Source organism: Amblyomma americanum, chromosome 1, assembly GCF_052857255.1.
Source record: "Amblyomma americanum isolate KBUSLIRL-KWMA chromosome 1, ASM5285725v1, whole genome shotgun sequence".
Lineage (NCBI taxonomy): Eukaryota > Metazoa > Arthropoda > Arachnida > Ixodida > Ixodidae > Amblyomma > Amblyomma americanum.
In genome coordinates this window covers 382,019,261-382,091,349 of record NC_135497.1, presented here as the reverse complement: position 1 = coordinate 382,091,349, position 72,089 = coordinate 382,019,261, and the positions used below count along the sequence as shown (strand labels likewise).

The 72,089-nt window shown below is 47.1% G+C and overlaps 1 long non-coding RNA gene across 1 annotated transcript; it reads left to right on the top strand.

Annotated features, from left to right (window-relative positions):
* The first annotated feature begins 54,250 nt into the window (after positions 1–54,250).
* Positions 54,251–61,806, top strand: LOC144101634 (uncharacterized). The gene is made up of 3 exons (XR_013308022.1): positions 54,251–54,545; positions 55,287–55,519; positions 61,683–61,806. It is a non-coding gene; the product is annotated as an uncharacterized LOC144101634 (long non-coding RNA).
* Positions 61,807–72,089: the final 10,283 nt, after the last annotated feature.

Below are 72,089 nucleotides of genomic sequence, written 5' to 3'. Positions count from 1 at the left end.
GTGAATTGAAACGCACGCGAACAAGGCTGCCAAGGGAAACTCGGGACGATTTTGTATATACACACCGCCTATCCAGGCCGACAACATCTCATAACGTCAGTGTTCGCGACGGGGGGTTACCACCGTTCGCTTCTTCGTTTCGAGCTTCGACTTATCACTCAGCTTATGGCGAGGCATGACGGAACACGCGTTCGGATCATTAACCACAGCTTTTTGTACTTTGTCGTCCCAGTATAACTTTTTGTGTTTCTTTTTTCTTGCAGTGGAAACCTCTGAGAAAATGTCTTTTCAAGCGTTTTCGGAACTAAGCCCCTCAAGTCACTATTAATCGGAAGGACCTGAAACTTAGCAAGCGCAAACAGTCTTCGTTCTCATTTGAGTAAGTGGTTTATTAGTTCTAGCTAAATTAGGACGGACGTTAGAGCCATTTTCTGGGATCAAGCTACTCCTATGTAATCCCCTGCACTCCAATTTCTTGCTTCTGTGTTTTAAAACATAGTAAAGTAGACCAACAATGCAACTAATTAACGTAATGCGATGGCCCCTAGAAAGGCACATAATAGTCTGCAAAGACACTCGTACCTCAATTGCATCAAACAGGATAAAAAATTTGAGAATTGGTTAAAACGTAGTCAGTCTTTTTCCTTTACCGAAGAAGTTTAACGATGTACAGAACATATTTTTTGCCGAAGACACGAAGAAGATTCTTGGTAAAATGCACAAAAATGGCATATCGCGAAATACGTGGCAAGGTGCAAGTGCCCACAGACTTAAAACGATTTCCGGAGAGTGCAACTTGTACAGCCGCCAAAGCATCGAAGCGATAGCCATCGGGTGCGAGATAATGTATCTCGGTTACCTTTCCGGCGTCTGACGATAGCTGGTGCGCAGCTCTTCTATGCCTCTTCGCATGTGCCTTGCCGCTGCGCCGACAGCGCGCTCATTACACAGGTGTTTCTCAGCTATTTTCTCGCGGATGCGACCTCGAACGGTCCGGCAGCGCGCCTTGCAGCTTCCTCATCGCTGGAACCAAAAATTGCGCGCTAAGCTGCCTCAGCTCTCACGCCTTACGAGTTTAGTCCGAAGGCTGCCGATGTAAGGAAAACAAAATTCTTGAGCAGTTTGGTGCGCTGCCTAAAGTTCGGGCATGCATGAGTGAACTTGGAAGACCACCACACTGCTCATAACCTTTTTGTTAGATCTGAACCCTTGGGACTAAACTCGCAAGGCGCGCGAGCTGAGGCAGCTTAGCGCGCCTACATTATCTCGCACCCGATGACTATCTCTTCGATGCTTTGGCGCCAGACCAAGTCACATTCTCCATCATTCGTGCTAAGCCTGTGCCACTATCATTCATGAAGAATGCAGCTCATATTGTGGACAGCAACAGCGCGTGCAGGTTTGCAGAACTGTGCATGCGCAGAATCCAAATCCGGCTCATAGCGTCGTGTTCGGTCTCCTGGTTAGGTCTCCTTTCGTTAGATTCCCCTTCGAATCGGGTATGCCGATAAACATGTATGAATAGAATGATCAGGCGAAGGGAAGCAGCTTTTTTGATATTTCCCCTCTTTTCGATCCTCCCTTATCCAGCTTGTATAGCACAGAACACTGGGCAGACCATGCGTGCAGAAATCGGTTTTAAGTACTCCTCATTGTTTCCTTTAAGAAAGAAGTAAAAGCCTCCTTTTGAACACGTTTTATGAGACACTCTTTACATGCGGATTTTGCTGGAGAAAAGGGTTGATGTTTTCATATAAAGGCATACAGCACAGCTTATCAGGGTGGTTCTTAGACAACCACTCTAAAATCGTGAGCACCGTCAACAAGTAAAAAACTGGGAAGTTTTATCCACAGCTGTAGTGAGACGAATGATTTGGAGGTAAGTCGAAGCTTTTAACATTGTCAAAGCCAATGTTAAATTTCAGTCCACCTTATATTTACCTTTCATTTGTAGGGACATTTGAAAGCACTGTTCTTGACAGCTTGTAATTGATTCCATTGAGCCATGCCTGTAGTAAGCTTCATCTTGCAACTTTCACTTGAGTGGGGTCGGACTTCATTTGCACATTCTTCAATTTGCGAAACTTACCGCCAGTTTTATTCTACTGTTTCCTCCCTTGTCCACCAGATGTATGATCAAATCTTTTTTTTTTTGATAATGTGTGATTCTACAGTATACTTGTTCTATACTTCGAGCTGACAAAGATGAAATATCTGCTCGTATTTCGCCTTCAGATTTTTAATTTTTTCTTTTGCTGTTGATTTCCCTACCAATTTGCAAGAAGGAAGAGGTCGCATTTATTTCGATTCAAGCGAAAAATTTCGATGAGTGCAAGAATGATTACGACCCTGATTATTTTTCTGCGGTGAGCATTTCGAATTTGTTGCAACAACTTAACACTATAAAGCCTCCCTCAGCCGTGTCGTCTTCATCTTTTCTTGTTTTTAGCCTTGTGTTGCCATCGATTCGCTCAGTTTCACTTAATTGTGATGGGGGACCCTGTCAAGCGTAGATGTCGCCAGTATCGTGCTGTACAGGATGCCGTACAATATAACTAAACTTTAAGGGTTTGTTGAGAAGACTACAGCCAAGGTGTGCTGGACACTGTGTGTGCCCCAAGTGACTTTTCTTCGGTATGCCCTACCTGCGGTCCTTTCTTCTACATTGACCTGAATGCAGCAGTACTTTTCAGAGGCGAGGAATAGAAATCGTCCACATCTACCAATCACCCTTCTTTGCAGAGTTTGAGTACAATTCTGTTTTTGATATTTTTCGCTCTCTTTCATCACACTCTTCTCAGTGCGCTGATATGAGCACCTTGGTTCGTCGGCCACCTTGCGTTGATATAAGTGGCGCACGAACACGTGCGACGAATACGAAGAGGGCGCCAGTGCTCACAGCCATCGCGGCTCCCCCACCGCGAGCTCTCGCTTCTGCGTGCCCCCGAGGACCTTTTGTTGCGTCAGCCGCCGGCAGCCAGGTGTTCTCGCCGCCCAACAGCCAAACTACCGCTTGTGAGCAGTAGAGTTTAGCTCGCCATGAGGGGTATAATCCACGCGGGTAGCTCTTCATATGCGCAGCGAAGTGTAGCTCTGTCTTCCGCGGCCACCAGCACGCAGCATCAATCGAACCACCAAAAACGCTGTTGCAACTTCGGCAAGCGGCAGGGACCGACCTACGATTCGCAGCTTTTCCTGATGCCCTGCAGGGTGTTCGAGGAGACCTCCTCCCGCCGAGCCCTGTTCATCCAACGCCTTTCCAGGTAGGGGTCCACGCTCTGTCTTGTCGGTGTGCACTGATCTAAGGCCAACTTGCTCCGGTGCTTTCTCACGGTGTCGACCCCCCCCCCCCCCCACTCCACTTTTATTTTTTCAGCAATGTCGATGGCAACCGCTCCAAAAATATCCAAGGCGTTCGGCGCTCGCTTCTTCCCTCAGTAGTCTGGGCCCTGCTTGGAGCGCATTCCTGCACTGAAGCCACAGCCATGCCTTGTGCCACGCTACCACAGTGGCAGCGCCAAGGCTGTGGTCTGGCCTTTCGTAGACGAGCGACACCAGGCCGTCATCGTCGCCGCAACGGAGAGGAAAATCCGAGACAGCCCTCAATGTGCGGCCGCCGCAGGATCGTCGAAAGTGGAAGGCCATAGAGTACAGGGCCGCCATCGATCCAGCTACCCCCGAGGTAAGTATGGCCACCCACCCACATACAGAATAGCGTCGCAGAGAGCACTTGAACGTGCCCTCTCGTAGCTCTAATAATAAGAAACCTGATGAGAACTTTGTGTTTTATGTGCTGCCACGATAAGATCCGCCTGTTCGAAATGCTTGATGAAATATTTGATAAGCCTGAATGACCTAACTTTAATGTTGTCATGGTAATGCAGTGTCCTTAATGTGTTCGTTTTTGCAGGACAAAATGCACGAAATTGTTTATATTCTCTGCGCGCATCCTACAGTGTGGGCTGCTTACCGGCGCTGTTTGAAAGGAAGCTATAAAAAATGTGGTCATATTTCCCTTTTTCATTTCGAGGTTGATGATTTCAAACTTAAATAACTGTTATTGCACTTACTGAAATCGACTACAATGTTTCCCGTCACTGACTTCAGGATAGTTTTTAGAGAGTGCAGAAACATCTCCTGCATAAATTCAAACGATGTTCGCGAAAGCTCAACTTTTCAACGTACGGTTCCTTCCACGTAAGCTTCTAATTAATGTGGCGCGAACTGTCTGGGGAATGGCAATGACCTCGGAGCCAACCACAATTCTCAGGAGTACCACGCGTATTGAGATGTGCACTTAGATTCTGAAAATTTGCTGCAATGGAAGACACAAGTCTCGTTGCGAAATGTGCAGCGTTTTCGGTAAATATATAATCAGTCTCGTGAATAAAAACAAGCTCCCGGCCATCATTATTTCCAGTTGAGAAAGGACAGTCGGGTCAACTGCCGCACACAATTCCCTCGACTGCTGACCCATCCACACGTCGACCTGGAGAAAAGAACTGGCGTTCGCACCGCAACTTGAGGCGACCACCGGAACAACCAGGGTGCAGACCAGTCCTCCATTTGGAATCACAGGCGGGAAACCTACATCCCGCGAGGCCCCATCCTGGAGATGTACATGCAGATCTCGCTGCTCCTGCCGCCCTGTGTATGAGTTGGGAAAGCGAAAAAGCCGGCTACCTTTAGATTCTTTCGCGTACCATGCTACGCTCTAGAGTACGCGCCGCTCTTAATCGCGGTTGTGTTTGACATTGGTCCTGCAGCACTGTTTAGAGCGCCTATTCACCGCAGGATGTGTCGCTGGCGCAAAATGCGCTTTTAGTTTTACGCCGCTCACATACTGCGCGCGAGGAAGCAATCAACCCTTTAAATTAGCGCAAAAAGTAGCACTTGTTAGCCTGACTCAAGCGCACCGAAGCTATTGAGAAGAAAATGCTCTCGATTAATCCGTGTGCATTACTTTCGTACTTTCGTATTTACGATTTACGATTCCTCAGTGCTGTAGCTATGTCCGTGTGCCGTTTCGCGAAGAACTACACTGGGGGGTCTAGGTTCCAGAATGCTTTTCAGTTCTATTTTATTGAGTGGGCAAACTATTCCCACTCCTGCAAAGACGCATCAAGCGAAGTTTAAGAAAATATTTTAAAATTGCCGGAAGAAAAATGTGCATATACTTTTTCATGAGGGCCGAAAGCACTCGAGGATTACTAATCCTTTTTCTTATTTGTGGCGGAAGCATGCTGTCGGCTACATCGAATGCAGGTTGATGAGCTGCGGAAATGACATTCACAATACGAAATGGGTGAAATTTCTTTTATTGTCTCATTTGCGGAATACATCTACCTGTGATCAATATGAACCAACTTGTCCAGGAAGGCTTCAGCTGGACCGTACAGCAATGAAACGGCGAGAAATAACGGGCAGGAGTTCAAAGAGCGATAGCCACAGCGCCGAACTTTGAACTGTGTGTATTTCGTGCGATGTCGCAATTAATACAGAAGGCATACAGCACAAGAAAGACGAGATCAATCTAATATCGTCATAATTACTGGCTCATATCTAAGAAGCCTTTCTCTTTCTTCGATAGGCGGAGCGAAGGTACACTTCACCACATGTCACCTGTTCTATGGATAACAAAAGCTTCGTACAGTTCTCGTTTTCTTTGACTAGCGCATATGCAAAGCACTTTGCATTTTTGAAACTGAGGAATGCATTTGCACGCTGTTTCATGCTTGGATAGTGTATACCGGACAGACTGACTGTTGCTTAAATGACACATTAAGAAAGCACGCAAAAGGACTCAGAGTTGGGAGAGGTATTACAATAGCCAAGCATGCGACAGCGTGCAAGTTCAATCCTTAGTTTGAAAAATGCAAAGTGCTTCACACTTACGCACGACTAAAGAAGACGAGCACTGTACCAAGCTTTTGTTGTTCATAAAAGAGGCGCCAAGTGCTTGACAGTGCGTTATTCTTGCCTATCTAAGGATAGAAACGCTTCTCAGATAGAGACCTTTAATTATGACGATATTGAAATGATGTTCAACTTCTGTTGTATGCCTTGTGTATTATTGCTATATCGCATAAAATGCACTCAACTGTAAGTTCGGTGCTGTGCCTGTCGCTTCTTGCTCTCCTGTTTTTCGCGCCGTTTCCTTGCTATCATCATATACTAACTGGCCCAGCAATCTTCTCCTTAACTGACGCATCGTTCACGGCAGCGCAGTGAACGAAAATGCATCGGTGACAGGCGAGACTGGCTCCTGCTCTGCCGTCTCCACTTTTGCGTCACCACGTATACCTTTTCACATTTGCATTTTTGAGCGCAGCCATATTGACTCTGGGCTGTGTCTGATTGACGGATTTTATGCAGGCACCTAATGAGCATGCGCAGCACAGTCTAGCACGCACGCGCGCTCACATACTCAGCAATTCTACACAAAAGTCTTTATAAAAAGAAAAGTTTTTTACGAACGCATTTTATTCATATATTCAATATTTCACTCGCAATAAATATATTCGCAGATCTCCCGTCGTCAGGCATGCATATTTTTACTTATAGGTTTTTTGCGATCGTGAAAAGCTTTCCCCCATTGGTTTTATATGGCGGTCTTAATTCCTCGATGTTAGCGCTGGAAACACTTTAAAAGAAAAATTCTGGTACTTATTGAAAGAATGAACCATAACCTTAAATATTTGCATAACAGTAACTTTTAATTTTTCAGTATTCACAAACGTTTTTCAGAAATGTTGTAAGTGCAAGCTGTAAACAGTGAAGAGGTGTATAGAATGCCTGTGTAAGAATAGAGGGTGACTTCTTTTAACTTTTACAGATTTTAATTTTTAAAGCTATGAGAGATACGTCGGCGCGGTCTGTTGAGCTGTATTTTGCAGCCTGGCGGAAAATATGTACCTTCTACGGGTCAACAATTAGATAACTAATGGACATTATTGACTGAAGCATTATTTATTTTGATTTCAGAAGGCTATGTAATATTGCAAGATTGGTGACCGCCAACAACGAAGGTGTGCGTTTTTTTTAAAACTTTGTTAACTGGCAATGTGGTTGGAAATACCGAACGTCAAAAATATGCATTTCAAAACTTCTTGAGCCAACTTTCCCACATTTACCTCCATATAGTGTCGCTGCGCGTGGTACTGTCTCCGAGATGAATTTAACTTCATCTACATCGTTAAATACATCAACTGCGCCTGTATGTGACACATAAGAAGTGCGAGAGACGCCATATTATAAATAATGTATGCAGGAAAGCCCAGTCAACGAGAATTCAATTGAGCAGATTTTACGTTCAATATTTCCAACTGTATTGCCGGTTAAGAAATTTTAAGACCCACCTTGTCACCTTTTCAGGGGGCTCACCTGCAATGTTGAAAGCTAGAAATTTCGCGCTATAACCTTGACCCATTATGCAGGGTTTGTCCGAAAAGTAATGTCAGTGATAGTACTTTGAAGCGGCTACACGTCGCGGCGGATTGCTGGAGGGGGAAGTTAGCTACGTACGCGCGGTCGGACAGTCGTCCGCCACCATCTGGAGACTAAGGCAAGGCTTTTCCGTGAAACTTGCTTTCATCTTCCGTGCAAGGCGTAATGAAGCGATCGTTGGAAAAAATTATTGCCATAAAGTTTTGTGTGAAACTCTGCATGTCCACATTGAAAAATTTCCCACCTAAAGAGGGCCTTTCGTGATAATTGTTTGTCGGAACATAGAGCCTACCGGTGGCACAAGGCTTTTTTATAAAGTCTTCAACACGTGAGGGATGATGCCCACGCTGGACGGCCATTAACGACCATCACCGAAGGAAATGTGATGCTTGTGAGTGATCTTTTGACCTCAGACCCTCGTTTTATTGTCCGTTTAGTGGCTCAGAGAAAAAAAACATTCCAAAAAGTACCACTCATAAGATTTTCACGAACAATTTGCAGATGAGAAATGTTTGCGCGAAATCTGCCCAGTTTTAACGGATCGACGACCAAAAATTGCACCGGATTGAAACGCGCCGGGATCTTTGGAACTTTTGCGAAAGTCACAGTCATTTTTTTGAAAAAGTGGTCACAGGTTACGAGTCTTGGGTGTTTGAATACCAATATGACACCCAGAAACATGCAGCCGCGAAATATGCAGCATGCGAAACAGCAAAGTGAGTGACGAGGGGGACACCTCGGCGCCCCCTCGCCCCAAGAAAGCCACGTTGAGCAAGTCAAAGGTCAAGAGCGGTTCATTGTGCTCTTTGGGGCTTGAACACCAAGAGTCTGTAGCCCTGCCACATGGTACACCCGTCAACACCATATTCTGCGTGGATGTGCTCAAGAGACTGAAACAAAGGGTTCATAGTGTCCTGCCTAACATCGCGCGAAATTGAGAACCTCGCCATGACAACGCGCCAGCCCACACCGCCTTCCTCTTGACCCGCTTCCTGGCCGATCCAAAGGTGACAACGGGTCTCCAGCCGCCGTGGAGTCCTGACGTTGCTCTCCCAGACTTCTTTATCTTTGCGTGATTGAGAACTTCCTTGAAAGGATATCATTTGGGGAGAGTTCACAGAGTTGTTACAGTTTCATACAAAACTTGATGGCAACCCTTTGTTCCGAGGGCATTGCCGATGAGGCTTACCGTGAAGCCTTCGACGCATGGAAATCTCGCTGCAAGCGATATATCGACGCATGAGGAGCTTTTTTTGAAAAGCTTTAATGTGTTGTACCGATTTAAACAACAATTTCTTTAATCGACTCAATGACATTACTTTCCGAACATATCCTGTATAAAAACTAAAACTTTTCCCACTAATAAAGTTAATTACTCAAATAAGTATTGATGAACATGAGGTGCACCTTGCTGTACTAGTAAGGTCAAGAGACCTCACTGACGTATCTCTCATTTTTAAAATTAGAAATCTGTAAAGAATAAAACAAAAATCACCATGTCTATTTAGGTGCGACAATCGGGCCACGGCTCGTCCGGATCTTGTTCGTCGCTCTTCGTACTTCTTTTGAATGCAGGCAGATGGATCCGCTCGATGTAGGCTTGTCAAGTCGCCGAGCTGCGGTGGCCATACTGCAGGTGTTGCGGGATCGTTCAGTGCCGCCGAATGTTCTATGTGTGCTTGTTTAAGTGTCCCCTGGCAGAGAAAGATTGAAACTGCTATCGACACCGTGATATTTTTTTACTTCGTGTTCTACTTGTTGGGGCTGCATGAATGGACAGAACAGCAGAGAGGACGCGGTCCATAGGTTCTTTGGATCTCGCAATCAAAATGTGTTCACTGCAGGGTTTTTCGTTCATCCGGAGGCACGAATACCGAGAACACGGTTAACTATACCGCCACTTAATGGTAAACCGTCAGCGTCACTGCTCACGTTCGAGCATTGGGGCAATGAACCTGCGCCTACATTTAAACATTGCTTTATCACTGAAATGAGCCCACGCTGTGACGCGATTAGGTTCACTGTGCAGAGAATATGGTTAACTTGGGTGACCTAGGTTGTTTAATTCGCAAATAAATCTTAAGGGCATTTCCGCACTCCACCTGCTTCACAAATACTGCCCCCGAAACAAGGAATCGGGCACGCACTGTCATGCTGGGCAGCAGAACGCCTCCGCCGCTATACGCACGAGCGCCGGAAGCGAAAGGAAACCAAGAGTACGGCATTTTAGTAACTAGTGCAGTGCACTTTCAGCGCAGTACAGCGAAGTCAAAATGATTTGAGGAAATGGCGCTGCCGTTCCTTGCTGAGGGCTAATCTTTTACGCCGACACTGATGATGCTAAAAGACCGGCGTGCATGGAGAGATAATACTGGAGTCTGTAAACTGGACTTGGGGGACCTATGAGGTGAATATTTTCAGCTCGCCTGCTAAAGTTACTTTGTTGCCCTTAATAACGTTCTTCCACAAAATTCTACGATCATTCGAAAATCGTGAAAATTATGCAGCTGTATATTAAAAACATAGCAGGCGTATTTTCTGCCTTTCAAACCACCGAGTTTTGTGGCACCAAAATGAATAGCGGGCGCGAATTGCTGGAGGCCGTGAGATCGCCAACCAAAATTAACTGGAGCGCTACCATGCCAACTCGCATCTAGTGTGCCTACGTTAGAGGGTCTTCGGAAAGTGAAGAGTGCTAGTTAAAGACTAGGTAGGGTCCAGACCGCTGCTGGTAGCACAGAATATTTTGTTTGCTGACATCGAGACCTCCAGAGCTTTGAGCAAGGGGATATCTCCGTGTTTACAGCTCTCGGCTGCTGTGCTGGAGGACATGGGTCAGTCCCGGCTCCGGCGACCGCGTATTGAGCAAAACGCGCCTGAGTGCTTTGCGATGTCAGGGCACAATAAAGCATCTCAGGTGGCATGAATTAGTGCGGAGTCCTCCAGCACGACTTCCCTCACATATCTGAAATGTGGCTGCGGGGAGTTACACTGCACAATTCACTATATTCCTTAATCCACAGCGGCCTGAATCACCGTTCTGTGTCAGAAAAAAATTTATTGCATGAAATGGGCTTGCTGAGAGATGTGGTTTCTTGTATTCACAACATTAGGCACAGAACAAATAGTCGCAGCTTCATGAGCAATTTTCTGGCAGCCAGAATGTGGCAGCAGTTTTGTCATTCACTGCATCCCTCTACTTGCACCATAAAAACGTAACTTTTCAGGAACATACCTGCACGAAATGCCGGACTGATAACTACATATACATGGCCGTTCAGTTGCAGTACCCTATCTAATCTGGTGAATGCTATGCGCTGCAGTTCGAGGAGGGCATGAAACGAAGGAGCTTTAAAACGCGGCACTCGATTCACGGAAGTCTGCTAGCCCGAACTGCAGCTGGGTTCTAAGCCCGCGTTACCCATTATCGTTTCGAGTGCTTCAGAGCCCGGTTCGACTTCGTAGGTGTGCCGCGAAAATCAAAACAGAACCGCTTCAAGGCGGCGGCGACCGCCCACGGTCCCCAAACGCGCCCTCACAGGAGCTTGCGCAACGATCACAGCGGGTTGTACCAAACCGCGACACAAAGCCTAGTTTTAGCAGAGCTTGTTCGTGCAGAGTGCCCTCCGCGACATACAAGCAGAGAAACTAACGCTCACGCATTGACGTGAATTGCGGCAGCACAAAACGTGCGCAAACAAAGCTTGACACGCCACCGAAAGCTGGGCACGCCGATTAAGTATACGTATGCCATTCAGCATTTGGTTGGCCCACGCCCCGCAGCATTTCCTGTTGTGGTGAGATGAATATTTCATAACTGATATGAACCTTAAAATTAAAAGCAGCATTGCGCTCTTGCATAGCTGCCAGATTAATCCCTTTGGTGCCGGCCGTTACGGCCAGTTCCTTGCAGGAGTCATTGTGGTAGGACCTTTGTGCACGGGTTGGCGACTAGAACATTGGGCCGACACCGAGTGCTGCCTCCTGGCTTGGGTCTGCGCACATAGCCAGGCTGCACTTCTTGCTCTGCTCCGCTTGGCAAGACCCATCGTTGGCAGCACCCTGCGTGGAACTTTTGCGAAGCGGGAGACTGCCTTCTGGGACGACTTGGAGCGGAGGCGAGGAGGCGGCCTCGACCAGCCGTGCGCCCCGTTCCTCTGTCTCCCGCGTGCATTGGTTACTCACGGGAGTGGAGACGAGGAGGTGGCCTCAACAAGCTGTGCGCCCCGATCCTCTCTCGATACGCGTGCTTTGGCTACCTACCGGAGCGGAAACGAGGGGCTGGCCTCCACAAGCTGCGCGCCCCGCTTCTCTCTCGGCCCGCGTGCATTGGCTGCATACCGGAGCGGAGACGAGGAGGTGGCCTCGACAAGCTGTGCGCCCCGCTCCTTTCTCGGCCCGCGTGCATTGGCTACCCACGGGAGCGGAGACGAGGAGGTGGCGTCGACAAGCTTTGCGCCCCTCTCCTCTCTGAGCCCGCGTGCATTGGCTACCCACCGGAGCGTAGACGAAGAGGTGGCCTCGACAAGCTGTGTGCCCCGCTCCTCTCTCGGCCCGCGTGCATTAGCTGCCTACCGGAGCGGAGACGAGAAGGTGGCCTCGACAAGCTGTGCGCCCCGCTTCTCTCTCGGCCCGCGTGCAGTGGCTACCCACAGAAGCGGAGACGAGGAGGTGGCCCCGGCAAGCTGGGCGCCCAGCACATCTGTCGTCCCGCGTGCGCTGGCTACCTAGAGGAGCGGAGACGAGGAGTTGGCCCGGGAAATTTCGGTGCCGCGCTCCACTGTGGTCTCTCGTGCACTGGCTATCAACAGAAGCGGAAAGGAGGAGGCGGCCCTGATAAACTAGAGTCACCCGCCCTTCTGCCGGACCTCGTGCATCAGCTGCACCACCGGCACCATTATGGTCGGGTGGCGGCGTGGCTGGAGGGGTGCTGGTGCAATAGTGGTTGCTAGGTGTTGCCATCGGCCAATGTTCTATCTGGTGCCGCTGCTCCTGCGTCTGGACAGCGGCAACCTCCCTTTCTTTATATATCTACTTTCTTTCTACTTATTTTGGCTTCTTTTACTATGCGGGCTGCAACGAGTAAAAACAAAAAGCATTCCATACCTTTTAGACTGAGATCATTGGCCTCTTCAATTGGGACGGTAGAGGCGGGAATATACTAATATACTTCTTTAGGAGGAGAGGTTTGTTGCATTGTAAGCGGGCTTAAATAGCATACTATTAATTTGTGGAAATAGAGACGGCTAGGTTGGAATGTCGAGAAAAAGAAGCCCCCCTCCCCCCATAGATTAATTTTATAAAAAGAGGAACAAAGGTTTACTGTGAGAATTTGCGTATTCAACATATCAAGAAGTGACGTCATTAGCAATGCCGTTTTAATGCTGATGGCCTTAAAGGTACCGTTCTCATGAAAAGCCGTCCGCATCGGTCCTTGTAACGAAATTCCTAAAGGCCGAGAAGGCCGTTGTGCTGTTGCGTGTCCAGTTCGAATTTCCCGCCCAGGCGCCGGCATCACCTGCAAACACTGGACTTCTCTCCTCTCCGCTCCTTGCAGTTTTCTTATCGCTGGAAAAAAAATTGCGCTTTAAACAGTCTCATCTCGCGCGCCTTACGAGCTTTTTAGGAAGGCTGCAGATCTAAGAAAAAAATATAATGAGCAGTCTGGTGCAAGCCTAATGTTCCGGCATGTATGAGTGAACTTGCAAGAGCACCGCACTGCTCATAACATAAGTTCTGTTACATCGGAAGCCTTTGGAATAAACTCGCAGTGCGCGCGAGCTGAGGCAGCTTAGCGCGCTTACATTATCTCGCACGGGATCACTATCGCTTCGATGCTTTGGCGGAAATTTAAGTCATACTCTCCTTTATTCGTGCTAAGCCTGTGGGCGCGCGTACGCACTAAATTCATGAAGAATGCAGCTCTATTGTTGACAGCAACAGCACGTGCCCGGTTGCTGAACTCTGCATGCGCAGAATCCCAATCCGGCTCATAGCATACTGTTCGATCTCCTGGTTAGATCTCCTTTCGTTAGATTCCCCTTCGAATCGGGTATGTCGATAAACGTGTATGATTCGAATGATCAGGCGAAGTAATCAGCATTTCTTGATAATATTTCCCCTCTTCCCGATCCTCCCTCATCCAGCTTGTACAGCACGGAACACTGGCCAGACAATGAGTGCAAAAATCTGTTTTAAGTACTCCTAATTGTTTCTTTAAAGAAAGTATTAAAACCCTAATTTTAAGGCGAAAGCCTTTAATGGCTCATGCTCGGGTCCGGCCGTTCGTCCGCCCGTTACGCTCTTAATCTAGATAAGAAAAAAAGTCCTTGTGCACGATAGGATTCGAACCACCATCCTTCCGTTCCGCAGCTCAGCGTGCTAATGGCAACGCTACTTTCTTTTTTCTTTATTGCATAGAAATAGCGCCGAAAAGAAATGTCTAAGCATGCTTACGAAACAAAACACCAGGCCACCATACCCCTGCATGACCCGTCGTTCCAAAACACCAATAGTCTGGGAGGTACACACAAGCATCCAGAAAGGGGAGTCAGCTATTCGGCGCTTGCAGGGGAGCATGTACTCCCAGCACCAAAGCGCATTGTTCACGAAACAGATTTCGAAGACCATGGTCATTTTTCGTGGCGGTGAATCATGAGGGCCATCCAGAGACTAAATAGGCTCAGCAACATAAATTGACCATATATGGCACAACACAGTTTTTCTCCACAGACAAAAGCGGGTACTGTAGGGAGTAATGTCTACATCATTCTTAATTGCCTGTTGTAATATATCCTAGAAGGACACAGCATCAACGCACAGAATAAAACAATGGTCAATTGTCGCTGGTGTACTGTACAGGCGACAGTTCAGCAACCATCGCGCAAGCATCGCCTTGGCATGAAGCCATGCCTTCACACGCAGCGTAGACGTGTGTAGTTTAAAGAAGAATGTTTTTGCTGCAGAAAAAGGCACACTCGCAGAAATTCACTACGCTACTTTCCGCCAACGCATATGTAGTTATCCTTGTCTAGGACGCTAGAGATTATTTGCCGAAAGGCGTCGGATAGACGGATGCTTCCAAATGCCCTGCAGTGTCTCCAGCATTTAAGATTCACCAACAATTGTATACTTACTTTGCATCTTAACCACAGATCAGTGACAGAAGCAGCAATACCGCGCTAAAGCGTTTCGCCTTTCCGCACTTTATGTCCACCAAGTGTTCTCCTGAATTTTTCTTTTAAACACGTTTTATGAAACATCCTACACATGCGGATTTTATTGGAGAAATGGGTTGATGTTTTTATTAAAAGGCATAAACCACAGCTTATCAGGAAGGTTACTTACAGCACCACTCTAAAAATCGTGGGTGCCGTCAAGAATTCCAAAACTGGGAAGTTTTATCCACAGCTGTAATGAGACGACTGATTGGGAGGTAGTCGAAGCTTTTAAGATTTTTAAAGTGTCACATATGATAGGGAGACTAAAATAAAATTTTGAAAGAAAGAGGTGTGAACAAGACGAAGGGGTTGGAGATAAGGATGACGTGGGCTAACCGAAGACTAAAGAAGATGAAGAAGTATTGGGCGAGGTGGAGAGAGATGACTGGTGGAGAAGGGAAGGAGAAGAAGACGACAAGGCTTGCGTGGCCCAGCAACCCAGGCTTCGGGGCAGTGGCCAAGTACCTGGCGGTGTTGCGCTAGCTTCCTAAATTCTCCTTCTTTTTGTCTGTGCCTGCTTGCTCCTGTTCTGGGGTGATCGGGCGAGGGACGAGAGCTTAATGTCTACTTCTTCTCCCGGCCAGGGGTTTTCCCCTTTGTCGGCATCTCTTCCTCAAGACCAGCTCCCAATTGATCTCTTTTTCCGCAGTGGTATTTCGAGCATTCCGGCCGCTTTAGTGCCTTCCGATGGAGGCGCTATCCGACTGAACAACCCGAAGGCAGTGCAGGCGGCCCTTCAGTCCACATCGAAGCACTTTATGCACATTACCGATGTCCGGCAGTTCGGCAGGGGTGGTATTTTGTGCAGGTCACCGGGTAAAGACTGTATTGAAGACCTTCTAAAGTGTACGACCTTCGCCAACCACCCGGTGAGCGCATTCATTCCGCCTCATCTAGCATGTTCCAAGGGCTTGTTCCGAGGGGTCGACTCTAGATTGAGCCCTGCGGAAACGCTTGAGAACCTCTCGCCTGCAGGAGTGATTGCTGTCCATCGATGCAGCAGGATGGTTGACGGAGTAAAGATTCCTACGAAGTCCGTCATTGCCACATTTGCAGGAATATTTTGCCCGTCAGAGATTAAGGTGTGGCCATTGGTTTTTCGAGTAGATGCCTTTAACTCTCGGCCCCTTCAGTGTCCAAACTGCTGGTGATTTGGCCACAGCGGCAACGCCTGAAAATCGGCCTTACGCTGCTGTGCCTGTGAGGAACGTCATTGCAGAGAGGAATGTCCTGAACAGCAAGAGAAATGTTGTTTGTGTAGCGGTGCTCACCCTGCTGATTCACCTGACTGTCCTGCACGAGCACAAGAAGTTCAGGTGCTCGATGTTATAGACAAGCACAGGTGCACGCGGAGCGAGGCTTTTGCCGCAGTCAAGGAGAGAGCCTCAGGCTACTCTGGTGTGGCCGCCAAATGCCAACCCATAATGGATTCTAGTTGGTCCCAGGCTGTTACAGCGGCAGTTGAGAAAGCTGCGGCAAATGCAATGGATCGCATTATGGAAACCGTGTCCGCGTGTATTTCGCAGGTCATAGCTGCACAGATGACCAATCTTCTGCAGGCGTCCACCGCTCCGCTTTTGTCTTCTTTGGCTTCGGAAGCTACCCCTCCTTCTGTAGTAATCGATTCCGCTCCACAGGGCCAAAAACAATGTGAGCAACAAAAGACCTCTCAGGCCTCTCCTTCGACCAGCGTTATGGACTCATCTTCTATAGACTGTATGGATATGGAGTCTGATCTCCGCGCCTAGAAATGAAGTGGGTCTCCTCTGAATATTGCAGGCCCATCTTGCCCCCAGTCAAAGTCAAAGAAAAGTAACGCAAATCAAAATGCTAAGACCAGGATTTTAGAAAAGGCAGTCGCGGCTGCGGCACTCCCGCCAAGATAGGGTTCTTAAGTGTACTGCAGTGGAATTGTCGATCTATATTCTCAGCTTCAACAGATTTAAATTGCCTATGCAATCAGCTTCTACCAGATTTAGTTGCTTTACAGAAAACATGGCTAACTTCAAATTTCAATTATAATCTCAAGAATTACCGTCCTTTCCGGCTTGACCGGTCGTCACGAGGGAGAGGGTTGTTAGTGCTCATCTCTACAAAGTTTTGCCACAGGGCATGCATTTCTTTCCAATATGCGGACCCTTTTTATAATTCCCTGTAACCCAACAGCACGCATCTTAACAACTTCGAAGATACCTTAACATTGTTGTACAGTTTTTCCTTTGTTTTTCTTTTAACATGGCAGCAAGTGTAATGGCGACCGCTGCATTTATTGTATTTGTTTATTTTGTGTGTGTATGTGCCGAGTGCAGTTTGCTTACCCCCAGGGAGGAAGGCCCTCGTCAGGCACCACGCCTTTTGGCCTCCTTCCTGAAGTGTATGAAACGCACTTCAAATAAAGACTTTTCAAACTTTAAAAAAAAATCCTTGCGGTTGACCTCAGCGTCCCAGGTCACCAGCCCTTTACGGTAGCTAATGCATATTTCCCGCCTGGTGTGCGTGACACTCGGCCCCATGACCCCTGGTAGTCTAGTAGCCGATCTCAGGTTCTATTGCTTGGAGACTTCAATTCGCACCATGTGGCGTGGGGGTTTAAAACAGACAGCTTTGGTTCTAGACTATTTGATTGGGCTTCTGACAACAACTTGATTTGCAACAATTCCGGATTGCCTACGTTTGTTCGGAGCCGATGCTGCTCTGCCTTGGATTTAACTTTTTCCTCCCCAGGAGTCTCTGTTATGTCTTGGGCGCCTGTTGACAATGCAACAAACAGTGATCATCTACCGATTAGTTTCAAGTTTGCGTGTAAATTAACTCTTCCTGAGCGACATCAGCGCACGTTAATAAATTACAGTTGCTTTAAAGACACGCTAAAATCAGCCCTCCAAATCTCTTCAGACACTTGCGTTCCAACAAGTGCTGAAAGCAAGGCTGCACATCTATGTTCAGTACTGGACCATGCAAGGCAAAAGTCTGAATTTTTGGTTAAGAGAACCAAGGGTGCAATCGCGAACATTTGCTGGAATGCTGAGTGCACGCGTGCATATAGACGACGGAAAGCAGCTTGGAAGAAACTGCTCATCAATCAATGCCGAAAAAGTTGGTTGGATTATAAGTAGGTTGTAGCAACATTTAAGCGCACCGTCGGCCGTGCAAGAAGGAGTATAATACAAATAATTACGATTTTCTTTCACAGTCAGGAAATAAACAAGCTTTGTTTAATTTCATAAGGCGCAACAAGGTGATTCCACCGGCTGCCAACATTGAATCCCTCGTTCAGTCCCCTGCTGACATCGCAAAGGCCTTAGAGGATATTGCGTGTGGCTTAGAGCTTCGGTTTACATCTGCCTTACGTTATCCTACTTTGTTTACATGCACCTCAAGAGATTTCACTATGCCTGAGCTGTCGCAAATTGTTCTCCGCTTATCCCCAGCGGCTCCTGGCCCCGATAAGGTCGCTTCATCTATGATCAAAATTTTGTTCAATGAATCTCCTGCAGACCTGTTGGCTCTAGAGAACCATTCTATTAAAGGTCCTTGGATACCGCATGAGTGGCGTCTTGCTGAAACAGTTCCACTGCTTAAAAAGCAAGGGGAGGGCTTAACTTTAGACAATATACGCCCTATTTCGTTAACATCGAACCTAGTGAAATTGGTGGAAAGGGTCCTTCTCAGCCGTGTCATGTCATTCATTTCAGGAAATGCTATATTGAATCCATGTCAAATAGGTTTCAGGCCGGGTTGTTCAATTTGGTGTGCTCATACTGACCTAGAGAATCGTATTACATTAGCTCGCAATAGAAAACAGTTTGCGGTGCTTGTCACCTTGGATGTCAGTAAAGCATACGACAGCGTTGAGCACTCGACTCTATTACTAAGATTACAGGAACTGAACTTCCCATGCTATTTTGTAGCCTGTATTTCTGCTTTTTTGGAAAATAGAGAATTTTACTGCTGCCAAAATGGTGTTTCCTCAAGGAGATTTCCACAGACAAGAGGTGTACCGCAAGAATCAGTTCTCTCACCTGTTTTTAACATTTTTCTAAGCTCAATTTCATGCATTCAAAATGTGAACACTTATGTGTACGCCGACGATATGGCATTTTTTTGCAACAGCAGGTGACATTCACACTCTTTATCGAACCCTGCAAAATTACCTCAATGTTCTTGACAACTTGTTAGGAAGAATTCATCTGTCCCTTAACGTGAAGAAATGCGCATTGTTAGTATTTCCAGTTTCTGTTCCTGTATATATCTTCCTGGTTTATAGATATAACATAATACCTCAAGTTCAGACGGTGAAGTATCTCGGAGTAATATACGACTCTACTCTTTCCTGGCGGCCACACATTGAGCAACTTTCTGCAAAAGGAGTTCGGGCCATTGGTATCCTGCGTAGGCTTTGTAGTGCTAGCTCAGGCATGAGAAGGCATACACTTCTGATGATTTATAAAATGTACGTCCGCCCAATTTTGGAGTTCGGGTGTGTTTTATTCTCGGGAGCTCCTGCCTATAAACTTCTTCATCTTGTGCTCTTGGAGCGTGAGGCGTTGCGCCTTTGCCTTGGGCTTCCAAAATATGTCGCCAATGCTGTTCTGCACCTTGAGGCGCGAATGCCATCGTTATCAGCTAGGTTTCGCCTTTTAACAGTTCAAACATTTTTAAAATTGTGCGACTCACCTCTTCACGCTTCCAGTATAACATTTCTTATGGTGTCTTCGGCTGGTCGTTCATGAGCGCTCAAGAGCGCTACGAAACGGGTGATTGTATTCGGCTGGTCGAAAAAGAGCAATTGACATGTATTCGGCTGGTTCTTTTCGAGCGCCTCTGACTTGGAGCGCTCTGTGCCAGAGGGCTCTGAGTTGCTCTCACTTTCCCGACGGAGCAACGAAATCTCGGTTGGATATCGCATCACGTGATAGCCACGTTTTCCGGTGTTGGGATCCGCGCCAAGCCAGGCCAAGCCAGTTCCGTAACCTGATGCAAAATTTGGCGCCAACGCACGAACAGATCGAGTTGCCTCTGCACCGAAGTTGTGTACCGGGTACCGCTGTGCTAAACTTTTTGGTTGTTTTAGCTCTGCTGAGTGCACGCAGTTTCGCAGCATCATGTCGAAGCGGAAGCGCCTAGTGGCGTTAGCGAAGCCATCAGTTCTTTTGTTAGCTGCAAATGACTGCACCGACAGCAGTTCCGACGAAGATGACACTCACGTGTATACAGCGATGTTCACAGAGTTGTTCACTGTGCCGGCTAAAATACCCAAAGTGACAAGTTACGTGGACACGGCGGTGGGACATTATTCTGAATCAGAGGTAAGCGCCAAGGTGCGGTCAATATTGCTAGCTCTAATTTACATGTTCAACAGTTCCGCAGGAATTTTCGCCTTCCGCGCAAGGCTTGCTACGAGCTTGTCTCCAAGTTCGAGGGCTCCAAATTCTATCCTTCAAGCAGAAATCACGGTAGCTAACCCGCCAAGACGGCAGAAGAGCATCTTCTTTCGTTTCTTTGGTAAGTTTTTTGAAATTTCCCCAGCATGATAAGTAGTGAAACAGTGTTCTTGCTCCACGCGATTTGAATTTACAACTAGGTATTCTTGCCGGGTTCGAGCTGAATTGCCGCATGAAAACATCTTTAAAGCATTCTTTGTCTGTAGCTAGATTTCTTGGACTGTGTCATTTGCTCGGTTGGCTATGTTTAAAAGTGGTCAATCTACAGCATAATAAGCTGACTAGTTGGTACTGCAGTGGTTAGAATTTTTTGTCGCTAGCGCACTGCTTTCCTGAATCCAACCCAGTTAAATATCCCACACATCGGCGTAAAGGGGTAACTTTTGCATTGATAATTCATAAAACGTGCAACGTGCATGAGTAACATTGCTTTATAATTGTAATCGCATCAAAGCAATCGTAATTCTATATAGCACTTGCAATGCATCAACATACTCAAGAAAGCGGTATAATAATGGCTTTATTCTTGTTTTTCAGGTATGCAAGTAACAAAGCATCCATGCGAGAGGTTGCAGTACTCTTTAACATGGCAGAATCAACACAGATGACAGTGATAGAGTTCTTCAGTTTCTCTGTCATATAGCACCAGAAGTCATCAAATTTGGAACCGACAAGGATGCCATCGCTAAGGATTTCGAAAAAGTATGTACACTTACTGTTGTATTGAGTAGCACTATGCAAGCTCATGCAGTAGACTTGACAGCCTGCTGAAGGTTGAGGTACCTCAAAGTATCTAGTGTAGTTAACGACCTATCTTGCGCAAAAATCACTTTCTAGAGCAGCACTGATATGCAAACGCTTCATTTGAAGGTACCGCAACTACATTATAGGTGAAAAATATTTGCACGCGTAATAGCACAAGGTATCGTTTTTATCTTCTTGATTTTCTCACCTTTTCCAGGTTGCTGGCTTCCCCAATGTGATAGGATGTGTAGACGGCACCTACGTACCCATGTGCTGCCCAAAGAACAAAGTGCGGTCCACATATGGAAACCGGCACGACCAGGTGTCTCTCACTATGCAAAACATATGTGATGCAAATGCAATATTTGAAGATGTGTTTACTGGCACGTCTGGAAAAATTCACGATGCTAGAGTGCTAAGGCTATCCTCAATCAATAGTGATCTTCCAAAAATTTGTGAAGTAAACAAATATCATCTGCTCGGTGATGCGGCTTACTCTGTCAGGGAGCATTTGCTCACCCCATATAGAGACTATGGCAGCCTTACTGCAGCAAAAATTGCTTACAATAACCGCCACACAGCCACGAGAGTGAAAATAGAAAATGCGTTTGGGCTGCTAAAACAGAGGTTTCGGCAACTCAGATACATTGAGCTAACCACGATTGACAGGATAACACAGCTTATAATAGCATGCTGTGTCCTTCACAATGTTTGCATTGATGCTGGAGACTCTACAGATGATCTGTTAACAGAGGAGGAGGTGGTAGAAAGGGCACTACACTTTGCCCAGCACTCATGGAAAAATGAAGTGGACCCGGAGCAATGTAGAGCGGGTCAGACAACACGTGAAAGTGTGCTACGTCATCTGGGGGAGCTGAAACGAGAGAAGCTAGCCGACCTCTTCCTAAGACGTGCTAGAATGAGGGTGCAGCATGATGCAAACTAGGCAATGCTCCCCTTGTTTGCAACCGTGTACAGAGCTGTGGCTTTCTCTTTACATTCATTAGGGCATTACTTTATCACTTTTATTTTTGAGTTAAATGTTATCTTATTTTGTGCAAGCTGTTATATTCTGCTCTTTACATTTGCCTTCACACTGTGAGCTTAGAAATTGCAGTCAATAAATTGCACCTGGCTTTTTCATTCTTAGCAATGCAGTTGCAGTGTATTATTCGTGGCTGTTTTCAAACAACTCACTTTCTGCTTCACAGTACTTTATTGCAAAGAGGTGAAATGACAATATTCCATTGTGCTCCAGCACAAACAAAATAAGCTGTAAAAAATAAAGTAGGAATTCGTAACATATGGTTGTGGATGGAAAAGTTAAAAACAGCTATTAACTGCTCCACAACTCTGTGTAAACAAGAAAACGATAAAGTAACACAGCTGCAGCTTAACAGCAATAAATAAAATATTGATAAATATGCTGACTATTGTAATAGCAGACTAGTAGTGTAAACATTGTTAAGATGTGACGATGTCTTCTCTGTCTTCGTGGTGCAAAATTTTCTTCAGCGTTTCCATGTGCTCTGCATGTGCCCTAAGCAATTCCTTACGACGTTCTTCTCTCTTCTTCTCTCTTTGTTCCTTTTTGGCTTCGTTTTCTTGGACAATTTCTCTCATTTTCTCAAAAAATAAATCCATGTGCTTTGCTCGTGAAGTACTTGGCCGCATGCTTCTATCTGCTTTGCGCTTTTTGCACGGCCTGACTGTATCTGGTTCCTCCAAATTACTTTGAAACAGATCCTCGGCTAACAAACACTCAGATGCAGTATCAAGCTCTGCAGAGCCCTGGCTACTATGGGATGAACTTTGCACGTGTGTTGCTGTGCTTTTGTAACGGACATTTCCAATGCCTCGTAGCACCTTGGGCTCCAAGCTATCATCAATGGCCCTTATAGCGGAAAATTCCTCTTCAAAAGCTGGCCGACAGGGAGCTTGTCCCGACGTTTTGTTGACCTTCTCTTCGCTCTTCTTTCTTTTAGCTACAGTTTTAAATCGAGTTTCACGCTGCATTGCAGTGCGCTTGGTTCCAAGGACCTCCTCTTATCTCACGAGCAATCTGCTCGTACATGGCGCGCTTTGTCCGGAACCTCATCAGTGGACCCACTTTCGGCGTATACAGCGCATATTTGTCAAGGAGGTACTTCGTTTCCGCAGATGTCCAGGGCGCTGTGTGCAAAACAAAGATAATGCTAATACATTTGGGTGTACTTGCGGGCCTCGGCAAAACAGTGACGCAGAAATTGAACAGCTACTTATTGTCAGCTATTGCCGTACGTGCTTAATGCTACTGCAGTACAATACAATCGATTTCATGCACAGCGGCTTCACATTACTCCCTGTAATGCACAACTTTTTAAGCGCACAAAGCCCAACTGCTCTAAAATGATCATGGAAAATATTAAATAAGTAGTAGTAGTAGTATTTTTATTTGGCCATATAATAAAATATGCCCTCGAGGTGAGGCAAAAGGAGGAAGACAAGGCAAACCTCCTGACGAGGCCTACACCCTGAATAATACATCGAAAAGTGGCCGCATGAAAAAAAAACACTTTCAAAACAAGCAACAAAAGTTGTACGATAGAAATAGCAAACAATGAAAAAACGATGCAAAGATAATAAACTGCAATTGGCAGAAAACACGATATACACACTCGGCAGTAAAGGAAGCAACGCAAAAGACAAAATATACAAAGTTATCTGAATTTATACAGGAAAAAGAATATTCAGTTTTTCTTAAAACCAGATACACTATGACTTTCTACGGCGATTTTTATTAGAGACTGATAAGCATTACACAATGTTACAATTTGGTTATCTATAGTTTGTTTTCCATAGTTTGTTCTAGGCCTTTCAGTGGATAAGGCGGCCGCACGTAAACCATACGTAACATTTCTTGAATTATAAGCATTTTGGAAAGACCTGAAATTATGCTTTACTTTATAAAAAATGTGAACAGCCAAACTCAAGTTGTAGGAATGAAAGAAAGTGCGAACATGAAATGTTTCGAAAAGTTTATTTTCGACAACTGGGCTTGAACATAATGAGCGTAGAGCTCTTTTCTGGAGAGAAAGCAATTTATACGAATCAGTTTTGTTGCAAGTTCCCCACACCAGGTTGCAGTATACAAGATGGGAATGAACAAGGGCAAAGTATAATTGTCTTCTAACCTGTAGTGGAAGTAGATGCCTAATACGTTAGATAACACAAAATAGACGAAGTAAACGTGGGGAAGGGCGCACTAGTGCTGCATTTCAGATAGTCCACCATCTCCATATTAGCAAATGAAGTACGTGGAAACAGGCTAGACCATGCAGACGCTTCAGCATACCATTTGGTGGAGCATCCATGCTACTTGGCTGTCCATGATCATCTGGGCTTGAGTACTGAGGCTCATCAGATGTGCTTGGCTGGCTACCTGAGAGAACATAAAGAAGGCAGGAGAGTCATCATATGATCGTTCAATGCGACCCTCACCCACACCGTGTTCTATCTTTACCAACATCAGTGTGTGAGGAAGAGCAGCATTAATTGGTCCCGACCTATAAATATTGCTATAAGTAGATATCAATACAACTGAAGAAAACAAATCTGATACATTTTTTCAGCGATGTGAACGACACAAAGTGGCCACTTTTTAAGGCAATAGCACAATTTTTTTTATTTGCAAATATATTTTCATGCGCGTAAAAAAACTGGGTGAGCAGTTAAGGAAAAACAAAGCGAAAACAAACGAATATTAGATGCTGGCGAGGAAATACAAGCGGGGCCATTAGCTTTCTCACGCAGCGCTCTTTTCACTGTAACCGCTAGATAAGTATTATTTCGTAATTTATGTTTAACGCTGACAACTGTATCTATCATATATCAGTTTGTTGTGAAGGCCCTAATTTGCCACGTCATTGAGGAGCATCAACAAAAAATGAAAAGCAGAGAGCTTGACGAAACGCGCCTGCATATAACCTGCTACGGAGCACGCAAGTGGAGGCGCAGGCGAACAGCGGCAAAGTAGGAAGAGAGCGAAAATGATTCATCGAAACGCAAAGATATGCGACTGGGGTTTAGATGCAAATTAACCTTCCGTATGTCGCTTGCGCAGAACATCTTCTTCCTTGAAAAGAGCCCACCATTTAGGCGCCAACGCCACAGCGAGTTGTTGCTACACATAAGAAATTTGGTGCCAGCACTCGTGTTTGCACTGTTTACATCAAAGCAACTGATGCTGAGTTTAAAATGAATGCATTGCAGTCGCTGTAAACTTACCGTCCAGCATTGCGTACAATAGCTGTTCTGCCGTAGACGGACTCGAATCCCCGCCACCGTAAACGGGCGCCATGTTGTTTGTTGCTGAGCGGCGAAACTGCGCAATGTTGGCGCTGCTGTCGAGCGCTTCCGGCCGCTCCGAAATGCACCCTTGTGTTCGGCTGGGGCGCCGTGCCTCCGACTCAGATCACGACCCGCCCGCAGATTGGTTTGCTCCTGGGTTGCTCTGATTTGGAGCGTCAAAGCGACCAGCCGAAGACGCCATTAGTCAACCTTCCGCCTTTTTTAGTGCTGCCTGGTCTCGTTTACATACCCCACAGATATGTTATGTGCAGTCCCTCCTTGATCTCATAAATATTCATTTCACAGATGTCCGCCAATTGTATAACAAGTCATCATCTGTCCAGATTGAATTCGATGACATTTTCCTATCGAATGCAAAGCTGCAGCCCTTCCCGCTTCTTCAGGGTCTGTTGCAGGACCACCTAAGGTCCTTTCCCTCTCATGTTCTTATTGCTACCGATGCCTCGCAGGATCGCGAGAAGGCAGGCGTGGGAATTTTTTCGCTTTTACTGGATTGGCCTTTTTCTCTCCGTCTTCCTGACTTCACTCCCATTTTTCCGGCTGAATTATTAGCAGTAATCTTAGCCTTACGAAAATTAGAAACTACCGTTTCCCAGGTTGTGGTTATGACAGACTCTCTGTCCATTTGCTCTTCCTTATCTCCACCCACTGAGTCTCGGGCATTACGCCTCTTTAAGTTCCTGATTCCGCTCCATCTAAATTCGGTAAGGTTGCTTTGGGTACCAGGTCACATGGGTTTTCACTTAAATGAGGTTGCAGATTCCTTAGCAAGAGCCTTTCTTTGCGGCCCAATTGTTGCTGTCCTACCAACGTGTGCATATACAGCTGCGATGAGGTTTCGCAGCTACACAATATTTCAGAAATTTTCTGCCTCGACTCTTACATCATCTCCAGAATATCAGCATCTTCTGCATCCTTGGAGTAGCAAAGACTGGCGCTCACGCAGACTAGAGGTCTCTTTCACGTGCTTGCGTTGCCGGGTTCCACTTCTAAATTTCCACCTTCACAGATCTGGCCTGGTGGCTTCCCCACTGTGCCCTTTTTGTGCCGAACCTGAGACAATAGATCATTTCCTGCTGTTCTGCCGCTGCTTCTCTCATTTGAGGAAGCGTCTTTTGCAGATTCCATTTCATCAACTGGGCTTGCCTGTGTCTTCCGCGGTTGTTCTTTCAGTTTGCGCTTCTTTGCTTGGACGAAGCGACAGGAGTGTGCGCTCTGCTGTGCAAAATTTTCTTCATGAAACGCAGCGTCTCCCATTCTAATTTCTTCTTCCCGCTCTCAGTCAGTACAACATTGGAACATTACAAGCATTGTATACTATTATGCACACTAAGCCATTGTCCCGTCTGCGATCTCGAAGTTAACAGGACCCCTGTCCTTCCGTCTTCCAATCTATCAGGCTACATCCCATTACCACTCCTTTTCCCGTCAAAACTTTCCTGTATCCAGCAATTAACCGCCTGTGTCTTGGCCACTCCCCCGTAGTGGGTATGTGCCAGCAACGTCTGAGGCCTTCCTTCCTTCCTTCTAACGCCAAGGTTATAAAAGGGCGAGAGAGAGCGAGGCGCGGGGGGGGGGGGGGGGGGAGAACTGAGAAGCGGAGGCTCCGGCGGATCAGGAACGCTTCGGCTGGAAGAGAGCGATGCCGGCTACTGCTCCTGTGAGATACTGCTGCGGCTACTGCTCCTGTGTGGACTTCCTGCCATTCCTGAGCCCGTTCCAGGGAATCAACGGAGCACGCTACCCCGTGCTACGGCCTGGGGTGTCTCCAGCGCTATTGCCACCTATCCGGGTAGTGCCCCAACGCCAACAACACCGGCAGCACCTCCACGGTCGTCTGGACCGGGAGCTTGTACGACGCAGCCAGCGACACCGCCAGCGACACCAGCCGCAGCACGTCGAACGCCATCTCGACGCCGGCTACTGGACCAACCGTGAGCACGAACGCCGACCGCTAACAGTAGAACCCTAGTAGTAGACGCTGGTAGCAGTGTTCCCGGGTCGTGTGTATTTATACTATGTGTTTTGTGTTAGTTTGTTAGTTTTGTGTGCTAGTGTGTGTGTCAAGTAGGGTGTATTAAATGTGCGTCTGTGTGGATACACCTGTCGCCTAGTCCATTCTTTCGGTTCGAGTGTTCTCTGGGCAGATCCGTGACAAAGTGCCGAGCCTGCCAGGATCCATTTTCTTGTTTCATTTCTGCTTGGTCTCGGATTTTTCCGATCGCTCGACGGCAGAAAGTATAGATTTGGCAAAAACGTTAGAACTGGTGGTCAAGCTAGGGTTAAGCAAGGAAGAGACGATGCGTCTCTATGACGAGGAGGGAAAGGGGCAGAAAGAGGAGGCCGATAGGCAGAGAGAGGAAAGGGCGCATGCACGCGCAGACGTTTGCGAAGACGATGAGAGAGCTCCGCGAAGCAGATAAAAGAGCTCGCGAGGCAAAAGAGCTCGAGGCTAGGAGAGCTCGCGAGGCAGAAGAAAAGGAGAAAAGAAGGATAGAACGAGAGAAGGAGTTTTTTTTTTGTGGAAACAGGCGCATGTCGCGGGAGAATATGAGGAAATCACGGACAGTGATCAGCGTTCCTTAGCGGGTAAAGAATCTCCTAGACCGGCCAGAGTTTGTCCAAGGAAGCTGATGGCTCCTTTCGATAACAAAAAAGATGATCTGGACGCATATATACTACGAATCGAGCGGATAGCTTTTGAACAAGGCTGGTAGCGCAGTGAATGGGCCACGGCATTGAGCATGTGTTTAGTCGGAGAGGCGCTGAATCTGTTTGGAAGGATGCCTGCTGCTGATTCCATGGACTACGAGAAAGTCAAAAAGGCACCCCTACAAAGATTCACGCTTAAGGCAGAGGGTTTTCGTGAGAGATTTTCTACCGCGAAACCTGAGGATTCTGAAACAGCCAAGCAGTTTTCCTGCGGACAGAACAACTATTTTGATAGGTGGCTTGATATGTCAAACACAGAAAAGAGTTTTGAAGGGGTGCGTGACAAGCTGGTCACAGGGCAATTTTTAGCATGTTGCAGCTCAAAGCTAGTGCTATTCCTGAAAGAAAGTAGTGTTCACTACAAGAGTTTGCCGACACTGCGGACCAATTTCTCGAGTCTCAAGGGCTGAGAAATATGAGTAAGGCAAGAGAGGAAGCACAAAAGGTCCCAGAAACAGATTCGACAAAACCAAGAGCGTATGGTGGTGCATCTAAGGCGCCAGTAAGGTGTTTTTTCTGCGGCAAGGTGGGACACCGTGCAGTTGACTGTCGGACTAGTAGCGTTGCCCAAAAGACACAGGTTGTGTGTAAGAGTTGTAAGAGGAGGGGTCATACTATGGATGAGTGCCGATAAATAACGCAGGACCGAGCTGCATGCGTTGTCAACTCTAGGGTAGAACTTGTCACAACCCTGAAGTTCCACAGATAAAGGGAGAGCAAACGCCGCTTGGAAATGAGGCGGTGAGTGGAACACCCAAGTGGAAAGCAGCAATGCTGGTGGTGGTTGGACAATTATGGACCGTCTATATTGTTTCTTAGAGACAGCGGAGCCAACACAGTTTTGGTTCGGAGAAGCATGGTGAAGGACGAGGATCTTACAGGGGAAGCATCGGTCGTCACTCTTGTAGATAGCACAGTAAGGTACCTTCCCGAAGCCAGGATTCTAGTGTCCAGGCCATATTATACGGGAGAGGTAGTGGAAAAATGCGTAGACCAACCCATATACGATCTCATCTTGGGAAATATTACTGGTGCGAGAAGTGTCGAAGACCCCGATCCCGAGTGGAGGAGGCTCGACGTTGAAGAACACCTAAAGGAGGAAAGGCCCGCGACAGCTCAGACGGGTGATTAGGCAACAGTTTTTCGTCGGCAGTGGAGACAAGAGCTCAAGTGACAGCACGAGTAACAGAGCGTCTGCTCTCTACTCCTGTTACGATGTGTCTCAGCGTAACACAGAGAGAGATTGCAATTAGGCAAAGAGAAGACCCGAGCTTGAAAACCTGCTTCGAAAGAGTTGTGGAAAAAGTGAAAAGAAAGAAGAGTCATACGTCATTCGAATATCAATTGGTAAATAGTCTTCTGCACAGAGAAGGCATATTTAGCTCAGGAAGGCGGGTCCAACAGCTGGTGTTACCGAGAGATATGCGAGAGACAGTGCTACGCTTAGGACATGACGCCATTATGGCCGGACACCAGGGAGTTCAAAAAACGGCGTCTAGGATCACCGAGGTGTTCTTTTGGCCGGGCGTCCAGGGTGACATTAAGCGCTTTGTTCGCGCATGTGACGTGTGCCAGCACACAATTCCGAAGGGAAGAGTTGGTCCCGTGCCTCTGGGCAAGATGCCAGCCATCGACCGACCGTTTCAAAAAGTGGCTATTGACATTGTGGGGACAATCTCTCCGGTATCCGCCAGAAGCAATAGATATGGGCTTACTCTGGTTGACGTGGCCACTCGTTATCCTGACGCTATTGTACTGAAGGCTATTGACAGTATCCAAGTGGCGGAGGGTCTTCTGGAGCTGTTCTCGCGTTATGGGTTCCCGAGGAAAATTTTGAGTGACCGGGGCTCGAACTTGACATAGCAACTAATGAAGGAGGTTAACCGCCTTTTGTCAGTAAGGTAGTTACTGACAACGCCTTACCATCCCATGTGTAATGGACTTGTAGAGCGGTTCAACGGCACTCTCAAAAATATGATCAAGAAATTGTGCCAGGAGAGACCTGCTGATTGGGATAGAAATCTCACAGCTCTTTTGTTCGCTTACCGCGAAGTACCGCAAACGAGACTTGGTTTCTCGCCCTTTAATATGTTGTATGAGAGAACCGTTAGAGGTCCACTTAAAATACTCAAGGAACTGTGGGCTAATAAGGAGATTGCATCAGATCTCATGACAACATACACATACGTTCTTCAGTTGCGGGTCACACAGCAGCAGCAGCGGATGGATCTAAGTGCCTTCAATAACTGCTTTCCATCGAACTTGCAGGCGTTTTCGCCGATCGTGCCAAGCCTCGCTTCACCGGTGCTGCTTTCACATCACCTAGGAGCGATTCAAGATTGCCGGCCTATCACTGAACGTCGAGTCAGCTGATCCAACGACGGGCGTCGAGTTATAAGAAGAGCACCAGGGACGACATCGCCACTTGCACACAGCAGCAGCAGCGGACGGATCTAAGTGCCGTCAATAACTGCTTTCCATCGAACTTGCAGGTTGGTAAAGTCTGTGCTTTATTAATTATTTTTTACTTCCGCTGCTGCTGCTGTTGCTGCACTGATATATTCTCAATATGACGGAATGTTTGTCATGCCACGAAGAAATAGCTAGCGATGGATTGTCTATTACATGCATATCATGCCAATATGCATATCATATTGGTGAATGTTCCGGTGTCAGTGCTAATCAATATCGCAAGAAGGCCGACTCTTTAAAGGCTAACTGGAACTGTAAGACTTGTGAAAATGCAAAAAAACGGAGTGGGTCGACTTCCACCACGCCAGAAAATGCTAACCTTGAATCCAAGTTGAATGACATAAATGAAAAGCTTTCATTGCTTGTCCCACTAGTGGCGAAGGTTGAGGCGCTTTCTGAACTGATATCAAAGGTAGATGGAATTGAAGCGTCAATCGCACGTGTGTCTGACAAGTATGACAAAATTCTAGAAAAGCTGGATGCTCACGACAAGGATGTTGCTGATATGCAAAAAAGAGTTGCAGCAATCGAGTCTGGCAACTTTCCTTACGTCAAAGACATGAAGCTTCAGCTAAACGATCTGGAGCAATACAGCCGTCAAAACAACCTTGAAATTCACGGCATGGTCAAGGAAGATAATGAAAACCTCTTTGAGAAATTAAATGACCTTGCATGTAAACTGGATCTACCTAAACTAACGGATTCGACTTTAGAGTCTGTCCACCGCGTGCCAGCTAGACCGGGTAAAGACTCCATTGTTATTGCACGGTTTTCATCGAGCAATCTGAAAGACAAATGGATGCGAAGTCGCTCTCAGCTTCAGACAATATCGTCAGACTTATGGTTCCTAGACAACCTTACGGCAATGAATAAACGTCTTTTGTGGCTAGCGCGAGCAAAAAGAGAAGAAAAAGGCTATCGCTTCACGTGGAAAAAGAATGGACATGTGCTTGTGCGAAAAGATGTAGGTGCCGGTATCATTAGGATTCACACTGAAAGTGATCTCGAAAAACTGGTGTAAATAGAAGCTGGAATTGCTCGTGCGCCCTTTACGTCAAGAAGGAAACGCTACCACCGCAACACTCTTATAATGATGCCGTATCCTTCGGCACTGCAGTTTCAAAAAAGGAAAGGTCTCGCTTTTATTCCTTATATCATTTAAACGTGAGCAGTTTAAGTCGCAAGAAAGATGAATTAGACATACACCTGGCCTCGTTGTGCCACGACTTCGACATCTTTGCTTTCAGCAAGACATGGCTCACTGGCAGTCGCCACATAGTAGATTTCAACGGGTATTCATGTGAAGCAGTTTGCAGAACAAACAAGAAAGGAGGATGTGTGGCCCTTTTCGTTAAGCATAACCTATCGTATAAGGTCATGGCGGAGCACTGCTTTATAAACCCTTGCGTTGAATCCCTTTTCATCAAGTGTCATTCTTTCATATTTGGTGTAATCTACCTCCCTCCATCTGGTCAGTTTGATGATTTCTGTCGTCTTTTTGAACTTATGTTGGATGAGATGGCAATAATGAACATGCCTGTTGTAATCATGGGCGACTTTAATATTGATCTTTTTCATGTGCCCGGGAATTCACGGATCTTTTAGCATCTTGTGGGTTTATTAACATCATTGAGGCCCCCACTAGAACTACAGAGTCTACTGAAACGTTGATTGACTTATGTTTAACTTCATATGGAAAAAATGAATTAGAAGCTGGCGTTTTAATGACTGATATCAGTGATCACATGGCGCAGTTTTGCCTTCTCCCGAATTTTTCCTCTTGCCGAAACCAGAAAATCGATCCAGTTATTTCGAGGCGGAACATTACGCAAAACAACATTACTTATTTTCGACATTTACTAGCATCAGTAGACTGGAACGTTATTAAACGTTTGAAAGATCCGAATTCGTTTTATAACCAGTTTCTTGAACGAATGATTAAACTTTACGACGCTGCATTTCCTTTGCTGTTACACAAAAAGAGCAAGAAAGGAAGAAAGCCGTGGATAACTGAAGACCTGCTGCGCAGAATAAAAGCCCGTAATGAACTCTTTGAAAAGTTCGTATCATCAAGAGACATAGAGACATTAAAAAAAGTTTAGGAAATTTAGAAATAAGTTAGGGGCTGATTTAAAGAAGTCTCATATGCGGTACTGTACTGATAAATTTGCCAGTATTCACTTCGATCCGCAAAAAACATGGCGCACAATAAAGAGCTTGTTGAGACAACCTGCTAACTGTATGCCTAATGAAATGAAGTTAAGAGAGCAACTTTTTAGTGGCGTAAGCCTTGCAAATGAATTTAATCGGCATTTCCTAGATTTTGGTGCCACGAACTCAGCATCATCTCTACAAGCTACCACATATATTAAACATAGCATTCAGAACACCATGTTTTTAAAACCTGTTACTCCCGTGGAAATTGTCAGCATAATCAGCGATATTAAGAACAGCTCTGCGTCTGGTTTCGACGGTATCAGTGTGTTACCAATTAAGGCTGTGGCAGATCTGATATGCGATGTGCTGTGTCGATTGATTAATCTGGTGTTTGTGACAGGTGTTTTTCCTGAAAAAATGAAAATAGCGAAAGTTTCTGTTGTACACAAAGGAGGAGCTCTGAATGATATAGGTGATTATAGACCTATATCAATTTTGCCACTATTTTCAAAGGTAATAAAGAAAGCTATTAACATCAGATTGATTAATCATTTTAATACACACAGCTTCCTAACTGAGTGTCAATATGGATTCCAGAAAGGCAAATCCACTGAGTCAGCACTGTAAAAAATCCGAGATAAAATTGCCAATAATACTGCGCAACAAATTTACACCATAGGTATATTTTTAGACTTTAAGAAAGCATTTGATTCCATAAAACATGACATTTTGTATACCAAATTAGCTCATCATGGCATAAGAGGCCTTCCGCTTAAACTGATCTGCAGTTACCTAGCAAATCGTAAACAGTACGTAACTATAAACAGTATCGTCTCAGACACCGGAGCAAATAAAATTCGGTATCCCTCAAGGCTCCATTCTCGGCCCTGTAATTTTTCTATTATACGTCAATGACATAGTCTCACTTTCCAAAACCCAAGATATTATTCTCTATGCGAATGACTCAAATGTTTTCTTTTCTGCTAATGATTTAACATCCCTGTGCGTAACCGCAAATCTGTGGCTTCAAAATCTGTCTCAGTGGCTTCATGCTAATCAACTTAATTTAAACGTGAAAAAAAACAAAATATATTTTATTTGGTCCTAAAAATAAGCGGACCAATCTTGCGCATGCTCTGAAATTTAACCTGCAAACGTTAGAAAGAGTATCTGAGCATAAATTCTTAGAGGTCAATTTTCATGAAAACATTCTCTGGTCCAACCATGTGAATTCAGTAAAAAGCAGTATTGCTCAAATGCTAGGGATGCTAAATAGAATTCAAGCTTACCTTCCAAAGAAACTAAAACGCCAGCTATATTTCGCCTTAATCCATTCACGGTTGACTTATTGTCTACTTGTTTGAGGTGCAACTTCAAAATCAAACCTTAATAAATTATATCTGATGCAAAAGAAAGATTTAAGATTTATTCATTGCCTATCGTCTTATGAACACGTCTCTGAATTTTTTGTAAAAGATGGTATATTGAAACTTGAAGCCTTGTACTACCAGCGGCTTTCCAAAGCTATCTATCTAGAGGTGAAAGCAAATAGCGAACTTTTTCTTTCTACTTACACAAACAATTTACCTTATTACACGTTCAGACACAACTCCTTCTTTAAGCCTTCAATTAGAACTAATTATGGTATGCAATTGCTTCACTGGAAAATTCCTAACTGCTTGAATCTTTTCCCGCCTTTAACCGAAATCATTAATGGTTGTTCTTCCCTGATTTCCTTCAGGAAAACGCGGAAAAATTTATTTTCTACATAACTTGTGAGCATACCTACAGGATTTGGTCAATGACTCTGCGTACGAATAGCATATCATAATGCAGTGTTGTCCTGTGTTTTTATTATTTCCCACTACGTGAATTTATGCCCTCTGATTGATTCTATATTTTACTATTAAACTCATTCTGTCAATTTATTTTGTGCTTAGGCTACACAACTGTATAATTTGACTACTTAGTACTGGCTTCAATCCTGTTTTTTACTAATTTCCTCTGTAATCGACAGATTGCCTCTGTCCATGTGCAAGTTTGCCTTATTTTCATTTCTATGTGTGTACTGTTTGTGCTGCAAGTTTTTGTAGGGACATTGGCCCAGTCAGGCGTTCATTGCTATCGCTTTTTGCCTCTGCCCCTTGTCACTACTTCTGTACTGTCTTAAGCACAATAAACAACAACAACATGCAGGCTGGCACATGAAGGCTTAGAAAGGGTGCGTGAACGCTATAAGGGATACTATGACAAGAAAGCCACTCACAGAAGTCTGAATCCGTGCGACAGGATTCTTAACCTGCTACCCATGGATCATAATATGCTACTGATGCAGTGGAAGGGCCCTTACCTTGTGACGCAGAAGAAAAATGACAGGGATTATGAGTTATTGATAAATAACACCAAGAAGGTTTTCCATGCAAACATGTTGAAAAAGTACGAAGAAAGAGTTCCCGTACAGTGCGCCCCCAAGGTAGCATGCTCTGTAGTAGCCGAGGAGACATGATGTTGCCGAGGCGCCCACTTGCCGTGGGAAGAAAACTGTAGGATGGGATAAGGTGCTAATAAACCCCAATTTGAATGAAGGCCAAAGATCATAGATAAAAGCCCTACTCCAAAGCAGAGGGGATGCGTTTTCGGATATGCCGGGCAAAATGAATGTCATCTGTTGCAAACTAGATATCTCTACAGATAGACCAATCAGAGTGAAGCAATACCCACTACCTTTAGTAGTTAAAGAATCAATTGAAAATGAGGTGAGGAATATGCTGGAGCTTGGTGTGATTGAGAGGTCGTGGTGAGCATACAATGCGCCTCTCGTGGTTGAGAAAAAATCTGATGGTACTAACCGACTGTGTGTAGATTTTCGTTGCGTAAATGACATCATATTACCCGATGCCGAACCCATATCAAGAGCGGACGTGGTGTTCGCTAAGGTGGCTCATAAAAGAATTTTTTTCTAAATTTGACTTAGCTAAAGGGGATTTGCAAATACCAATGGAAGATTCCTCTAAAGAGAAGGCTGCCTTTTCGTGCTCGGCGGGCTTATTTCAGCTTAAATTTATGCCTTTTCGTTTGAAGACATCATCTGTAATATTCAGGAAGCTGATGAGGAAGGTTCTGGATGGGCTCCAAAATGAAGACCACTATATTGATGACATCATTGTGGCAATTGATACGTGGGAAGAGCATGTAATCACGCTGGAAAAAATTATTTGGTAGAATTCAGCGAGCCAGGTTGACCATAAATCCGGCAAAATGTGTGGTGGGCTTTGAAGCCATTTCTTTTCTCGGACACAAGCTGGGGATGGGCCGCATCGCGATGAAAGACGACATCTTGGTCAAAATACAGCAGGCCCAGACACCGACGACCAAGAAAGAGCTACAGTCGTGCCTGGGTTTAACGGGTTAGTACAGGGACTTTATTCCCGATTATGCCCACATAGCCGATCCGCTAGTCGAACTCACTAAGAAGGGGGCAAGCAATAAGCTGAATAGGACTGCTAAACTTGAAAATGTGTTCGTGATGTTGAAATGGCATATAGTAAAACCGCCCGTTCAGCTTGCTCCGAACCTGGAAAAAGAGTTTGTGCTTCGCACTGATGCATCAGACCGAGCTTTAGAAGCCTTACTCTTGCAAGAAGAGCAGAGCGTGCTACGTCCGGTATTTTTTGCAAGAGATTATCGGCTAGTGAACGCAACTACTCCACTGTTGAAAAGGAATGTTTGGCGGTGGTGTGGGCAGTAAAGAAATCCACATTTATCTTTATGGGAGACATTAGAGAATTCAAACGGTTCATCAGCCGCTTGAATACTTAACAAAGGCCAAAATTGACAATAGTAAAGTCATGAGATGGAGCTTGGTCTTGCAAGAGTACTCATTTCAGCTGGAATATAATAAAGGAAAAGATAACGTTGGAGCGGACTTCATGAGTAGAGCCAACTGAACAGCTCTAGGTGTCTGGGATGTATCTTGTTGTTGTTGCTGTGCTAATGTATCTCTGCGATTTATCTTGTTGTTGGTGTTGCTGTTGTTGGTGTTATGTGATTATACAAGGAAGTGTGTTGAGGGCTGTTTGAGCGCAGCCATATTGACACTGGGCTGTGCCAGCAGTGTTCTGATTGGCGGATTTATACAGGCATCTAATGCGCATGCGCAGCACAGTCTAGCACGCACGCGCGCTCACATACTCGGCAATTCTACGCAAAAGTATTCATGAAAGGGAAAGTTCTTATGAACGCAGTTTATTCATATATTCAATATTTCACTCGCAAAAAATATATCCGCAGATCTTCCGTCGGCAGGCATGCATATTTTTGCTTTTAACTTTTTTGCGATGGTGAAAAGCGTTCCTCCTTTGCTTTTATATGGCGGTCTGAATTCCTCAATGTTAGCGATGGAAACACTTTAAAAGAAATATTCTGCTACTGTTTGAAAGGATAAACGATAACCTTAAATATTTACATAACAGAACCTTATAATTTTTCAGTATTGAAAGTTTTTATGATAAATGTTGTACATTCAAGCTGTGAACAGTGAAAAGATGTATAGAATGCCTGTGTAAGAATACAGGGTGACTTGTTTAAGCTTTTACAGATTTTAATTTTAAAAGCTATGAGAGATACCTTGGCGCGGTCTCTTAAGCTGGATTGTACAGCTAGGCGGAAAATATGTACCATATATGGAGCAACATTTAGATGACTAATTGACATTATTGACTGATGCATTATATATTTTGATTTCAAGGTGCAATGTAATATTGCAAGATTGGTGGGCGCCAACAACGAAGGTGTGCCTCTTTTTTGAAATTTTGTTAACTGGCAATGTGGTTGGAAATATCGAACGTAAAAATATGCATTTGAAAACTTCATGAGCCAACTTGCCCGTATTTACCTCAATATAGTGTCGCTGCGCGTGGTACTGTCTCCGAAATCAATTGTACTTAATCTTCATCGTTAAATACCCCAACTGCGCCTGTATGTGACACATAAGAAGTGTGAGAGACGCCATATTGTAAATAATGTATGCAGGAAAGACAAGTCAACGAGAATTCAATTGAGCAGTTTTTACGTTCAATATTCCTAATTGCAATGCCGGTAAAGAAAATTTAAGACCCATCTTGTCACCTTTTCAGTGCTCACCTGCAATGTTGAAAGCTATCAATCCCGCTCTATAACCCTGACTCATTATGCAGGGTTTGTCAGAAAAGTAATGCCATTGATTGTACTGTGAAGCGGCTACACGTTGCGGCGGATTGCTGGAGGGGAAGTTAGCTACGCACGCGCGGCCGGACAGTCGTCCGCCACCATCTGGAGACTAAGGCAAGGCTTTTCCGTGAAAGTGGTTTTCATCTACCGTGCAAGGCGTAATAAGCGATCGTTACAACAAAGGATTGCCGTAAATTTCGTGTTAGACTCTGCATGTTTGCAGTGGAAAATTTTCGTCGATAAAGACAGCCTTTGGTGATAATTATTTGCCGGAACATCGAGTCTACCGCTGGCACTAGGCTTTTTAGAAAGTCTTCAACACGCCAGGCATGATGTCCGCGCTAGACGGCCATTAACGACCTTCACTGAAAGAAATCTGATGCTTGTGAGAGATCTTTTGACCTCAGACCCTCGTTTGAGTGTCCGTTTAGTGGCTTAGATAATATACAATCAAAAAAGTACCACTCATAAGATTTTGACGAACAATTTGTAGATGAGAAAAGTTTGCACAAAGACTGTGCCCAAAGTTTTAACGGATCGACAACGAAAAATCTCACCGTGTTTAAACGCGCTGGCACCTTTGAAACTTTTGTGAAAGTGACCGTCAGTTTTTTGAAAAAGTGGTCACAGGTGACGAGGCTTGGGTGTTTGAATACCAGTATGACCCCCAGAAACATGCAGCAGCGAAACACGCAGCATGCGAGAAAGCAAAGTGAGTGACGAGGGGCACACCTCAGCGTCCCCTCGCCCCAAGAAAGCCACGTTGAGCTAGTCAAAGCTCAAGACCAGCATTGCGAACTTTAGGGCTTCATCATGAGTTTGTAGCCCTACGACATGGTACACCCGTCAACACCATATTCTACGTGGACGTGCTCAAGAGACTCAAATAAAGGATTCATAGTGTCCTGCCAGACATCGCGCGAGATTGAAAACCTTGCCATGACAACGCGCGAGCCCACACCGCCTTCCTCGTGACCCGCTTCCTGGCCGATTCAAAGGTGACAACGGTTCCCCAGCCGCAATGGAATTCTGACGTGGCTCCCCCAGACCTATTTATCTTTTCGTGATTGAGAACTCCCATGAAAGGATATCATTTGCGGACAGTTTACAGAGTTGCGACAGAGTTTCACACAAAACTTGAAAGCAATCCTTTGTTCCAAGGGCACTGTGGAGGAGGCCTACCGTGATGCCTTCGATGTCTAGAAATCTCGCTGGAAGCGATATATCGAAGCAGGATGAGCCTATTTTGAAACCTAATATGTGTTATACCGATTTGATCTACAATTTCTTTAATCGTCTCACTGACATTAGTTTTCCGACATATCTTGTATAAAAACTAAAACGCTTCCCAGTAATAAAGTTAAATAGTCCAATAAGTATTGATGAACATAAGGTCCACCTGGTTGTACTAGTCAGCTCAAGAGATCTCGCTGACGTATCTCTCTGTTTTTGAAATTAAAAATCTGTAAACAATAAAATAAAAACCACCATGTCTATTTAGGTGTGACAATCGGCCCACTGCTCGTCCTGATCTTGTTCGTCGCTCTTCTTACTTCTTTTGAATGCAGGCAGATGGATCCGCTCGTGTAGGCTTGTCAAGTCGCCGAGCTGCGGTAGCCATACTGCTGGTGTTGCGGGATCGTTCACTGCCGCCGAAAGTTCTCTGTGTGCTTGTTTAAGTGCCGCCACGCAGAGAGATTGAAACTGCTATCGACACGGAGATAATTTGTTACTTCGTGTTCTGCTTGTTGGGGCTGCATGAATGGACAGAACAGCAGAGAGGACGCGTTCCATCGGTTCTTTGGTCTCGTTATGAAAATACGTTCACTGCAGGGTTTTTCGTTCATCCAGAGGCACGAATACTGAGAACCGAGTGCCGTTCCTTGCGCAGAGCTCATCTTTTACGCCTACAACAATGATGCTAAAAGACCAGCGTGAATGGAGAGATAATACTGGAGTCTGTAAACTGGACTTCGGGGACATTGAGGTGAAGAATTGCAGCTGGCCTGCTAAGGTAATGTGTTGCCCTTAATAATGTTCTGCCATAAAATTCTCCTTCGATCATTCGAATATTGTGAGAACTATACAGCTGTATAGTATAAACTTTGTGGCTTATTTTCTGGCTTTCATACCACCGAGTTTTGTGGCACCAAAATGAATAGTGGGCTGGAACTGCTGGAGGCCGTGAGATCACCAACCAAAATTAACTGGAGCTCTACCATGCCACCTCAGATCTAGTGTGCCTACGTTAGAGGGTCTTCGGAAGGTGAGGAGTGATAGTTAAATACTAGGGAGGGTCCATGCCGCTGTTAGTAGCGCCAATTATTTTGTTTGCTGACATCGGGAGCTCCAGAGTTTTGAGCAAGGGGATGATACCTTCGTGGTAACGGCTCTCGGCTACTGTGCCGGAGAACATGGGTTAAGTCCCGGCTGCGGCGACCGCGTTTCGAGCAAAAGGCGCCCGTGTGCTTTGTGATGCCAGCGCACATTAAATCGTTTCAGATGGCATGAATTATTGCGGCGCACTCCAGCCCGACTTCCCTTATATAGACGATATGTCGCTCCAGGGAGTTAAACTGCACAATTCACTATATTAATTAATCCACAGCGACCTGAATGGCCATTCTGTGTCACAAAAAATTTATTTTAACAAGTGGTCTTACTGAGAGATGTAATTTATTGTATTCATCAGATTAGGCACAAAGCAGTTAGTCGCAGCTTGATGGTCAATTTTATGGCAGCCAGACTGTGGCAGTAGTTTTGTCAATCACTGCATCACTATACTTGCACCATAAATACGTAACTTTTCAGGAACATACCTCCACCAAAATGCCGGCCTGAAAACTACATAATACATGGCCGTTCGGTTGCAGTACCCTATCTAATCTGGTGAAATCTATGCGCTGTAGTTCGAGGAGAGCATGAACCGAAGGAGCTTTTAAACGCGGCACTCGATTCACGGAAGTCTGCTAGTCCGAACAGCAGCTGGGTACTAAGCACACATTACCCATGATCGTGTCGAGTGCCTTCGAGCACGGTTCGACTGCATAGCTGTACCGCGCAAAGCAAGACAACCGCTATAAAGCGGCGGCAACCTCCCACGGGCCCCGAACGTGCCCTCACGGGAGCTTGAGCAACGATCACCGAGGGTGGTGCCAAACCGCGACACAAAACACTAGGTTTAGCAGAAGTTGTTCGTGCAGGGTTCCCACTGCGCCATACAAGCAGAGAAGCTAACACTCACGCTTTGAGGTGCATTACGGCAGCACAAAACGTCCACAAACACTGCTTGACACGCCACCGAAAGCCTGGTACGCCGATTAGGTACACGCACGCCACTCAGCATTCGGTTGGCCCACGCCCCGCAGCAGTTCCTGTTGTGGTGAGATCAGTATTTCATAACGGATATGAACCTTAAAATTAAAAGCAGCATTGCGCTTTTACATACCTACGAGAAATTCTCAAATTAATCCCTATGGTGCCGGCCGTTACGGCCAGTTCCTTGCAGAAGTCATTGTGGTACGCCTTCTGTGCACGGTTTGGACAGCGGAATTTTGGGCCCACACCTTGTGCTGCCTCCTGGCTTGGGTCAGCGCACACAGCCAGGCTGCACTTCTTGTTCTGCTCCGGCCGGCAGGAGCCACTGCTGGTACCACCCTGCGTGGAACTGGTTCGAAACGGGAGACTCCGCCTTCTGGGAGGACGTGCAGCGGAGACAAGGAGGCGGCCTCGACAATCTTGGTGCCCCGCTCCTCTGTCGTCCCGCCCGCACTGGTTATCCACAGGAGCAGAGACGAGGAGCTGACCTCGAAAAGCTGGGTGCCCCTCTCCTTTGTTGTTCCGTGTCTACGGTCTACCCACATGAGCGGAGACGAAGAGGCAGCCCCGAGAAGATGGGTGCCCCGCTCCTTTGTAGTTCCGCGTCCACTGGCTACCCACAGGAGCGGAGACGAGGAGCCGGCCCCGACAAGATGGGTGCCCCGATCCTTTGTTGTTCTACGTCCACTGGCTACCCACAGGAGCGGAGACGAGGAGGCGGCCCCGACAAGATGGGTGCCCCGCTCCTCTGTTGTTCCGTGTCCACTGGCTACCCACAGGAGCGGAGACGAGGAGACGGCCCCGACAAGATGGGTGCCCCGCTCATTGTTGATCCACCTCCACTGGCTACCCACTGGAGCGGAGACGAGGAGGCGGCCCCGACAAGATCGGTGCCCCGCTTCTTTGTTGTTCAGCGTCCACTGGCTACTCACAGGAGCGGAGACGAGGAGGCGGCCCCGACAAGATGGGTGCCCCGATCCTTTGTTGTTCTACGTCCACTGGCTACCCACAGGAGCGGAGACGAGGAGGCGGCCCCGACAAGATGGGTGCCCCGCTCCTCTGTTGTTCCGTGTCCACTGGCTACCCACAGGAGCGGAGACGAGGAGACGGCCCCGACAAGATGGGTGCCCCGCTCATTGTTGATCCACCTCCACTGGCTACCCACTGGAGCGGAGACGAGGAGGCGGCCCCGACAAGATCGGTGCCCCGCTTCTTTGTTGTTCAGCGTCCACTGGCTACCCACAGGAGCGGAGACGAGGAGCCGGCCCCGACAAGATGGGTGCCCTGATCCTTTGTTGTTCTACGTCCACTGGCTACCCACAGGAGCGGAGACGAGGAGGTGGCCCCGACAAGATGGGTGCCCCGCTCCTCTGTTGTTCCGTGTCCACTGGCTACCCACAGGAGCGGAGACGAGGAGACGGCCCCGACAAGATGGGTGCCCCGCTCATTGTTGATCCACCTCCACTGGCTACCCACTGGAGCGGAGACGAGGAGGCGGCCCCGACAAGATCGGTGCCCCGGTCCTTTGTTGTTCCGCGTCCACTGGCTACACACAGGAGCGGAGTCGAGGAGGTGGCCTCGACAAGCTGGCCACCCCGCTGATCTATCGGCCCGCTTGCACTAGCTACCCAGAGGAGCGGAGACGAGGAGGTGGCCCCGACAAGCTGTGTGCTGTTCTCCTTTATTCTCCCGCGTTAACTGGCTACCCGCAGGAGCGGAGACGAGGAGGTGGCCCCGACAAGCTGTGTGCTATTCTCCTTTATTGTCCCGCGTCCACTGGCTACCCACAGGAGCGGAGACGAGGAGGCGGCCCCGACAAAATGGGTGCCCCGCTCCTTTGTTGTCCCGCGTCCACTGCTACCCACAGAAGCGGAGACGAGGAGGCGGCCCTGACACTTGGGTGCCCCGCTCCCTTGTCCTGCGTCCACTGGTTACCAAGAGGAGCGGAGACGATGAAGCGATCTCGACAAGCTGTGAGCCCTGCTCTCTTGTTGTTCCGCGTCCACTGGCTGCCCACAGGAGCGAAGACGAGGAGGCGGCCCCGACAAGCTGGGTGCACCTCGCCTCTGTCGGCCCGCGTGCACTGACTACCCACATGAGCGGAGACGAGGAGGCGGCCCCGGCAAGCTGGGCGCCCGGCTCATCTGTCTTTCAGCGTGCGCTGGCTACCTAGAGGAGCGGAGACGAGGAGGTGGCCCCGTCAATCTCGGTGCTTGCTTTTCTGTGGTCCCACGTGCACTGGCTGTCAACAGCAGCGGATACGAGGAGGCGGCCCTGATGAACTAGAGTCACACGCCTTTCTGCCGGGCCTCGTAGATCAGCTGCACCCTCGGCACCATTATGGTCGGATGGCGGCGCGGCTGGAGGGGTGGTGGTGAAATAGTGGTGTCTAGGTGTTGCCATAGGGTAATGATATAGCTGCTGCAGCTGCAGCTGCTGCTGGGGTCGGGGACCTGCGTCTGGACAGCGAGGAGCTCCTTTTTTATATATATCTACTTACTTTCTTTTTATTCTGGCTTCTATTACTATGCAGGCTGGGACGATTAAAACCAAATGCATTCCGTATCTTTTATACTAAGGTCGTTGGCCTCTTCAATTGTCAGAGTAGAGGCGGGAATATAGTTCTAATTGACTTTAGCTTTAGCAGGAGTGGTTTGTTGCAGTGTTAGCGGGATTAAATAGCCTACTATCAATGTATGGAGCTAGAGAAGGGTAGGTTGATATGTCGAGAAGGCCCCGCCCACTATCGATTAATTCTATAGAAAGATGAGGAATAAAAATTTAATGGAAGAATAAAATGGTAATTTTTTTTCCTTCACAGGACTTTTAAAACCTATTTTTGTTGAGAAAAAAGGAGCTAGGTGCGATGCTGGAGCGCTTGCAAGAACATATGTGACCTGACGAAATATCTGGCACTGTGTACGCAGATGTTGATATTGAGTGAGGACAAGCAGGTCACCTGAAGCGAAATTCAAGCACAACAAAAGTTTCTACCAGGTCCCCTAGCCATTGGGTGCATAAAAAAGAATCGGCTGCTTTCATATGTTGATATATTTGTCGAGTTAAGTGTAACTAGCGTTTCGAGACGGTGTTGTAGGCATGCGTTTTCTCGTAAGGGTAATTTTTATTTGATGCACAAGACGTCCACACTGTAAACACAATGATGACAGCAATGAAATGATGTTAATTTTATTGACAATGTATTTATAGCTTTTTGGTCGCCTCCTAGTGGATCTACTTCTTCGGGAAAGATTTTGCACAAGCGGCAGTGACAACTGGCTCTCAAAAAGAGGCGACGGTGATCAGAATACGCTCAGAAACACATACTTAAAAAAGTGAAAAATTTTAAGCAATATTCAATTTTTTTTAAGTCTACGCACTAAGTGCTATAGGAACCAGTGTTTACGGACGACTACCAGGAATTAGAAAATTCAACTGCTGAGAGCAATCTCTCAAGGCTATTTTCATCCTCTTTTGTTGAACTTTATTTCCCAGTAGCTATGTAATTTTAATAGCTTTTAATTTATACTCAATCGTTAACCGAATCGAGCTGGTAACCGAACCCAACTAAGTTGGAAAGCTGTTTTAGTGGAAGCTTTTTGCGCACGGGCAAAGTCCAGTAGAGTCTGGAACCGAACCAGAAACGCTCAGCCACCAATCATGCAGAGACAACCATTGGAAGTGACCTCGCTATGTACTAGCGCCGCATCAGAAACGTGTAATCCTCGCTTTGTGCATCAGTCACGCGGCGTGTTGAAGGTCTCCAGCGCAAAAAAGTTGAAGGAAACGGTGGCTTTTACGCTGGAGACCTTCAACACGACGCGTGACTGATGCGCACAGCGATTTTGACACGTTTCTGGGGCGGCGCTAGTAGAATGCAGTCACCTCCAATAGGTCTCTCTGACTAGTGGCTGAGCGTTTCTGGTTCGTTTCGGCAAATTCCACAAGGTACACAAACCTAATTATTCCAGGCATATGATAAGGTAATCCTACTCCTTTACCTGTTGGATTGCTAATAAGTAGCAAGAACAGTTCTACTCTAAACCCGGAACATCCTGCCACTGCCCATTCTGCAAATCATCTCCGCAGCACTCTCATGCGCCAGCTGATGAACGCGGTAATTTGCGTGTTCAACGTATTGCTACGCTACTAACTACTCTAGTGGCGCCATACAGCGGCTATACTGCATTTCCTGGCAGTTAGCTAGCCTTGAGCCATCTCGGGGCTAGATGCTTCGTCTTCTTCATCTCTCGTGCTGCCTGCTGCATTGCGCGTTCCAACGTCTTGCGCGTCTAATTAAAGCAAGTAAACCAGCCCTGCTTACGTCAACCGTTTCTCAGTGACATATTTGGTGGAAGTGCGGGGTCCGGCCCATGTACGCTGACCTCGAGGACACCTTTGACGTCAGCTTTCAACGAGTGGCTACAACACCAGTCCACAAGGCGAGCCTCCGCCTGCGAGGCCTACAACCCGAGTTCGGCCAACTGACAGCGCCGGTAAGGGCCATTACATCCACCGCGGCTAGCCAGACAAGTCAGCACTCCGGGAATGCCCCGCCATTTGTCTTTCACGCACCTCGATCGCCGCCACCGTTCCACGGGGACAGGTTAGGGGACGTCGAAGACTGGTTGGCCAGCTTTGACCGAGTAGCGGGTTTCAATGAGAGGGACGGCGAGCGCAAGCTGCGCAACGTCTACTTTGCGCTGCAGGACTCGGCCAGAACGTGGTTTGAGAACCACGAAGCTTCCTTTACCACTTGGGAAGCTTTTTGTCTAGAGCTGCTTGCGACATTTACCAGCAGCGAAAGAAAAGAGAAAGCTGAAATCGCCCTGCGCTCGAGATCACACCAGCCGAAGGAGGGCGTCGCGATGTTCATCGAGGACATGACCCGACTGTTCAATCGGGCCGACCCTGCTATGCCCGAAGCTCAGAAGGTACGCCACTTAATGCGTGGCCTAAAAGAGCAGCTGTTTGCCGGACTGGTCCGCGACCCGCCACGAACAGTGTCCGACTTCACCAAGGAGGCAATGAGTATCGAGCGCTCTTTACAGGAACGGGCGCCCACTAAGGACGTCAGGCTACTGTAGCAGCCGCTTCCCAGTCCCAGTTCACGCCTATGTCGCTGCCCGCCGAGGACCTTCGGGAGCTTGTAAGAAGCCTGGTGCTCGAGGAACTGGTGAAACTTCGCTTTGAAGCTCCACAGGTCAGCGTCGCTGCCGTTACGGACGTGGTCCGCGAAGAGATCCGACGAGTTGTGCAGCCACCCCCCGCTCCACACCCGGCGCCCTCCGTTTTGACGTACAGCGAGGCGCTACGAAGTCCCGGGCCAGCGATGCGAGCCTTTTCCCCCATCGCTCCTGTGCAATACCTGCAGGAGCCAATAGCAACAGCACCCTCCGTGCCGCAGGAGTTCAGGCCCCCCGTGAGCAAAGCGCACGTTTGGCGTACGCCAAACAATAGGCCGCTCTGTTACCACTGAGGAGAGCCTGGCCACATCCTCCGCCACTGCCCCTACCGCAGCATGGGTTTAAGGGGGTTTTCACCTGACGCACCTCGACCACGCTACGGTGAAAGACCACGGGATATCGAACAGTACTTGGCTGAAAACGTGCAATCTTCGACCTCGCAGCGACGCTAGTCCCGATCGCCATCCCCAAGACGGTTCTCTTCACCCGGCCGCTTGTCATCCTCTGGCCAGTTCAGAGGTACGTCCCCACGTCGGGAAAACTTAAGACGGCGTCCTGAGGGGGTAGGGCTGCCGCTACTGGACCGAGTCAAGAGCCTACAACCGACGATTCGCCGCGACGCTCCGACCGACGACGACCTGACCCGACGACCTCGACGACGCGCTGCGACCGACTGGCCTCCGCCGAAATTCCGGCATCCGCCGACAACCACGACGTTACCGCACTCGTGGATACCGGCGCCGATTTTTCGGTAATAAGCAGACGGTTATCTACGGTCTTGAGGAAGGTTCTGAACCCTTGGTCTTGGCCGCAGATCCGGACAGCTGGTGGCCACGTGGTAACTCCGATCGGTGTCTGCACTTCGCGAATCCAGATCCGCGGTGTTACTTTCCCTGGCTGCTTTGCTGTGTTACCCGAGTGCTCCAAAGACCTCATACTCGGTTTGGATTTCCTTCAAGAGTACGGTGCCGTTATCAACCTCCAGGAGCTAATCGTGTCGTTTTCCACTTAAGGTCCTGTCGATGACGATACCGAGCCACGCAGGGCTAAGTTATGCGTCTGTGACGACCAAGTTTTGATCCCATCAAGATCCAGCATGTTTGTTACTGTAGAGTGCGATAACAGCACCAAAATTCGTGGCATTGCTGAAACCAACATGTCGCTGCTCCTTGGTCGGCAAGTGTGTGTTGCTCGAGGAATTGTTGAACTGAACAAGGGCCGAACCGAACTCTTGGTGACCAATTTTGGTTGTGAACCTCAGTGTTTGCCTGGCAGAACAGCTATTGCGTATTTCGAGGAACTCAGCGAATTCGCAGGACAGCACGCTTTGTCCGGAGCCCCGGCATCAGTGGAGGAACCGACCACTCCCATAAACACTGACGTGAACCCAAACCTCCCAACTAATCAGAAACGCTGCTTGGAAAGCGTTCTCCAGTCTTTCTGCGACTGCTTTGCCTTGACCTCCAAGGTTAGGCAGACACCGCTCACAAAGCACCGAATTATAGTTGACGCCAGCCAACGGCTGTTATGTCAGCCGCCCTACCGCATCTCTTCGAAGGAGCGCGGTGCCATTCGCCACCAAGTTCAAGAAATGCTCAAGGACGACGTGATACAGCCGTCGACGAGCCCGTGGGCGTCGCCTGTTGTTCTAAAGGCAAAGAAAGATGGAACCCTACGGTTCTGCGTTGATTACAGACGTTTAAACAAAGTCACTAAAAAGGATGTTTATCCTCTCCCGCGTATTGATGACTCCTGGACCGGCTGCGCCACGCCAAGTACTTCTCATCGCTAGATTTACGAAGCGGCTATTGGCAAATCGAGGTGGACGAACGCGACCGGGAAAAGACCGCCTTTATTACACCGGACGGACTGTACAAATTCCGGGTGCTCCCTTTCGGCCTGTGCTCGGCTCCTGCAACCTTCCAGAGGATGATGGACACCGTTCTTGCCGATCTCAAATGGCAGTCCTGTCTCGTGTACTTGGATGACGTTGTCATCTTTTCTGACACGTTTGAAGAGCACCTGAGACGCTTGCGCGCTGTGTTCGAAGCAATTCGGTCGGCCGGTCTTTCCCTGAAGCCCGAAAAGTGTCACTTCGATTTCGAAGAGTTGAAGTTTCTGGGCCACATCGTGAGCGCTAAAGGGGTTAGCCCAGACCCCGATAAGACTGCTGCCGTGGCTGCTTTTCCTGTGCCCACCGATAAGCGCAGTGTGCGCCGCTTTCTGGGTCTCTGCGCCTATTATCGGCGTTTTCTGCAGAACTTCTCCCAGATCGCTGAGCCCCTAACGCGACTCACGAAAGAATCCGAACCATTCTTCTTTGGCCTGGAGCAACAGCAAGCCTTTGAAAACCTCCGCACTCGTCTCCAAAGTACGCCCATCCTTGGACACTTCGACGAGTCAGCCGACACTGATCTACACACAGACGCCAGCAACATCGGCCTCGGTGCGGTCCTTGTGCAGAGGCAGGATGGTCTCGAACGCGTAATCGCATACGCGAGCCGCACATTGTCACGATCTGAGGTGAACTATTTCACCACCGAAAAGGAATGCCTGGCCATTGTGTGAGCAGTAACAAAATTTCGCCCGTACCTATATGGCCGCCCTTTCAGGGTCGTCAGCGACCACCATTCGCTGTGTTGGCTGGCGAACCTCAAAGATCCCTCGGGACGGCTTGCACGCTGGAGCCTTCGACTTCAGGAATTCGATGTCACCATCGTCTATAAGTCTGGTAGGAAGCACAGTGATGCCGACTGTTTGTCTCGTGCTCCTATCGAGAACAACCGAGCTGACCCCGACAACGATTCTGTTTTTCTTGGTGCCATTTCCACGTCCATCCTCATTCAACACCAAAGGGACGACAGCGAACTACGGCCCCTCATTGAGTATCTAGAAGGAAGCGCTCAGTCTCCCCCGCGAATCTTTTCGCGCGGGCTGTCGTCGTTCTGTTTACGTGACGGCATCCTGTATAAGAAAAACTACAGGCCAACAGAAGCTGTCTATCTACTCGTCGTGCCTACGGCCCTTCGCGACGAAGTCCTGCAGGCAAGCCATGATGACCCATCTTCTGGTCACCTGGGTTTTTGTCGAACTTTGGCACGAATACGGCAAAAATACTACTGGCCAAGGGTTGCTGCAGTTGTGAAACGTTACGTAAGAACTTGCCGCGAGTGCCAGCTTCGCAAGACGCCGCCGACTAAGCCAGCCGGACTACTCCAGCTTATTGATCCGCCTCAGGTTCCCTTCCACCAAGTTGGCATGGACATACTCGGCCATTTCGAGAGTCCTCTCTGGGTAACCGCAACATTGCGGTCGCCACCGACTACCTCAGCCGATACTGTGAGACTAAAGCTCTTCCTCGTGGTACTGCTGACGAAATTGCGAACTTTTTCATTGAAAACATTGTGCTTCGTCACGGTGCACCCACCATCGTTTTACCTGACAGGGGAACAGCGTTCACCTCGGCCCTTACGCAGGAGGTTATGCGCCTAAGCGGCACCAGTCACCGCAAAACAACCGCTTACCACCCTCAAACGAACGGCCTCACCGAACGGCTCAACAAGACGATCACCGACATGATTTCTATGTATGTCGACGCGGACCATCGGAACTGGGACGCCATTCTGCCTTACGTCACCTTTGCTTATAATACTGCGGTCCAGGAAACGACACGCTTCACTCCATTTCGTTTAGTACATGGTCGCGAAGCCACAACCATGCTGGATGGAGTGCTGCTTCCAGCTAGCGCTACCCCCTCTGTTATGGGTGCTGCCCAATTTGTTCGTTACGCTGAGGCCGCCCGCGAACTCGCTCGACAGCGCATCCGGCACCAGCAATTTCACGACGCTCAGCGATACAACCTCCGCCACCGAAATGTGCGTTACCTTCCCGGCGAACAAGTCTGGGTGTGGAGTCCAATCCGCATGAGGGGGCGCTCTGAGAAGCTTCTACGCAGATACTTTGGCCCCTACGAGGTGCTCCTCCAGCTCAGTCAAGTTACCTACGAAGTTCTCCCCAAGGAACAGTTCGCTCTTCTAGACGGCCGACCTCCGAAGTTGTCCACGTCGCTCGGATGAAGCCGTACCACGCCCGCTAGCCCCTCGCGTGTGTCTACACCACACGCCAGACACGTGCGGCTACCTTTGTGGTCCTGCCTGCAATTGCTACCACACCGAGTCGGGGTCTTCAAGAGAGGGGGAGCAATGCTACGCTACTGCTACTCTAGTGGCGCCATACAGCGGCTAAACTGCATTTCCTGGCAGTTGGCTAGCCTTGAGCCATCTAGGGGTTTAGATGCTTCGTCTTCTTCATCTCTCGTGCTGCCTGCTGCCTTGCGCATTCCAACGTCTTGCGCGTCTAATTAAAGCAAGTAAACCAGCCCTGCTTACGTCAGCCGTTTCTCAGTGACAGTATCAAGAAGTGACGTCGTTACCGATACCGCTTGAATGCTGATGGCATTAAAGCTTTCGTTCTCAAGAAAAACCGTCCGCGTCAGGCCTTGTAAAGAAATTTCTATAGGTCAAGAAGGCCATTGTGCTGTTGCGTGTCCAGTTCATATTTCCCGCCCAGGCGATGGCTTCATCTGCAAGCGCTTAACTCCTCTCCGCTTTTTTTCTTCCTTCTCCTTGCAGTTTCATTATCGCTGGAACCAAAAATTGCGCTTTCAGCTGCCTCATCTCGCGCGCCTTACGAGTTTTGTACGAAGGCTGCTGATCTAAGAAAATAATTAATGGGCAGTCTAGTGCGCTGCCCAACGTACAGTCCTGTATGAGTAAACTTTGAAGCTCACTGCACTGCTCATAACATTGTTTTGTTAGATCTGAAGCATTTGGAATAAACTCGCAGGGCGCGCGAGCTGAGGCAGCTTAGTGCGCCTACATTATCTCTCCCCCGACGACTATCTCTTCGATGCTTTGGCGCCAGTCCAAGTCACATTCTCCATCATTCGTGCTAAGCCTGTGCCACTATCATTCATGAAGAATGCAGCTCATATTGTTGACAGCAACAACGCGTGCAGGGTAGCAGAATTGTGCATGCGCAGAATCTAAATACGGTTCATAGCGTCGTGCTCGATCTCCCTGTTAGGTCTCCTTTCGTTAGATTCCCCTTCGAATAGGGTATGTCGATAAACATGTATGAATCGAACGATCAGGCGAAGGGAAGCAGCTTTTTTTGGTAATATTGCCTCTCTTCTCGATCCTCTCACATCCAGCTGGTATAGCACGGAACACTGACCAAACAGTGCGTGCAGAAATCAGTTTTAAGTACTCCTCATTGTTGCATTTAAGGAGGTATTGAAAGCCTAATTTTAAGGCGAAATCTTTTAATGGCTCATGCTCGGGTCCGTCCGTCCGTCCGCTCGTTACGCTCTTAAACTCGATGAGAAAAAAATCTGTGCACGATTGGATTCTAACCACCATCCTTCTGTTCCGCAGGAAAGCGTGCTATCGACAACGCTACTTCCTTTTTCTTTATTGCATAGAAATAGTGCCAAAAAGATAAATCTAAGCATGCTTACGCCACAAAACATCAGGCCACCATACCCCTGTATGACCCGTCGTTTTAAAACACCAAAATTCTGGGAGGTACACACATGCATCCTGATAGGGGAGCCAGCTAGGCGGCTTCTCAGGGCAGCATGTACTCCCCGCACCAAAGCGCATTGTTCACGAAACAAAGATTGAGACGACCGTGGTTATTCTTCGTCGCGATGTATCATGCGGGCCATCCACAGACTAAATAGTCCAGCAACATAAATTGATCATATGGCACAACACAGTTTTTCTCCGCAGGCAAAAAACTTATACTGTTGGGTGCAATGTCTATGTCCTTCTTAATTGTACATCGAAAAATTTCCCAGAAGAACACAGCATCAACTCACAGAATAAAACAATGGTCAATTGTCTCCGGTGTACTGCTAAGGCGGCAGTTCACCGACCATGGCGCAAGCATCTCCTTAACATGAAGTCACGCCTTCACAGGCAGCGTAGACGTATTCAGTTTAAAGAAGAATGTTTTTGCTGCAGAAGAAATGCCCATTCGCAGAAATGTACTACGCTAAATCCTGCCAACGCATATGTAGTTCTCCATGCCTAGGACGCTAGAGAGTGTTTGCGAAAAGACGTCGAACCAGACGGATGCTTCCAAATGCCCTCCAGTGTCTCAAGCATTTAAGAATCACCAACAATTGTGCTTAACATCTTAAGCACAGATCAGTGACACAGTGAGCAATACTGCGCTAAAGGGTTTCGCCTTTCCGCACTTTTGGTCAAGAAAATGTCCCCCTGATTTTTTTTAACGCGTTGTATGAAACACCCTATACATGCGGATTTTATTGGAGAAATGGGTTGTTTTTATTAAAAGCCATAAAACACAACTCATTAGGGTCTTTTCTTAGCGCACCACACTAAAAATCGTGTGCGCCGTCAAGAAGTCTAAAACTGGGAAGGTTTATCCACAGCTGTAATGAGACAACTGATTGGGAGGTAGTAGAAGCTTTTAACATTGCCAAAGCAATGCTAAATTTGAGTCCACGTTCTATTTTTCTGTAATTTGTAGAGACATTTGAAAGCTCTGATCATGATCGCCTGTAACTGATTCCATTGTGTCATGCCTGTAGTATGCTTCATCTTGTAACTGCCACTTGAGTGAGGTTGAACTAGATTCACACATTCTTCAATTTGCGAAACTTACCGTCAGTTTTTATCCTACTGTTTCCTCGCTTATCCAAAAGATGTATGATCAACTCTTCTTTGCTAATTTGTGATTCTACAGTATACTTGCTCCATACATCGAGGCGACAAAGATGAAATTTCTACTCATTATACGCCTTGTGATTTTTAATTTTTGCCTTTGGTCTTCATTTTCCCAACCAATTTTTAAGGTAAGGAAGAGGTCGCACTTCATTTCGATTCTAGCGAAAAATTACGGTGAGTTGAAGAATGAGTACGAACCTCATTATTTTTTTGCGGCTGAGCATTTCAATTTTGTTGCTGCAACTTGACACCTTAGGCCCCCTCAGCCGTGTCGCCTTCATCTTTTGTTGTTTTTAGTCCTGTGTTGCCGTCATTTCGCTCAGTTATAAATAATTGTCATGGAGGACCTTGTCCAGCGTAGACATCGCCAGTGTCAGGGCTGTATAGGATGCCATAAAATAAAACTCCAACTTTAAGGGTTTGTTAACATGACTCCTCCCAAGGCATGCTGGCCACAGTGTGTGCCGGAAGCGGCTTTTTGGGAAGGCGCTGCCAGTGGTCTTTTCATCTACATGGACCTGGAGGCCGCAGCACTTTTCAGGAGCGAGGAATAAAAATCGTGAAATTCTGCTAATCACCCTTCTTTGCAGAGTGTGAGTTCAAATCTGTTTTTTATATTTTTCGCACTTTTTCATCACACACTTCTCAGTGCGCTTATATGAGCATCTTGGTTCGTCGGCCACCTTGCGTTGATATAATGGCGCATGAACACGGGCGACGAAAACGAAGAGGGCGCCAGTGCTCACGGCCATCGCGGCTCCACCACCGCGAGCTCTCGCTTCTGCGTGCCCCCGAGGACCTTTTGTTGCGTCAGCCGCCGGCAGCCAGGTGTTCTCGCCGCCCAACAGCCAAACTACCGCTTGCGAGCAGTAGAGTTTAGCTCGCCCTGCGGGGTATGACCCACGCGGGTGGCTCTTCATATGCGCAGCGAAGTGCAGCTCTGTCTTCCGCGGCCACCAGCACGCAGCATCAATCGAACCACCAAAAACGCTGTTGCAACTTCGGGAAGCGGCAGGGACCGACCTACGATTCGCAGCTTTTCCTGATGCCCTGCAGGGTGTTCGAGGAGACCTCCTCCCGCCGAGCCCTGTTCATCCAACGCCTTTCCAGGTAGGGGTCCACGCTCTGCCTTGTCTGTGTGCACTGCTCTAAGGCCATCTTTCCCCTGTGCTTTCTCACGGCGCCTACATGCCCCCCCCCCCCCCCTACTCCGCTCTTTTTTTTTCAGGAATGTAGGTAGGAACCGCTCCAAGAATGTCCAAGGCGTTCGGCGCACGCTGCTTCCCCCAGAAGACGGGGCCTGGTTGGAGCGCATTCCTGCACTGAATACACAGCCATGCATTGTGCCACGCTACCACAGAGGCAGCGCCAAGGCTGTGGTCTGGCCGTTCGTCGCCGAGCAACACCAGGCTGTCATCGTCGCCGCAACGGAGCGGAAAATCCGGGACAGCCCTCACTATGCGGCCGCCCCAGGTTCGTCCAAAATGGAAGGCCATAGAGTGCACGGGCGCCGACGATCCAGCTACCCCCAGGGTAAGTATGGGCCCCCACCCACATACAGAATAGCGTCGTAAAGAGCACTCTAACATGCACTCTCGTAGCTTTAATAATGAGAAACCTGATGAGAACTTTGTGTTTCATGTGCTGTCACGATAAGATCCGCCTGATCGAAACCCTTGACGAAATCCTTGATAGAGCCTGAATGGCCTAAGTTTATTCTTTTTTATGGTAATCCAGTGTTCTTAATTTGTTTGATTTCGCTGGACAAAATGCATGAAATTATTGATATTCTGGGCGCGCATCCTACAGTGTGGGCGGCTAAGAGCCGCTATTTCGAAACAAGCTATATAAAACCTCGTCATATTTACCTTTTTCATTTCGAGGTTCATGATTTAAAACTTAAATAACTGTTAGTGCACAAACTGCAATCGATTACAATGTTTCCTCTCACTAACTTCAGAATAGTTTTTAGAGAGTGCAGAAAGATCTCCTTCATAAACTCAAACCATGTTCGCGAAAGCTCAACTTCTTTTCAACGTAGAATTCCTTCCACGTTCAGTTATAATTATTGTGGCGTGAACTGTCTGGTGGATGGCAATGACCTCGGAGCCAACCACAACTCTCCGGAGTACCACGCGTATGGATATCTGTACTTAGATTCTGAAAATTTGCTGCAATGGATAACACAGGTCTCGTGGAGGAATGCAGCGTTTTTGGTAGATATAAGAGCAACCTCGTGAAGAAAAGCAAGCTTCCTGCCATCTATCTTTCCAGTTGAGAAAGTACAGTCGAGAAGACTTCCGCACACAATTCCCTCGACTGTTGACCCATCCACACGTCGACCTGGAGGAAAGAACTTGCTTTCGCACCGCAACTTGTGGCCACCACCGGAACAACCAGGGTGCAGACCAGTCCTCCATTTGGAATCTCAGGCGCGAAACCTGCCTCCCGTAAGGCCCCATCTTGGAGAGGTGCATGCAGATCTCGCTGCTGCTGCCGCCCTGCGTGTGAGTTGGAAATGTGAAAAAGCCGGCCGCCTTTAGATTATTTCGTGTACCATGCTACGTTCTAGAGTACGCGCCGCTCTTAATCGCGGTTGTGTTTGACGTAGGTCATGCTGCGCTGTTTAGAGCGTCTATTGCACGCAGGAGGTGCCGTTGGCGCAAATGCGCTTTTATTTTTACACCACTCACATACTGCGCGGGAGGCAGCAATCAATACTTAAATTTGGTGCAAAAGTAGCACCTGTTAGCCTGAATCAAAATATCAAGCGCACGGAAGCTATTGAGAAGAAAACGCTATCGATTACTCCGTGGGCATTACTTTCGTATTTACGATTGCTCAGTGCTGTAACCATGGCCGTGTGCCGTTTCGTGCAGAACTATTCTGGGGCAGTCTAGGGTGCAGAATGCTTTTAAGTTCTATTTTATTGAGTTGGCAAACATTCCCACTCCTGAAAAGACGCTTCAAGCGAAGTTTAAGAAATTATTTTAAAATTGCCGGGAAAAAAATGTACATAGAGTTTATCCTGAGGGCCGAAAGCACTCTAGGATTACTATTCGTTTTTTTTCTTATTTGTGGAGGAAACATGTTTTCTGCTACATTGAATGCAGGTATATGAGCTGCGGAAATCGCAGTCACAAAACGCAACGGGCGAAATTTCTCTTATTGTCTCATTTGCGGAATACATCTACCTGTGATCAATATGGACCAACTTCTCCAGAAAGTTTTAGCTAGACCGTACAGCAATGAAACAGCGCAAAATAACGGGCAAGAGTTCAAAGAGCGACAGGCACAGCAACGAACATAAAACTGTGTGTATTTTATGCGATATCGCAATTAATACAGAAGGCATACAAGACAAGCAGGACGACATCAATCTAATATCGTCATACTTACTGGCACATATCTAAGAAGCCTTTCTCTTTCTTAGAGAGGCGGAGCGAAGCCACACTCAAGCACTTGTCTCCTCTTCTATGGTTAACAAAAGCTTCGTACAGTTCTCGTTTTCTTTGGACCTGCGCATGTGCGGAGATCTTTGCATTTTTGAAAAAGAGGAACGGATTTTCACACTGTGTCTCCACTTTTGTGTCACTACGTATACCTTTTCACATTTGCCTTTTTGAGCGCAGCAATATGGACACTGGGCTGTGAAAGCAGTCCACTGATTGGCGGATTTTATACAGCCACCTAATGCGCGTGCGCAGCACAGTCTAGCACGCACGCGCGCTCACATACTTAGCAATTATACACAAAGGTATTCATGAAAAGAAAAGTTTTTATAAAATCAATTTATTCATATATTCAATATTTCACTCGCAATAAATATATCCGCAGATCTCCCGTCGGCAGGCATGCATATTTTTGCTTTAAAGTTTTTTGCGATCGTGAAAAACTTTCCCTCATTGGTTTTATATGGCGGTCTTAATTCCTCGATGTTAGCGATGGAAACACTTTAAAAGAAAACTTCTGGTACTGTTTTGAAGAACAAACCATAACCTTAAATATTTACATAACAGTACCTTATAATTTTTCAGTATTCAAAATATTTATGATAAATGTTGTAAATGGAAGCTGTGAGCAGTGAAAAGGTGTATAGAATGCCTGTGTAAGAATACAGGGTGACTTCTTTAAGGTTTTACAGATTTTAATTTTTAAAGCTATTAGAGATACACTAGCGCGGTCTCTTAAGCTGGATTGTACAGCTAGGCTGAAACTATGTACCTTATATGGAACAACATTTAGATGACTAATTCACATTATTGACTGATGCATTATATATTTTGATTTCAGGAGGCAATGTATTATTGCAAGATTGGTGGCCGTCAACAACGAAGGTGTGCCTCTTTTTTTAAATTTTGTTAACTGGCAACGTGGTTGGAAATATCGAACGTTAAAATATGCATTTGAAAACTTCTTGAGCCAACGTTCTCGTATTTACCCCAATATAGTGTCGCTGCGCGTGGTACTGTCTCCGAAATCAATTGAACTTCATCTTCATCGTTGAATACCCCAACTGCGCCTGTATGCGACACGTAAGAAGTGTGAGAGACGCAATATTGTAAAAAATGTATGCAGAAAGAAAAGTAAACGAGAATTCAATTGAGCAGTATTTACGTTCAAGATTTCCAATTGCAATGCCGGTTAAGAAAATTTAAGACCCATCTTGTCACCTTTTCAGGGCTCACCTGCAATGTTGACAGCTATCAATTTCTCTCTATAACCCTGACTCATTATGCAGGGTTTGTCCGAAAAGTAATGTCACTGATTGTACTGTGAAGCGGCTACGCGTCGCGGCGGATTGCTGGAGGGGAAGTTAGCTACGCACGCGCGGTCGGACAGTCGTCCGCCACCATCTGCAGACTAAGGCAAGGCTTTTCCGTAAAAGTCGTTTTCATCTCCCGTGCAAGGCGTAATGAAGCGATCATTACTACAAAGGATTGCCGTAAATTTTGTGTTATACTCTGCATGTTTGCAGTGGAAAATTTTCATCAATAAAGACGGCCTTTGGTGATAATTGTTTGTCGGGACATCGAGTCTACCGGTGGCACAATGCTTTTTTAGAGTCTTCAACACGCCAGGCATGATGCCCGCTCTAGAGGGCCATTAACAACCATCACCGAAGGAAATGTGATGCTTGTGAGAGATCTTTTGACCTCAGACCCTCGTTTGAGTATCCGTTTAGTGGCTTGGAGAATAAACAATCAAAAAAGTACCACCCATAAGATTTTGACGAACAATTTGCAGATGAGAAAAGTTTGCACGACGACTGTGCCCAAAGTTTTATCGGATCGACGACCAAAAGTCTCACCGTGTTCAAACGCGCGGGCACCTTTGAAGCTTTTGTGAAGGTGACCGTCAGTTTTTTGAAAAAGTGGTCACAGGTGACGAGGCTTGGGTGTTTGAATACCAGTATGACCCCCAGAAACATGCAGCAGCGAAATATGCTGCATGCGAAACAGCAAAGTGAGTGACCAGGGGCACACCTTGGCGTCCCCTCGCCCCAAGAAAGCCACGTTGAGCTAGTCAAAGGTCAAGACCAGCATTGTGCACTTTAGGGCTTCTCCACCATGAGTTTGTAGCCAATCCACATGGTACACCCGTCAACACCATATTCTACGTGGACGTGCTCAAGAGACTCAAAGGATTCATAGTGTCCTGCCAGACATCGTGTGAGATTGAAAACCTTGTCATGACAACGCGCGAGCCCACACCGCCTTCCTCGTGACCCGCTTCCTGGCCGAGTCAAAGGTGACAACAGTTCCCCAGCCGCAATGGAATCCTGACGTGGCTCCCCCAGACCTATTTATCTTTGCGTGATTGAGAACTCCCATGAAAGGATATCATATGCGGACAGTTGACAAAGTTGCGACAGAGTTTCACACAAAACTTGAAGGCAATCCTTTGTTCCAAGGGAACTGCTTAGGAGGCCTACCGTGCCTTCAATGTCTGAAAATCTTGCTGGAAGCGATATATCGACGCAGGAGGAGCCTATTTTGAAACCTATTATGTGTTGTACCGATTTTATCAAAATTTTCTTTAATCGTCTCACTGACATTAGTTTTCCGACATATCTTGTATAAAAACTAAAAAGTTTCCCAGTAATAAAGTTAGTCAAATAAGTATTGATGAACATAAGGTCCGCCTGGTTGTACTAAGCTCAAGAGACCTCACTGACGTATCTCACTGTTTTTGAAATTAAAAATCTGTAAAGAATAAAACAAAAATCATCATGTCTATTTAGGTGTGGCAATCGGCCCACGGCTCGTCCGGATCTTGTTCGTCGCTCTTCGTACTTCTTTTGAATGCAGGCAGATGGATCCGCTCGATGTAGGCTTGTCAAGTCGCCGAGCTGCGGTGGCCATACTGCTTTTGTTGCGGGATCGTTCAGTGCCGCGGAAAGTTCTATGTGTGCTTGTTTAAGTGCCGCCAGGCAGAGAGATTGAAACTGCTATCGACACGGTGATAATTTGTTACTTCATGTTCTGCTTGTTAGGGCTGCATGAATGGACAGAACAGCAGAGAGGACGCGGTCCGTCGGTTCTTTGGATCTCGTTAGGAAAATACGTTCACTGCAGGGTTTTTCGTTCATCCTGAGGCACGAATACCGAGAACTCGGAAAATTATACCGCAACTTAATGATAAATGGTCGGCCTCAATGGTAACGTTCGAATGTTTGGGCAAAACACTTGCGCCTACATTTAAACATTGCTTTATCAGTATAATGAGCCGAAACTGTGACGCGATTAGGTTCACTGTGCAGAGAATGTGGCTAACTTTGCTGACCTAGGTTGTTTGATAGGGACAGAAATCTCAAGGGCATTTCCGCACTCCGCCTGCTTCACAAATACTGCCTGCGAAGCCGGTAATGGGACACGCACTGTCATGCCCGGCAGCAGAACGCCTCCGCCGCTATACGCACGAGCGCCGGAATCGAAAGGCAACCAAGAGTACGGCATTTTAGTAACTAGTGCAGTGCACTTTTCAGCGCTGTGCAGCGAAGTCAAGATGATTTGAGAAAAGGGTAGTGACATTCCTTGCGCAGAGCTCATCTTTTACTCCGACAACGATGATGCTAAAAGACTGGCGTGCATGGAGATATAATACTGGAGTCTGTAAAGTGGACTTGGGGGACTTTGAGTTGAAGAACTGCAGTAGGCCTGATAAGGTAATGTGTTGCCCTTAATAATGTTTTGCCATAAAATTCTCCTACGATCATTCGAATATCGTGAATACTATACAGCTATTCGAATACTTTACAGCTGTATAGTATAAACTTTCTGGCTTATTTTCTTTCTTTCATACCACCGAGTTTTGTGGCACCAAAATGAATAGTGGGCTCGAACTGCTGGAGGCCGTGAGATCGCCAACCAAAACTAACTGGAGCTCTACCATGCCACCTCGCATCTAGTGTGCCTACGTTAAAGGGTCTTCGGAAGGTGAGGAGTGATAGTTAAATACTAGGGAGGGTCCATGCCGCTGTTAGTAGCGCAAATTATTTTGTTTGCTGACATCGGGACCTCCAGAGTTTTGAGCAAGGGGATACCTTCGTGGTAACGGCGCTCGGCCACTGTGCCGGAGAACATGGGTTAAGTCCCGGCTGCAGCGACCGCGTTTCGAGCAAAAGGCGCCCATGTGCTTTGCGATGCCAGCGCACATTAAAGCGTTTCAGGTGGCATGAATTATTGCGGAGCCCTCCAGCCCGACTTCCCTTATATAGACGATATGTCGCTCCGGGGAGTTACACTGCACAATTCACTATAATATTTAATCCACAGCGGCCGTAATGGCCATTCTGTGTCACAAAAAATTTATTTCAACAAGTGGTCTTACTGAGAGATGTAATTTCTTTTATTCATCAGATTAGGCACGGAACAGTTAGTCGCAGCTTGATGGTCAATTTTGTGGCAGCCAGACTGTGGCAGCAGTTTTGTCAATCACTGCATCACTATATTTGCACCATAAATACGTAACTTTTCAGGAACATACCTCCATGAAAATGCCGGACTGATAACTACATAATACATGGCCGCTCGGTTGCAGTACCCTATCTAATCTGGTGAATGCTATGCGCTGCAGTTCGAGGAGAGCATGAACCGCAGGAGCTTTAAAACGCGGCACTCGATTCACGGAAGTCTGCTAGTCCGAACTGCAGCTGGGTACTAAGCACGCATTACCCATGATCGTGTCGAGTGCCTTCGAGCCCGGTTCGACTGCGTAGCTTTACAGCGCAAAGCAAGACATAACCGCTATAAGGCGGCGGCAACCTCCCACGGGCCCCGAACGTGCCCTCACGGGAGCTTGAGCAACGATCACCGAGGGTGGTGCCAAAGCGCGACACAAAACACCAGGTTTAGCAGAAGTTGTTCGTGCAGGGTTCCCACTGCGCCATACAAGCAGAGAAGCTAACGCTCATGCATTGAGGTGCATTGCGGCAGCACAAAACGTCCAAAAACACAGCTTGACACGCCACCGAAAGCCGGGTATGCCGATTAGGTACACGCACGCCACTCAGCATTCGGTTGGCCCACGCCCCGCAGCAGTTCCTGTTGTAGTGAGGTGAATATTTCATTACGGATATGAACCTTAAAATTAAAAGTAGCATTGCGCTTTTACATACCTACGAGAAATTCTCAGATTAATCCCTATGGTGCCGGCCGTTACGGCCAGTTCCTTGCAGAAGTCATTGCGGTGCGCCTTCTGTGCACGGTTTGGACAGCGGAATTTTGGGCCCACACCGTGTGCTGCCTCCTGGCTTGGGTCAGCGCACACAGCCAGGCTGCACTTCTTGTTCTGCTCCGGCCGGCAGGAGCCTCTGCTGGTACCACCCTGCGTGGAACTGGTTCGAAACGGGAGACTCCGCCTTCTGGGAGGACGTGCAGCGGAGACAAGGAGGCGGCCTCGACAATCTTGGTGCCCCGCTCCTCTGTCGTCCCGCCCGCACTGGTTATCCACAGGAGCAGAGACGAGGAGCTGACCTCGAAAAGCTGGGTGCCCCTCTCCTTTGTTGTTCCGTGTCTACGGTCTACCCACATGAGCGGAGACGAAGAGGCAGCCCAGAGAAGATGGGTGACCCGCTCCTTTGTAGTTCCGCGTCCACTGGCTACCCACAGGAGCGGAGACGAGGAGCCGGCCCCGACAAGATGGGTGCCCCGATCCTTTGTTGTTCTACGTCCACTGGCTACCCACAGGAGCGGAGACGAGGAGGCGGCCCCGACAAGATGGGTGCCCCGCTCCTTTGTTGTTCCGCGTCCACTGGCTACCCACAGGAGCGGAGACGAGGAGACGGCCCCGACAAGCTGTGTGCTGTTCTCCTTTATTGTCCCGCGTCCACTGGCCACCCACAGGAGCGGAGACGAGGAGGCGGCCCCGACAAGATGGGTGCCCCGCTCCTTTCTATTCCGCGCACACTGGCTACCCACAGGAGCGGAGACGAGGAGGCGGCCCGACAAGATGGGTGCCCCGCTCCTTTGTTGTCCCGCGTCCACTGGCTACCCACAGAAGCGGAGACGAGGAGGCGGTCCCGACTCCTGGGTGCCCCACTCCCTTGTTGTCTTGTGTCCACTGGTTACCAAGAGGAGCGGAGACGATGAAGCGATCTCGACAAGCTGTGAGCCCTGCTTGCGTGTTGTTCCGCGTTCACTGGCTGCCCACAGGAGCGAAGACGAGGAAGCGTCCCCGACAACCTGGGTGCACCTCGCCTCTGTCGGCCCGCGTGCACTGACTACCCACAGGAGCGGAGACGAGGAGGCGGCCCCGGCAAGCTGGGCGCCCGGCTCATCTGTCTGTGCGCGTGAGCTGGCTACCTAGAGGAGCGGAGGCGAGGAGTCGGCACGGGCAATTTCGGTGCCGCACTTCTCTGTGGTCCCCGTGCCTGGCTACCAATAGGAGCGGAGACGAGGAGGTGGCCCCGTCGATCTCGGTGCCTTGCTTTTCTGTGGTCCCACGTGCACTGGCTGTCAACAGCAGCGGATACGAGGAGGCGGCCCTGATAAACTAGAGTCACCCGCCCTTCTGCCGGGCCTCGTGCATCAGCTGCACCCCCGGCACCATTATGGTCGGATGGCGGCGCGGCTGGAGGGGTGGTGGTGAAATAGTGGTTACTAGGTGTTACCATAGGCTAAGGATCTAGCTGCTGCAGCTGCTGCTGCTGCTGGGGTCGTGGACCTGCGTCTGGCCAGCGAGGACCTCCTTTTGTTTATATATCTACTTACTTTCTTTTTATTCTGGCTTCTATTAGTATGCAGGCTGCGACGATTAAAAAGAATAAAATGCATTCCGTATCTTTTATACTGAGGTCGTTGGCCTCTTCAATTGTCAGAGTAGAGGCGGGAATATAGTTCTAATTGACTTTAGCTTTAGGAGGAGTGGTTTGTTGCAGTGTTAGCGGGCTTAAATAGCTTACTATCAATGTATGGAGCTAGAGAAGACTAGGTTGAAATGTCGAGAAGCCCACGCCAACTATCGATTAATTCTATAGAAAGATGAGGAATAAAAATTTAATGCAAGATAAAAATGGTAATTATTTTTTCCCTTCACGGGACTCTTAGAACCTATTTTTGTTGAGAAAAAGGAGCTATTTGCGATGCTGGAACGCTTGCAAGACGAAGATATGTGACCTGACCAAATAAATGGCACTGTGTACGCAAATGTTGATATTGACTGAGGACAAGCAGGTCACCTCAAGCGAAATTCAAGCACAACAAAAGTGGCTTCCAGGTCGCCTAGCCATTGGGTGCATAAAAAAGTATAGACTGCTCTTATATGTTGACATATTTGTCCAGTTAAGTGTAACTAGCGTTTCGAGACGGTGTTGTAGGCATGCGTTTTCTCGTAACAGTAATTTTCATTTTATGCACCAGACGTTCACACTATAAACACAATGGTGACAGTTATGAGGTGATCTGAATTTTCTTGACAGTGCATTTATAGCTTTTTCGTTGCATCCTAGTAGATCTACTTCTTTGGGAAAGATTTTGCACAAGCGGCAGTGACAACTGGCTCTCGTAAAGAAGCGACGGCGATCAAAAGACTCTCAGAAACACGTACCTAAAAAAGAGAAAAATATTGAGCAATATGTAATTTTTTTTAAGTCAACGCACTAAGTGCTATAGGGACCAGTGTTTACGGACCAGTGTTTAGCAATCTCTCAAGTCTATTTTCATCCTCTTTTGTTGAAACTTATTTCCCGGAATCGTTAACCGAATCGAGCTGGTAACCGAACCCAACTAAGTTGGAATGCTGTTTTAGTGGAAGCTTTTTGGACAAGGGCAAAGTGCACTAGAGTCTTGAACCGAACCAGAAACGCTCAGCCACCAATCATGCAGAGACAACCATTGGAAGTGACCTCGCTATGTACTAGCGCCGCACCAGAAACGTGTAAACCTCGCTTTGTGCATCAGTCACGTGGCGTGTTGAAGGTCTCCAGGGCAAAAATGTTGAAGAAAACGGTGGCTTTTGCGCTGGAAACCTTCAACACGACGCGTGACTGATGCGCACAGCGAGGTTGACAAGTTTCTGGGGCAGCGCTAGTAGAACGCAAGGTCACCTCCAATATGCCTCTCTGACTGGTGGCTGAGCGTTTCTGGTTCGTTTCGGCAAATTCCACAAGGCAAACAAACCACAATAATCCAGGGACCTGATAAGGTAATTAGACTCCTTTACCTGCTAGATTTCTAATAAGTAGTAAGAACAGTTGTACTGTAAACCCGGAACATCATGCCAGTGCCTGTTCTGCAAATCATCTCGACAGCCCTCTCATGCGCTAGCGGATGAACGCGGTAATTTGCGTGTTCAACATATCAAGAAGCGACGTCATTACCGATGCCGCTTGAATCCGGATGGCATTAAAGCTTTTTTTCTCAAGAAAAGCCGTCCGCGTCAGTCCTTGTAACGAAATTCCTATAGGTCAAGAAGGCCATTGTGCTGTCGTGTGTCCAATTCGTATTTCTCGCCAAGGCGACGGCTTCTTCTGCAAGACTAGTCTCCTCTCCGCTCTTTTTCTTCCTTCTCCTTACAGTTTCCTTTTCGCTGGAACCAAAAATCGCGCTTCAAGCTGCCTCATCTCGCGCGCCTTACGAGTTTTGTACGAAGGCTGCCGATCTATGAAAATAAATAATGGGCAGTTTAGTGCGGTGCCCAATGTTCCGTCCTGTATGAGTAAACTTCGAAGCTCACTGCACTGCTCATAACATTGTTTTTTTAGATCTGAAGCATTTCGAATAAACTCGCAGGGCGCGCGAGCTGAGGCAGCTTAGTGCGCCTACATTATCTCCCCCCGACGACAATCTCTTCGATGCTTTGGCGGCAGTCCAAGTCACATTCTCCATCATTCGTGCTAAGCCTATGCCACTATCATTCGTGAAGAATGCAGCTCATATTGTTGACAGCAACAGCACGTGCAGGGTTACAGAACTCTGCATGCGCAGAATCTAAATCCGGCTCTTAGCGTCATGTCCGATCTCCTGGTTAGGTCTTCTTTCGAATCGGGTATGTCGATAAACATGTATGAATCGAATGATCAGGTGAAGGGAACCAGCATTTTTTGGTAATATTGCCTCTCTTCTCGATCCTCCCACATCCAGCTGGTATAGCACGGAACACTGGTAAGACAGTGCGTGCAGAAATCGGATTTAAGTACTCCTCATTGTTGCCTTTAAGGAAGTATTAAAAGCCTAATTTTAAGGCGAAAGCCTTTAATAGCTCATGCTCGGGTCCGTCCGCCTGTCCTCCCGTTACGCTCTTAGACTCGATAAGAAAAATCTTTTTGCACGATTGTATTCGAACCACCATCCTTCCGTTCCGCAGCAAAGCGTGCTATCGACAACGCTACTTCCTTTTTCTTTACAGCATAGAAATAGTGCCGAAAAGATAAATCTAAGCATGCTTACGCCTCAAAACACCAGGCCACCATACCCCAGCATGGCCCGCCGTTTTAAAACACCAAAAAACTGGGAGGTACACACAAGGATCCTGATAGGAGAGACAGCCAGGCGGCTCTTCAGGGCAGCATGTACTAGCCGCCCCAAAGCGCATTGTTCACGAAACAAAGATTTCGACGACCGTGGTTATTCTTCGTCGCGATGTATCATGCGGGCCATCCACAGACTAAATAGCCCACCAACATAAACTGATCATATGGCACAACAACGTTTTTCTCCGCAGGCAAAAACTTATATTGTTGGGTGTAAAGTCTATGTCCTTCTTAATTGTACGTTGTAAAATATCCCAGAAGAACACAGCATCAACTCACAGAATAAAACAATGGTCATTTGTCTCCGGTGTACTCCTAAGGCGGCAGTTTACCGACCATGGCGCAAGCATCTCCTTAATATGAAGTCATGCCATGACAGGCAGCGTAGCCGTGTTCAGTTTAAAGAAGAATGTTTTTGCTGCAGAAGAAATGCCCATTCGCAGAAATGTACTACGCTAAATCCTGCCAACGCATATGTAGTTCTCCATGCCTAGGACGCTAGAGAGTGTTTGCGAAAAGACGTCGAACCAGACGGATGCTTCCAAATGCCCTCCAGTGTCTCAAGCATTTAAGAATCACCAACAATTGTGCTTAACATCTTAAGCACAGATCAGTGACACAGTGAGCAATACTGCGCTAAAGGGTTTCGCCTTTCCGCACTTTTGGTCAAGAAAATGTCCCCCTGATTTTTTTTAACGCGTTGTATGAAACACCCTATACATGCGGATTTTATTGGAGAAATGGGTTGTTTTTATTAAAAGCCATAAAACACAACTCATTAGGGTCTTTTCTTAGCGCACCACTCTAAAAATCGTGGGCGCCGTCAAGAATTCTAAAACTGGGAAGATTTATCCACAGCTGTAATGAGACGACTGTTTGGGAGGTAGTAGAAGCTTTTAACATTGCCAAAGCAATGTTAAATTTGAGTCCACGTTCTATTTTTCTGTCAATTGTAGAGACATTTGAAAGCTCTGATCATGTTCGCCTGTAACTGATTCCATTGCGTCATGCCTGTAGTATGCTTCATCTTGCAACTGCCACTTGAGTGAGGTTAAACTAGATTAGCACATTCTTCAATTTGCGAAACTTACCGTCAGTTTTTATCCTATTGTTTCCTCGCTTATCCATAAGATGTATGATCAACTCTTCTTTGCTAATTTGTGATTCTACAGTATACTTGCTCCATACATCGAGGCGACAAAGATGAAATTTCTACTCATTATACGCCTTGTGATTTTTAATTTTTCCCTTTGGTCTTCATTTTCCCAACCAATTTTTAAGGTAAGGAAGAGGTCGCACTTCATTTCGATTCTAGCGAAAAATTACGGTGAGTTGAAGAATGATTACGAACCTCTTTATTTTTCTGCGGCTGAGCATTTCAATTTTGTTGGTGCAACTTGACACCTTAGGCCCCCTCAGCCGTGTCGCCTTCATCTTTTGTTGTTTTTAGTCCTGTGTTGCCGTCATTTCGCTCAGTTATAAATAATTGTCATGGAGGACCTTGTCCAGCGTAGACATCGCCAGTGTCAGGGCTGTATAGGATGCCATAAAATAAAACTCCAACTTTAAGGGTTTGTTAAGATGACTCCTCCCAAGGCATGCGGGCCACAGTGTGTGCCGGAAGCGGCTTTTTGGGAAGGCGCTGCCAGTGGTCTTTTCATCTACATTTACCTGGAGGCCGCAGCACTTTTCAGGAGCGAGGAATAAAAATCGTGAAATTCTGCTAATCACCCTTCTTTGCACAGTGTGAGTTCAAATCTGTTTTTTATATTTTTCGCACTTTTTCATTACACCTTTCTCAGTGCGCTTATATGAGCACCTTGGTTCGTCGGCCACCTTGCGTTGATATTAATGGCGCACGAACACGTGCGACGAAAACGAAGAGGGCGCCAGTGCTCACGGCCATCGCGGCTCCACCACCGCGAGCTCTCGCTTCTGCGTGCCCCCGAGGACCTTTTGTTGCGTCAGCCGCCGGCAGCCAGGTGTTCTCGCCGCCCAACAGCCAAACTACCGCTTGCGAGCAGTAGAGTTTAGCTCGCCCTGCGGGGTATGATCCACGCGGGTGGCTCTTCATAAGCGCAGCGAAGTGCAGCTCTGTCTTCCGAGCCACCAGCACGCAGCATCAATCGAACCACCAAAAACGCTGTTGCAACTTCGGGAAGCGGCAGGGACCGACCTACGATTCGCAGCTTTTCCTGATGCCCTGCAGGGTGTTCGAGGAGACCTCCTCCCGCCGAGCCCTGTTCATCCAACGCCATTCCAGGTAGGGGTCCACGCTCTGCCTTGTCTGTGTGCACTGCTCTAAGGCCAACTTGCCCCTGTGCTTTCTCACGGCGCCTACATGCCCCCCCCCCCCCTACCCCGCTCTTTTTTTTCAGGAATGTAGGTAGGAACCGCTCAAAGAATGTCCAAGGCGTTCGGCGCACGCTCCTTCCCCCAGAAGACGGGGCCTGGTTGGAGCGCATTCCTGCACTGAATACACAGCCATGCATTGTGCCACGCTACCACAGAGGCAGCGCCAAGGCTGTGGTCTGGCCGTTCGTCGCCGAGCAACACCAGGCTGTCATCGTCGCCGCAACGGAGCGGAAAATCCGGGACAGCCCTCACTATGCGGCCGCCCCAGGTTCGTCCAAAATGGAAGGCCATAGAGTGCACGGGCGCCGACGATCCAGCTACCCCCAGGGTAAGTATGGGCCCCCACCCACATACAGAATAGCGTCGTAAAGAGCACTCTAACATGCACTCTCGTAGCTTTAATAATGAGAAACCTGATGAGAACTTTGTGTTTCATGTGCTGTCACGATAAGATCCGCCTGATCGAAACCCTTGACGAAATCCTTGATAGAGCCTGAATGGCCTAAGTTTATTCTTTTTTATGGTAATCCAGTGTTCTTAATTTGTTTGATTTCGCTGGACAAAATGCATGAAATTATTGATATTCTGTGCGCGCATCCTACAGTGTGGGCGGCTAAGAGCCGCTATTTCGAAACAAGCTATATAAAATCTCGTCATGTTTACCTTTTTCATTTCGAGGTTCATGATTTAAAACCTAAATAACTGTTAGTGCACAAACTGCAATCGATTACAATGTTTCCTCTCACTAACTTCAGAATAGTTTTTAGAGAGTGCAGAAAGATCTCCTCCATAAACTCAAACCATGTTCGCGAAAGCTCAACTTCTTTTCAACGTAGAATTCCTTCCACGTTCAGTTATAATTAATGTGGCGTGAACTGTCTGGTGGATGGCAATGACCTCGGAGCCAACCACAACTCTCCGGAGTACCACGCGTATGGAGATCTGTACTTAGATTCTGAAAATTTGCTGCAATGGATAACACAGGTCTCGTGGAGGAATGTGCAGCGTTTTCGGTAGATATAAGAGCAGCCTCGTGAAGAAAAGCAAGCTTCCTGCCATCTATATTTCCAGTTGAGAAAGTACAGTCGGGAAGACTGCCGCACACAATTCCCTCGACTGTTGACCCATCCACACGTCGACCTGGAGAAAAGAACTTGCTTTCGCACCGCAACTTGAGGCCACCACCGGAACAACCAGGGTGCAGACCAGTCCTCCATTTGGAATCTCAGGCGCGAAACCTGCCTCCCGCAAGGCCCCATCTTGGAGAGGAGCATGCAGATCTCGCTGCTGCTGCCGCCCTGCGTGTGAGTTGGAAATGTGAAAAAGCTGGCCGCCTTTAGATTATTTCGTGTACCATGCTACGTTCTAGAGTACGCGCCGCTCTTAATCGCGGTTGTGTTTGACGTAGGTCCTGCTGCATGTTTAGAGCGTCTATTGCACGCAGGAGGTGTCGTTGGCGCAAATGCGCTTTTAGTTTTACACCACTCACATACTGCGCGCGAGGCAGCAATCAATACTTAAATTTGGTGCAAAAGTAGCACCTGTTAGCCTGAATCAAAATATCTAGCGCACGGAAGCTATCGACAAGAAAACGCTATCGATTACTCCGTGGGCATTACTTTCGTATTTACGATTGCTCAGTGCTGTAGCCATGGCCGTGTGCCGTTTTGTGCAGAACTTTTCTGGGGCAGTCTAGGGTGCAGAATGCTTTTAAGTTCTATTTTATTGAGTGGGCAAACATTCCCACTCCTGAAAAGACGCTTCAAGCGAAGTTTAAGAAATTATTTTAAAATATTCGGAAAAAAATGTGCATAGAGTTTATCCTGAGGGCCGAAAGCACTCAAGGATTACTAATCGTTTTTTTCTTATTTGTGGAGGAAACATGTTTTCTGCTACATCGAATGCAGGAATATGAGCTGCGGAAAGCGCAGTCACAAAACGCAACGGGCGAAATTTTTCTTATTGTCTCATTTGCGGAATACATCTACCTGTGATCAATATGGACCAACTTCTCCAGAAAGTTTTAGCTGGACCGTACAGCAATGAAACAGCGCAAAATAACGGGCAAGAGTTCAAAGAGCGACAGGCAGAGCAACGAACATAAAACTGTGTGTATTTCATGCGATATCGCAATTAATACAGAAGGCATACAAGGCAAGCAGGACGACATCAATCTAATATCGTCATACTTACTGGCACATATCTAAGAAGCCTTTCTCTTTCTTCGATAGGCGGAGCGAAGCCACACTCAAGCACTTGTCTCCTCTTCTATGGATAACAAAAGCTTCGTACAGTTCTCCTTTTCTTTGGACCTGCGCATGTGCGGAGATCTTTGCATTTTTGAAAAAGAGGAACGGATTTTCACACTGTTTCATCCTTGGCTTGTGTATGCCGACCAGACTGACTGTTGCTTAAAGGACACATTAAGAAAGCACGCAAAAGATCTCAGAGTTGGCAGAGGTATTACTATAGCCTAGCATTCGACCGCGTGCAAATTCATTCCTTGGTTTCAAAAATGCAAATTGCTTCGCACTTACGCATGTCTAAAGAAAACGAGAACTCTACCAAGATTTTGTTATTCATAAAAGAGGCGCTAAGTGCTTGACAGTTACTCATTTTAGCCTATCGAAGAAAGAGAAAGGCTTCTTAGATATGGACCATTAAGTATGACGATATTGAATTGACGTTCAACTTCTGTTGTATGCCTTGTGTGTTATTGCGATATAGCATAAAATGCACTCAACTGTAAGTTCAGCGCTTCGTCTGTAGCTTCTTGCTCTCCTGTTTTTCTCCCCGTTCTTTTGATATCATCTTGTACCAATTGGCCCAGCAATCCTCCCCTTAACTGACGCATTGTTCACCACGGCAGCGCCGTGAAAGAAAATGCATCGGTGACAGGCGAGACTGGCTGCTGCTCTGCTGTCTCCACTTTTGTGTCACTACGTATACCTTTTCACATTTGCCTTTTTGAGCGCAGCAATATGGACACTGGGCTGTGAAAGCAGTCCACTGATTGGCGGATTTTATACAGCCACCTAATGCGCGTGCGCAGCATAGTCTAGCACGCACGCGCGCTCACATACTCAGCAATTATACACAAAAGTATTTATGAAAAGAAAAGTTTTTATGAACGCATTTTATTCATATATTCAATATTTCACTCGCAATAAATATATCCGCAGATCTCCCGTCGGCAGGCATGCATATTTTTGCTTTTAAGTTTTTTGCGATCGTGAAAAGCTTTCCCCTATTGGTTTTATATGGCGGACTTAATTCCTCGATGTTAGCGATGGAAACACTTTAAAAGAAAAATTCTGGTACTGTTTGGAAGAATAAACCATAACCTTAAATATTTACATAACAGTACCTTATAATTTTTCAGTATTCAAAATTTTTATGATAAATGTTGTACATGGAAGCTGTGAACAGTGAAAAGGTGTATAGAATGCCTGTGTAAGAATACAGGGTGACTTCTTTAAGGTTTTACAGATTTTAATTTTTAAAGCTATTAGAGATACACTAGCGCGGTCTCTTAAGCTGGATTGTACAGCTAGGCTGAAACTATGTACCTTATATGGAACAACATTTAGATGACTAATTGACATTATTGACTGATGCATTATATATTTTGATTTCAGGAGGCAATGTATTATTGCAAGATTGGTGGCCGTCAACAACGAAGGTGTGCCTCTTTTTTTAAATTTTGTTAACTGGCAATGTGGTTGGAAATATCGAACGTTAAAATATGC